Source organism: Phacochoerus africanus, chromosome 10 (genome assembly GCF_016906955.1).
Source record: "Phacochoerus africanus isolate WHEZ1 chromosome 10, ROS_Pafr_v1, whole genome shotgun sequence".
Classification (NCBI taxonomy): domain Eukaryota; kingdom Metazoa; phylum Chordata; class Mammalia; order Artiodactyla; family Suidae; genus Phacochoerus; species Phacochoerus africanus.
Window position 1 is genome coordinate 38,698,270 of NC_062553.1, and position 71,493 is coordinate 38,769,762.

The following is a 71,493-nucleotide window of genomic DNA, read 5'->3' on the forward strand; positions in this document are numbered from 1 at the left end:
CTAAATGAATTAGAAAAAAAACGAACAAAACCCCAAGTCAGCAGAAGGGAGGAAATGATAAAGATCAAAGAGGAAATAAAGATAAAAAAAATAGGAAGTAACAATCAAACCAAGAGCTGGTTTTTTGAAAGGATAAACAAAACCAACAAATATCTAGTCAGCCTCACCACACAGAAAAAGCAAGAGGATCCAAATAAAATAGGAAATGAAAGAGAAGAAATATAAATAGGTACCATAAAAATACAAAAAATACTGTGAACAGTTATAGTCAACAAATTGTACACCTAGAAGAAAAGGACAAGTTTCTAGAAAGACACAACCTGCCAAAACTGAGTCAAGCAGGAACAGATAATTTGAATAGACCAATCACTAGAAGTAAAATAAAATCCATAATTTAAAAAACTCCCTGGAGTTCCTGCTGTGGTTCAGTGGTTAATGAATCTGACTAGGAACCATGAGGTTGCAGGTTGGATCTCTGGCCTTGCTCACAGACAAGGCTTGGATCCCGCGTTGCTGTGGCTCTGGTGTAGGCTGGTGGCTACAGCTCTGATTAGACCCCTAGCCTGGGAACCTCTATATGCCATGGGAGTGGCCCTAGAAAAGGCAAAAAGACAAAAAAAAAAGACAAAAAATAAAAAAATAATACAAAAAAAAAAACCTCACTGCAAACAAAAGTCCAAGACTGGATGGCTTCAATAGGTAATTCTACCAAGCACACAAAGAACTTATACCTATCCTTCTTGAACTATTCAAAAAACTGAAGAGGAGGGTACACTTCCAAAATCATTCTATGAAGCCACCATCACCCTGATACAAAAACCAAAAAAACTATACAAAAAAAAGAAAAGTGTAAGTCAACATCTTTGATGAATATAGATACAAAAATGCTAAACAAAATATTAGCAAACTGAATCCAACAATACATAAGAAGAATCATACACCATGATCAAAGTGGATTCATTCCAGGGTCACAAAGATGGTTCAACATATGCAAATCAATCAATATGCTATATCACATTAACAACAGGAAAGACGAAAACCACTCAATCATCTCAATAGATACAGAAAAAGCATTTGATGAACATCCACTCATGATAAAAACTCTCACCCAAGCAGGTATAAAGAGAACATATCCCAACATAATAAAAGCCATTTACAACAAACCCATAGGCAACATAATACTCAATGGTGAAAAACTAAAAGCCTTTCTGCTAAATTCAGGAACAAAGCAAGGATGTCCTCTCTCACAACTTCTATTCTACAGAGTATTGTAAATCATAGCAACAAAAATCAGACAAGAAAAATAAATAAAAGGTATCCAAGTTGGAAAAGAAGAGATAAACTACTTGCAGACGAAATTACACTCTATACAGAGAACACTAAAGTCTCAACACAAAAACTATTAGAATAAATGAATTTACCAAGGGAGCAGGACACAAGATTAATATAAAAAAGTCTGTTGCATTTCTTTACACTAACAATGAAATATCAGCAAGTAGGGAAAATCCATTTAAAATTACACCAAAAAATAATAAAATACCCAGGAATCAATTTAACCAAGGAGGCAAAAGACCTGTATGCTATAAGCTATAAAACACTGTTAAAGGAAATTGAACATGGTTCAAAGAAATGGAAAGATATCACATGTGGTTGGGTTGAAAGAATTAATATTTTTTAAATGGCCATGTTACCCAAAGTAATCTATAGATTTCCCACCATCCCTAGCAAAAGACCTATGACATTTTTCACAAAACTAGAATAAATAACCTTAAAATTCATATGGGATGACAAATGACTCATAATTCCCAAAGCAATCCTGGAAAAAAGAAAAAAGATAGATGCATAACCCTTCCATACCTCAGACTATACTACAAAGCTACAGTAATTCAAACAACGTGGTATTGGCACAAAAACAGACTTTTTTGTGTGTCTTTTGATGGCCGCTCCCATGGCATATGGAGGTTCCCAGGCTAGGGGTCGTATTGGAGCTGTAGTTGCTGGCATACAACACAACCACAGCAATGCGGGATCTGAGCCATGTCTGTGACCTACACCACAGCTCACTACAACGCTGGATCCTTAACCCACTGAATGAGGCCAGGGATTGAATCCATGGCCTCATGGATACTAGTCAGGTTTGTTAACCACTGAGCCACAACAGGAATTCCTTTTTTTTAAGTTAATTTATTTTTTCTCTTCTTTTGGTCTAAATCAGACATATAGATCAATGGAACAGGACAGCCTAGAAATAAATGCACATACCTATGGTCAATTAATCTATGACAAAGGATGCAAGAATATACAATGGAGAAAAGACAGTGTCTTCAACAAATTTTGTTAGGAAACTGGGCAGCTACATGAAAATCAATTAAATTAGATAACTCTCTCATATTATATACAAAAACAATCTCAAAATGGTTTAAAGACCATGACAATGTAACTCCTAGAACAGAATATAGGTAAAACATTCTATGACATAAATTGAAGCAATTTTTTTTTTTGTCTTTTTGCTATTTCTTGGGCTGCTCCCATGGCATATGGAGGTTCCCAGGCTAGGGGTCGAATCGGAGCTGCAGCCACCAGCCTATGCCAGAGCCACAGCAACACAGGATCCAAGCCTCGTCTGCAACCTACACCACAGCTCACGGCAACGCCGGATCCTCAACCCACTGAGCAAGGGCAGGGACCGAACCCGCAACCTCATGGTTCCTAGTTGGATTCGTTAACCACTGCACCACGACAGGAACTCCAGAAGCAATATTTTCTTAAATCAGCCTCCCAAGGCAAAGGAAATAAAATAAAAAATAACAAATGGGGAGTTCCCATTGTGGCACAGTGGAAATGAATCCAACTAGGAACCATGAGGTTGCGGGTTCAATCCCTGGCCTCGCTCAGTGGGTTAAGGATCTGGCGTTGCTGTAAGCTGTGGTGTAGGTCTCAGATGCAGCTTGGATCTGGCATTGCTGTGCCTGTGGCATAGGCCGGTGGCTAGAGCTCCAATTTGACCCTTAGCCTGGGAACCTACATATGCCATGGGTGCAGCTCTAGAGAGACAAAAAAGACACTCCCCCCCAAAAAAGGGCAAAAGATGTAAATAGACATCCCCAAAGAAGACACACAGATGGGCAAGAGACACATGAAAAGATGCTCAACATAGTTAATTATTAGAGAAATGCAAATCAAAATCACAGTGAGGTATCAACTTACATCAGTGATAATGGCTATCATCAAAAAGTCTACAAATAATAAATGCTGGAGAGGGTGTGGAGAAAAGAGAAACCCCCTACATTGTTGGTGGGAATGTAAATTGGTGCAGCCACTGTGGAAAACAGTATGGAGCTTCTTTAAAAAACTAAAAACAGAGCTAAAATATGATCCAGCAATCCTACTCCTGGTTATATATTTGAAAAGACGAAAGTTCTAATTTGAAAATATACACGAACCTCAATGTTCACAGCAGCAGTATTTATAATAACCAAGACATGGAAACAATCTCAGTGCCCATCAACAGACAATTTCCATAAGAAGAGTGGGACACACACACAGAATGGAATATTACTGAGCCATAAAAAGGAAATATTGCTATTTGCAGTAACATAGATGGATCTTGAGAATACTATATTTAATGAAGTAGGTCAAAGACAAATATTACATGGCATCACTTATACGTAGAATCTAAAAAATACTACAAATGAATCTATATACAAAACAGAAAAACTCACAGACATAGAAAACAAACTTAAGGTTAATGAAGGGAAAAGAGAGGGGGATGGATACATTAGCATGAGATTAAAGATACAAATTACTATATATCAAATAGATAAATATCAAGGATTTACACAGGGAACTATATTCAATATCTGTAATAACCTACCATGGGTGAAAAATATTGCCTGCCATTTCAGCAAACAAAGGATGCTGCAGCCATCAAGCCATCAGCCACTACTACAGCCTCCAACACTGAGCCTGAGGGCACTCAGGATAGAGACAAATGAGCTGCCAGCTGCCCACTGCAGTCACCCCCAAGGATGGGAAAGAATAGGATACTGTCCCTAGACAGCTAAGGTGTATATCAAAGAAATAATTTCAATGAGCCCAGACTCTTGCACCTTTTAATACATAGAAAAGCAGTAAATACATTAACTTGAGATGTCTGGTTTTCTTTAGTTAACATAATGTGGAGTTCCCTTGTGACTTAGCAGGTTGATCTGGCACTGTCACTGCGACAGCACATGTCACTGCTGTGGCATGGCTTTGATCCCTGTCCCGGGAACTTCCACATGCCACAGGCGAGGCTCAAAAAAAAAATCCCCGGAGTTCCTGTCGTGGCGCAGTGGTTAACAAATCCGACTAGGAACCATGAGGTTGAGGGTTTGATCCCTGGCCTTGCTCAGTGGGTTAACGATCCGGCATTGCCGTGAGCTGTGGTGTAGGTTGCAGACGCGGCTCAGATCTGGCGTTGCTGTGGCTCTGGTGTAGGCCAGTGGTACAGCTCCGATTAGACCCCTAGCCTGGGAACCTCCATATGCCGCGGGAGCAGCCCAATAAATGACAAAAAAGACTAAAAAAAAAAAAAAATCCCCAAAACCCCAGTAATCTTCCCCACACCACCCCCACACCCACAGCATGCAGAAGTTTCTGGGCTGGGGATCGAATCCATGCCACAGCAGTGACCAGTGCACAGCAGTAACCAGAGCCACAGCAATGGCAATGTCAGATCCTTAACCTGCTGAGCCGCCATGGAACTCCTTAACAGTAATTTTTTTTTAATGATTTTTATTTTTTCCATTACACTTGGTTTCCATTACACTTGGTTTCAACAGTAATCTCTTGAAATTCTGACTACTTGGTATTTTGTTTGTTTGTTTTTTGTTTTTGCTTTTTAGGGCCGCACCCGTGGCATATGGAAGTTGCCAGGCTAGGGGGGTCGAATGGGAGTTACAGCTGCCAGACTACACCACAGCCACAGCAACGCCAGATCTGAGCCATGACTGGGACCTACACCACAGCTCACGGCAACCCCAGATCCTTAACCCACTGCCCAGGGCCAGGGATCAAACCCATATCCTCATGTATCCTAATCACACTCATTACCGCTGAGCCACAATGGGAACTCCCCTGATGACCTGGTTTTTGTGGCAAAAACTCCCAAGTATCTTGGATCCTACCTTGCCTCTTCTGAGCAGTCCCTCAAAGCTGAGAGAGTGCCTCCTAGGCTTGAAGTCCACAGAAAGTCCACCAAATGAAACATTAATTCTCAATTTTTACTTTGTGCATTTTTTTCAGTCAGCACTATAATGAAAATAATCTGGAAAAAAAAAATAAAACGATCACTTCCATACACCTGAAACTAACACAATATTACAACTCAACTATACTTCAATAAAAAAAAAAAGTCAAAGGTAAATCAATTTCCAGAAAGGCTTTGGATTTGATCCAATTTGTTTAATTTATTTGGTTGTTGCACTGCTAAAATTACCAATGAACTCAATAACCTCTAAATGTCAGAAGAGAAAGAGACAGTTTATCTTGAGTGTTTAGAATCTTGGTTTTTTTTTTCCCCCACAGAAATAGCACCATACACTTTTGCCAAAGAACCAATTTTTCAATTAACTTGATTGCTTAAAAACATGTGGGCAACAGAATGTGTATTCATCAATATCTACCATGTGCCACATGTTAAGCCTGGCTCAGTAAATACAAAGAATATGAAAAACTGGATTCTGTACTCTTTCAATTTAGTCAGGGAGCAAAGAGCAAATTTTACTTTAACGTAAAGCTCATGCAGTATGTCTTCTAATTTTCCCATTTTTATTTCTTCTCTTATAAAAATGTACTCAACAAATTCATTTAAGAAGCATTGATTTCAGGAGTTCTCTTTGTGGCTCAGCAGAAACAAATTCGACTAGTAACCATGAGGATACGGGTTCTATCCCTGGCCTCGCTCAGTGGGTTGGTGATCTGGTGTTGCCTTGAGCTGCAGTGTAGGTCACAGACAAGGTTGGAATCCTGCATTGCTGTGGCTGTGGTATAGGCTGGCAGTTACAGCTCCAATTCCATCTTCAGCCCAGGAACTTCCATATGCCTTGGGTGTGGCCCTAAAAAAAAAAGTATTGATTTCATTCTATGTGCCAATCGCTTTGATGCAAAACAGGCTCCTACTGTCACGGATCTTTCCTTTTAGTAACTGGAGAAAGAGAAAGAGGGAGAGATAAACAATTATTTTTAGATCATGATTGATAAGTGCTATGAAAACATGGTGAGTGACTGGGGAACTATTTTAATTGGGTAACTGAGGAAGGCCCTTTTGATGTGGTGACACCAGCTGCAACCACAGACAAGAAGTCATGTGACCATCTGGAGGAACAGTGTTATAGAAGAAGGAACAGCAATTACAAAGGCCCTGAGCCCAGAACCAACTTATCATGTTCCAAGAGCAAAATGAATGTTAACTATTGTTAATGACCTTAGGGATATATTTGGGAGTATAAAGGTTTATGAGCCAAAGACTCTGTCCCAAAGAAGCTCTAAGCAAAAAGATCACAATATAGTGGCAGAACATTTGTAGTGACAGAAGTTCTCACAAAAGAAAGAGGTACTAAAAAGGAGGCATAATTAATTTTCTGAGGTGTATTTCAGAGAAGGGTTCACATGGGAGGAAATATAAAAGCAAGGTTTGGGGAGTTCCCGTCGTGGCACAGTGGTTAACGAATCCGACTAGGAACCATGAGGTTGCGGGTTCGATCCCTGCCCTTGCTCAGTGGGTTAAGGATTCAGCGTTGCCATGCGCTGTGGTGTAGATTGCAGACGCAGCTCGGATCCCACGTTGCTGTGGCTCTGGCATAGGCCGGTAGCTACAGCTCCGATTCGACCCCTAGCCTGGGAACCTCCATATGCCGCAGGAGCGGCCCAAGAAATAGCAAAAAGACAAAAAAAAAAAAAGCAAGATTTGGAAATATCAATAGCATTGACAACACAGGGAGAAGGGTTGTGCTAGGAAAAACAACATACAGGGAACTGAGTACAAAGGGCTGCAGGCTGTTTCTTACAGTGAACACCAAAACAGAAGAAAAGAGTTCTCTGGTGGCTCAGTGGGTTATGACCTGGCATGACAATGTGACACTACTGTGCTACCATCACTGTTGTAGCTCCAGTTCAATCCCTGGCCCAGGAACTTCCACATACCACAGAAGCGGCCAAAATAAATAGATAAAATAAAACAAGAAAGTGAGGCTCAAGGGGACAGATGCCAAGCCATTAAAAGACATTTACAGTTTGTGCATGACCGAAATGCTCTAAGGAAGGAATCACGGGAGTTGATTTGTGTTTTAGATGGATCGCTATACCCTGTCTCTCTCTAAAAAATATTTGTGGGAGAATAAATTTGAGGCAGTGGAAAAGATAGAAGGATAGTGACAGCGGGCTCAGTAAGAGCTAAGAAATCTGAGAGGTTTGCAAGAGTTAATCAAAGGGGTAGGGTTGATTGTTCACTGTGGAATCACCAATAACTTTTCAGTAACTGGCTCCTATCACGCACGCATTATCTGTAGAACGAATAATAACTGAATGGTGGCTGAGGACAGCAGCATGACATCTGACGAACAGAAGACATGACCCCCCAAACTCTTCCATTAATAGAGAATGTAAGCCTCTTTTAAGGTGTGTTGCTTTACTCCTCACAACCGTATGAGGTAAATCTTATTTTCACTTTGCAGAAAAGAAAAACCCGAGGCTCAGAAACAGCAAGGTTGTACTATGCCTGAGGTACTAGAATTGGAAGTTAAGCTCAAAGTCTGAGAGCCAGCCAAGTGCGCATGCTTAGTAATTACCTGCTACTGCTTAGCCTAGAGGCTCAAAGAATGAAATGAACTATGTAAACCGTAAACAGAGAAAGAGCCAAGAAAAACTTGTAATTGAACAACGGCCTAAATGCGGGGCTCCAAAACGTTCCTGCCAGCCGGTCCCTGGAAGATCACAACTACCCATCACAACAGCCTCAGGCCAAGCTTCCCGCGCCCTGAGGGGAGCCGGTGGGCGGAGCTCGGGTCCGCAGAGGCGGCTGGCGCAGCCGCAGTGCAGCTCGTGAGCGCCTCTGCCTGGACCCGGAAAGGGAGGAGGGGCGAGCCCAGGAGGACGGCGCTGACCGACGCAGGCGCACCTGTCTATTCCGAGGCTGCTTGCCTTGACACTTGGAGGGAAGGTCTTGACGTCATTTCCTTCCGTAAGCCCCGAATGCTTCCGGGTTGTAGTCATTTTGTGCCCGTATCTGGTAGATTTCTGGACGGTCGCTGCGGTGACTGCTCCCCACCCCCAACTCTGCTGCTGTCTCGCGCATCTCCCGCCCTCCCCCCACCCCCGACCCTGCTCGGGTTCCCTCCAGGCCTTCTGCCCCTGGTCGCTCGGGCTCGCCGCGCTGTCACCCGCTGCTGTCGTCGGGAGGTGGGTGAGGTGACGCAGAAAGCCCCGTTCAGCTCCCCTACCTACCCACTTACCATCTCCGCGCGGCCAGCCGCTCCCCTGCACCTTCCGCCATTTTCCCGTCTGCGAGGGTGGTCCGATCGCGCTTTTGGTCTAGGGCCCCTGCGTGCGGGTGACCAGGCGGGTGACCAGGGCTGGTGAGGGAGCGTGTCTCGGGGGGTGTGGATGGGAGAAATTCGTGGTGACGGATGTGTGTAGGTGTTGCGGGTGGGAGACGCAGTGGGTGGGGGATGGAATGCGGAGTCAACGGTCGTAATTCAGTTTTTTTTTCTTCGGGGTAAAGAGATTAAAATGAAGGTGTCTAAAGGGCCCTTTTCAGCCTGGCAGTCTCTTTGTAGGTAGGATCCTGTTAACGAGAAAGAAGCGGTTTTCATTTTTTTCTTTTACTGTTGTTTTAAAATATAAGTCGTTCATTAAGCAACCTCCATCAATCCATGAGTTCATTTGCCCTTTCCGTTTTTTTGGGTTTTTGTAGCAAAACAAAACATGCTTTATTTAGTTCTTTTATCCTTGGCCAAGGGATTGGCATGCAGTAGGCCCTCTGTTTTGATTTACTGCGTAAGTGGAAGGGCCCAGTAGCTATTATCGTATGACGTTTCCGTTTTCATTTAAATTGTTTTTAAGATGGGAGTACTCATGATCCTACCTGAACATTCTGTAACACACGTAACTCTTTAATCTCTTGGTCGATTAAGTCTGGAGGCATCGGTTAAAAAAATAGTGTTCTTGAAATACTATGAATTTTTTTTTTTTAATCGAAAACCTAGGTCTCTATTTGGGAAGGGAGGAAAGTTTACAGGATGCAGAATATGCTGTTAGCTTCATACCACAGGGAGAAAAATGTGACGTCGCTCTTATTTCGAGGGTTTTTTTTTTTTTTGGAGTACTGCTCTGTGGAAGAAGTTGTATGTTTCCTGATGATTATTTTATTTTTAAAAATGAAAGCCCAGAAATGACTTGGGATTTTTCCTCTGTTTTGGAGAATTATCCTAATCATTGGGCATATATTTCTGAGAGGATCCAAACATAGGATCATGTGAAATAAACCAGCCTCTGGAGGGAAAATATGTTTTTTTTAAACATCGATAAATTTTTGTTTCTTAACTTGATGTAATCAATTGGTAAATACTAAAAAGCATCTATTCTGCATGATAATGTGAGAAAAAGGAATGTATATGTGCATGTGTGACTGGGTCACCTTGCTGTACAATAGAAAATTAATGGAACTCTGTAAACCAGCTATATGGAAAAGAAAATAAAAATCGTTGAGTAAAGAGACATTACAACTTAAAAGCATCTATTCTTTTTAAAGCACCTAATGAATAGTCAGTTCTAAAATAGTTAATGAATAAATAAAGTACTTAATAGTCTGACTTTTTATTTAGGTACTTGCTAAGTCAAGTACTTCAGAGGTAATGTTTAGTAAATATTCATTGATTTGTTGCCACGTGGACTAGTAATTTTTCTGTGCTTTGTCTTGATTAACTTTGGCCAATCTCAGTTGTTTCTAATACTTAACGTCAATGTTTTTGATGCAGGAAAGATGAGTGGGAGGGCTGAGTTTCGAGAGCCGAATGCAGAAGTTCCAAGACCAATTCCCCGTAACTATCATTTAAGTATTTATAATTAGAAGCGCTTTCTATCTAGTGACATTTTCACTGCCTTGAATAGCTGTAGCCACCCGCCCTTGGTTTAATGCTCTAATCTTGCCATCTTTACATCCTGAATGATTTGAAAATAAATAGATTCTTAATAATTTGAACAAAGGGTCCCAAATTTTAATTTGCACTGGACCCAGCCCATTTTGTAACCAGTCCTGACTATAGCCAGGGAATACCACAGATTTTATGTTCCAAGTCAAAGTTTGTTAAAAGTTTATAAGCCACTTGTTCATTATTTCATTTATGAACATAATGAATATTTAGATACTAATGTAATTTTTTAGATTCAATTTTTCCCTGGGTATTTTAATGTTTGCTGATTTTCTTTGGTAAAAAGACATAGGGGCTGATTACATTCCAACTGAGGAAGAAAGAAGAGTCTTTGCAGAATGCAATGATGAAAGCTTCTGGTTCAGATGTAAGTTAAATTTTCTTTTTCTTTTTTTTTTTTTTCCTTTTTTCTTTTTAGGGCCACACCCGAGGCATGTGGAGGTTCCCAGGCTAAGGGTCTAATTGGAGCTACATCTGCAACCCATACCACAGCTCAGGCAACTCCGGATCCTTAACCCACTGAGTGAGGCTAGGGATCAAACCCACAACCTCATGGTTCCTAGTCAGATTTGTTTCCTCTGTGCCGCAACGGGAAATCCGTAAATTAAAATTTCTAATCAGCAAAATTTGACCTTTAGTACCTGAAATTATAATGACTTCATATAGGAAAAAAAGGGCAGAGTTTTTATAGTAGTGTGGTTATTGCTACAAGAGTTTGATTAAGAAAGATGATGAAGTATTTTTGTTGGTAATAGTAATATTTATTTAGTATACATGGATTATATAAAAACAGCTGAGGCAGTTCCCATTGTAGCTTAGCTGAAACGAATCTGATTAGTATCCATAAAGATTTGGGTTCCATCCCTGGCCTCGCTCAGTGGGTTAAAGATCTGGTGTTGCCATGAGCTGTAGTGTAGGTCGCAGACGCGGCTCGGATCCCAAGTTGCTGTGGCTGTGGTGTAGGCTGGCAGCTGCAGCTCTGTTTCAACTCCTAGGCTGGGAACTTCCATATGCTACATCTGCGGCCATAAAAGCAAACAAACAAAAAAACTGCTTAGTCTCTATTTTATCATTGTGAAATGTTATTACACTATTACCTCTTGATTTCTGACAAGAGACCTTATATAAGATTTTATTTTAAAAGTACAGATAATGTTGAAAGCAATACAAAACATAATCTCCCTTTTGAACAGAACCCTGTCGTCGATTCCCTAGGTTACCGAAGTCCAATAAGGTAATTCTAACAAAAGAGCAGGATGGAATTATAAAAAGGGGGGAGGTGACAAGTAATTAAAGAGGATGTACATTTTCATCAGTCAGCTTGATCTTTATGTGTACGGTAAGATACTGTGCTTAGAAGACATATTATGAGACATAGTCTTTGTCCTAAAGTAATTTTGTGATGTATTTGGGACAAAGCTAACTTACAAAACTCTTAGAGAAAGATTAAGTGGGTAATAGCAATAGGAATTTTAAAAAGAGATAAATTGGTTGGAATTGATGTAGCTAAAAAAGGCTTTAGTAACCAAATGAGACCTAACAACTAATAGAGCTTTAAGTAAATGCAGAATAGTGGAGGAACATTTAGGTGAAAGCAATAGTGAGCAAAGGCAGAGTCTACAATAAGTTGATCTCTGCTGGAGCCTCAAGGCTGGACCGATTGGAGTCTTTTGTTGGGGATAGAAAATGAACACAATACCAAGGAGTAGGTTCTTGGGCTAAAGGGGTGATATGTAGAACTTTTAAAGGAGCATTAGTTAGCAGTGTGCAGGATGGGTTGAAAGTATGAGAAGGTGTACAACTACTTGTATCTGTGCCCAAATAATACACATAATGAAAGAATCTACATAAAAGGGTGAGTTTAAGGTGTATTATATGTTACAGTAGTGCTCAATCTCTGGAATTGCTGAAAAGGTGTATGAATTCATATTTGTTTCATGCATATTTTCTAGATTGTGTGACTATTTGATACATGTGTGCTACTGGTTTTCTAGGGAGATGGTATAGCAACTTATAAGAGCATAAAGTCTGAGGCCTGACTGTCTGGATTCAAATTTACAGTACCATCACATTAGCTGTGAGACTTGGAAGAATTTCCTGATGTGTCTGTGCCTCAGTTTCCTTATCTGTTAAATGGAGAAAATATTAACTATCTCATGGACTTGTTGAGATGAATTCAATTTAATTTATTATTATAAGTGTTAAGCTATTAAGCTGTTAGTGTTATTGTGATTAATGGAACAAAATTTTCAATTTGAAAATTAGGAATTTAGAGAAACATTTTCCTAGTGTAAAAGGAATTTTAGAGAGCCTTGTGTTGAATATGATTGGAACCACGGTCAAAATACAAAATAGCATTTAGTCTGCAGTGTTACAGATTTGCTGAAAGAAACTTTATTTAGTAGACTCTGAAATGGGAGTCACGTAGTACAGTGGAAAAGGCCCCTGACATGGGAGTTAGGAGACTGGAATTTCCATCTAAGCTCTACCACAAACTAAGCGTCTGTGTTACTTCGAGCAAATGACTTGTATTTTCTGGTATCAGTTTGCTATGATTAGGCTGAAGACTAGATAATCTCTGAAGTCTCTGATTTTTTTTTTTTTTTGTCTTTTTGCCATTTCTTGGGCCGCTCCCGAGGCATATGGAGGTTCCCAGGCTAGGTGTCGAATCGGAGCTGTAGCCACCAGCCTACGCCAGAGCCACAGCAACTCGGGATCCGAGCCGCGTCTGCAACCTACACCATAGCTCACAGCAACGCAGGATCGTTAACCCACTGAGCAAGGGCAGGGACTGAACCTGCAACCTCATGGTTCCTAGTTGGATTCGTTAACCACTGCGCTACGACGGGAACTCCCTCTGAATTTTGCCTTGCTCTTTTTCTGTGACAGAATACATGAGTAGGTAAGAGACCTTAGTTCTAATTCGTTACTCTTTATTAGCATGAAAAGAAGTTAAGAGCTTTAGGCAAAGACATAGTGGTGAATGGCAGAACTTGTACTAGAATCTCCTTAACCAGAGTCTGCATTATACCATCTTGCCTTAAAAAGGGGAGGGGGGTGGAGATGAGGGAAAAATACTATCCATTGTGGAGATAGCCAACTAATTCATTGCCTTTTATCCTTATATGATTCTTCAGTGCTTCATGTTGCAATCCTTGAACCAAGCTGAAGGAGAAAAATGATTACAAATTGATGCTGTAATTTAAAAGGATTATCCTTTGAAAAACCTTAAATAATAGTGTTTGAAGGCATTCTAACAACCAACATTAGGTCATTTTTCCAGCAAAGGTAAAATCTGTTAGTAAGTGATAAAGCAAGTATTCAGTCCTTAGGGTTTCTACAGATCTGTCTGGTGGCAAAGCTAATGCCCTATTCCAGAGTTGGAGATTTTAATCATGAAATACCTCTAATAATTCATGTGTCTTAATGACTTTGGTTCTTAAATTGCCCATGCGTAGTCTAGACCAGAGTTGAGCAAACTACAGCCCAACAGCCAAATCTCTCTGTATGGCTATGAGCTAAGCATTCTTTTTACATTTTTCAATAGTTGAAAAAATCAAAGAAAAATATTTGGTTCCATGTGGAATTTACATGAAATCTCTATTTTTTCATCCGTAAGTGCATAAAGTTTTATTGGAACACAGCTGTTTTCATTTGTTTACATATTGTCTCAGTACTTTGACTTTAAAATGGCAGTTGAGTAGTTGGGACAAAGATTGTCTGGCGAGAGTTCCCATTGTAGCTCGGTGAAAACAAATCTGACTAATAATCATGAGGACTCAGGTTCGATCCCCGGTCTCACTCAGTGAGTTAAGCATGTGGTGATGCTGTGAGCTGTGGTATAGGTTGCAAATGTGGCTCGGATCCCTCGTTGCTGTGGTATAGACCAGCAGCTGCAGCTCCAATTCGACCCCTAGCCTGGGAGCTTCGATATGCCATGAGTGTGGCCCTAAAAAAGAAAAAAACAAAATACAAAAAAAAAAACTGCGGCCCATAAAACCTAAAATATTTAGCACATGGCTCTTTGTTCAGTATTTCCCAACCCTGGTCTGGAACTGCACTGTCCAATGTGGCAGCCACATGTAGCTATTTCAATTTAAAATAATTTACAGCAAAAAGAATAATACAAAGGAAAATCAGCAAAGGGAAAGAAGTGTGGGTGAAATCAGGAGGAGACCAGGCACAAGTCCTCTCCTGGTGGAGTCAACACACAAAGAATATGCTAAATTCCTCCAGCTGCATATTGTAGTAACACAGGTGAAGTGTTATCTCCCAGGGAATCTCATTCAAGGCTTAGCACCCACGGTAAAATTTCGGGGTCTGGTCACGTAGGCACCCTCAGCCGAGCAAGTAGCAAAACCCCCTACTCCCAAAAGAAAAGGAGGTGTTCAGTTTGAACTGCATTTATACAAGCAGTTTGGGCATAGTGAGCCACTTATTATTCAGATAAAGTTTTATATCAGTTTACTAGGAAAATTCCCAGATATAAGCTAAGGACCACCCTTGAAAGCAGGCCTTTATAAGGAAAGCAGTCTCAGAGCTGCTGTTTTAAATCTTTCCTGCACACTACCTAACCGGAAAACATAGAGTACTCATTGACAAAGAAAATTCTGTTGGACAGTGTGTGTAGAAGATTGATTTCTTAAATTCAAGCCCCTTTGAGATTATGAGAACTTTGAATTTTTCACTCTTGGTTAGTATACATGTGTGTATTATATATTTTCATTTAGTTTTATGTAATTCACTGGTTTAGAAGAGCATTTGTATTTAAGATACATGCTTTCTTATTCTTGCCTCAATCACCATATGATTTGGGGCAAGTAATACATTGGTGTTTTGGTTCAGTCATTGTAATACAGAACTTAAAAACTTGAGATCTGGTATCAGACGGAATTCATTGGACTATGGAACCTGCCACTGAAGTAGCTCATACAGCTTTGAGCAAATTACTTGCTATCTCTAAGCTTCAATTTCCTTATCTTTAAAAGCATTGCAGTAATAATAATACCAACGTTAAAGGGATGTGGTAAAAAGTAAATGTGATAATGTACCTAAGGTACTTAGAATGGTGCATGAAATTTAGTAATTACTCAGTGGTGGTTCTTGTTATTTGTGATAAGCTTCTCGTTTATCTTACCACTGATTTTCTTCCCCTTTACCTCACTATGTTGTTTTAAGTGGTGATATTGGATGGCTTTTTTAGAGCCTAAATCTGGTGTTTTAAAAGTTATATCGTTTAATCATTTGTCATATTTTCTTAAATTTAAAAAGCTTTTTAGGAGTTAACGTTGTGGCGCAGCGGAAATGAATCCGACTAGGAACCATGAGGTTTCGGGTTTGATCCCTGGCCTCACTCAGTGGGTTCAGGATCTGGCTTTGCCATGAGCTGTGGTGTAGGTGACAGACGTGGCTGGCGTCTTGAGTTGCTGTGGCCGTGGTCTAGGCCAGAGGCTGAAGCTCCAGTTCCACCCCTAGCCTAGGAAACTCCATATGCTGCGGGTGTGGCCCTAAAAAGACAAAAAGACTGAAAATAAATAACAAGCTTGTTATATTTCCCTGAGTGTATACAGTACAGCTTTTCAAAATGGAAAAAAAAAAATCTCTTTTGAAGTTTAATTTTGCAACATACTGCCTAATGGTTTTACTGATATACATGAATCTATCTTAACGAACTTAGGCGAAATCTTTTCCTTTTGTTGATGTTGACAAGTTCTTTTTCTCCCTATAGCTGTACCTTTGGCTGCAACAAGTATGTTGATTACTCAAGGATTGATTAGTAAAGGTAAATATTTTAAACTTTGAATTTGTTTAGCACTTCTGTTATTTTTTTTTGGTGTTACTGATCTTTAGATGAAGGACATATGGTAATGTGTCATGTTAAACATTATCACTGATAACTTTCTACAACATCAAAAGAGTTTTATTTTCAAGGACCACTGACTTGAAGTAACACTTGAGAATTTGATGCACTCCTGCACTGTAGCAACATTAACATTGCAAGAGCAAGAAAGCTAGTGGCGGTTTACAGGAAAGCAGAGAGAAAAACCTGGTCTACAGGTCTAGGTAGACTGTCTACATCACTGTCACCTAGGAGCAAATTCATGGGCCCCATCCCAGACCTACTGAATCAGTCTTTGAGTTAGAGTTCCAGGTGATTCTTATGTACCCATTTAAAGATCAGGTCTGTTCCTGGAGTTTCCATCATGGTACATCGGAAATGCATCCGACTAGTATCCATGAGGATGTGGGTTCAATCTCTGGCCTCGATCAGTAGGTCATGGATCTGGCATTGCCATGAGCTGTGATATAGCTCACAGACATGGCTCGGAGCCCCTGTTGCTGTGGCTGTGTTTTAGATGGGCAGTTGCAGCTCTGATTCAACCCTTAGCCTGGGAACTTCTGTATGCCTCAGGCTTGGCCCTAAAAAGCAAAAAAAAAAAAAAAAAAGATCAAGAGCTCCCAGAGTTGCACAGTGGATTAAGGATCCAGTATTGTCACTACTGTGGTACAGGTCACTGCTGTGGCATGGGTTCGATCCCTGGCCTGGAAATTTCCACCTGTGGTGGGCACAGCCAAAAAAAAAAAGAGAAGGAAGAATATCTCAGAAATATTTCAGGAGAGAGGAACCTGGCTATAAGCATGGCTCTTGGGAGGGATGGTCAGGAGACTGACATGGCTAGAGTGGCAGAATCATGCAAGGAGGAGTGAAAAACTTACAGCTAAGGTAGAACCAGGAGAAATGGAATTTTGAAAAGGTTACAAAGAGCTTTGGGGCTTGGGTACAGTAGGAGTCTCTGGACAGCTTGAAGTTAAGGCAGAAGCGGTACAGATTGGGAGGGTTAGACTGCACCTACTCCCTTTAACCTCATATCTTCAACAGTAAAAATCACACCAGTGCTGGGGTTTTTGTTTCTTTTTTGTTTTTTTTATTTATTTTTTATTTTTTATTTTTGCTTGGCTTGGGAATGCCTTGCTCCTACACATAGCTAATTATAACTGGAGCAGACAAATTCGCTTCTTCTAGTTGCACGTACCTCCTAATAGGACTGTTGTCACATAGTTAGAGTGAATCCTACTGAGAGTATCTTGACCTTAGTGGTGAATTATGCCTCTGTAACTTCAATTCCAAAAGTCATGCCATGAGGAACAACAGTGTTCAACGTCTTTCTCTGTAATTGTTCGTAATAACTGACCCTGGAGCCTTTCAGTGGAATGTAGTAATCCGTTTTTTAGAAAGGATAAGCCGTTGAAGAAAATGATTTAACCTACTATGTAGAATAATATTTTCTCTTTAAAGTTTAGTTGATGTACGGTGTTGCTGTCATTTCTGTTGTACAACAAAGTGATTCAGTGATACATATATATACACACATCTATTCTCTTTCAGATTCTTTCCCACATAGATTTATCGTGGAGCGTTAGGCAGAGTGCCCTGTGCTATACAGCAGGTCCCCATTGGCCATCATTCCATAGGCCTCAGCGTACATATGCCGACCCAAACCCCAGTCCGTCCCCTCCCCTCACCATGGAATAATATTTTCTCTTGAGCATGTCACATGTCATCTTTCTACTTTTGTCAGAGTTGTTTTACTGTTGGGGCTTTGATACTTTGAGTGAAAAATACAGGAAAAAATTTAAGTGATATGTCACTCATATACCTATTTCCCAGAATTAAGGGCTTTTATTATTGTGGAGATTGAATTGAGGTCTTATTTTCAGGAGTGGGGTAGTCTAATTTAAAAGTCAATCTTGGAGTTCCCGTCGTGGCTCAGTGGTTAATGAACCCGACTAGCATCCATGAGGACTCGGGTTCAATCCCTGGCCTTGTTCAGTGGGTTAAGGATCTGGTGTTGCCATGAACTGTGGTTGTGTGGCTCTGGCATAGGCCTATGGCTATAGCTTCAATTCGACCCATAGTATGGGAACCTCCATGTGCTGCCGGTGCGGCCCTAAAAGACAAATGAATGAATGAATGAATGAATGAATGTATGTATGTATGTATGTCAATCTCAGGAGGTTCACTGGTGGCTCAGCAGGTTAAGGATGTGGTATGGCTTCAAATCAGTCCCTGGCCAATGTCAAAAAAATGGGAGAGGCTTTAGAAGAGGAATTCAGAATCCAAGGCATTTTACATTTAATCAAAGTGCCTAACATTCGTGTATGCTTTTATCATCTTAGCTGCTCCCTCTCATCTTATTTCAGTCAAAACATATAAACATGCTTGGATCTTTCTAACTTGAGAACATAAAAAATAAAAATCTTTTATTATATTCCTTTGCAGCTGCTTCCGGCTGTTTTGCATTTGAAGCCAGACTTCATGAATGAGCACTTCACTTTTTATTCTGTTTACCGCACTGCAGTCTATGTCATCGATTATGTGTATATTCTGAAATGTACTAAAACTGTTAGAGCACAACCTCTTTGTTGCTTAAATTTGGTGGACGGTTTTCGTTCTTGACTGTTAAACAACTTTAACCAGTCCTTCTTTAAATACTCTCTTTCCTTGGCTCTCATTGTAGGATATTCTTCTGGTTTTTCTCCTGTCTCAGGCAACTTCTCCATCTTTTCATACTTGTTTTTGGGTGTCTGATATGTACTATACACTGTGTTTAGGATGTCATACTAAAAGATGAAAACTCATGACTTCTTGGTACTTAACATTCTTATGTGGGTTTTCTTCCTCCACTTGTGTTGTTCTTCAGAGTTTTACTTTGAGTTTTTAGTCTGTATGCCATCCAGCAATAATGTGGGCATTTGTTGCACTAAATCCTCATGATTATCTCTAGCCTAGATAACTGCACCAGAACTATATTTTGCATCTCTCCACACGATGGCCCTCCTGTAGCCTTCTCCTTTTGAGCTCAAGTTCAATCCCAAACTGAATTCGTTTCTCCAAAAATCAGTTCCTCCATTTTCCCTCTGTCTGAATGGTATCACTCTCGATCTAGGAATCTGAGGTATTATTTTTCACTTCTCTCCCTTACCTGTTTTGTCCAACACATGTCCATTCTGTAGTCTAGCTCTTAAACTCTCTCCCTCCATCTGCACTTGGAATGAAATCCATGGAACCATTTGTTGCCAAGAGTAATTACATTAGCTCTAACAAGTGTATTTGCTCCTTGCCTTTAGAATATGGGCTGTCTCTGGCACCTGACAGAGAGCATAGACACTCAAAGACTGGCATGCCTCATTTTATTGCACTTCACGGGGGTTTTTTGTTTTCGTTTGTTTAAACTTTTTCATTATATTTGTTATAGTGATCGGGGATCTTTGATGTTACTGTTGCAAAAAGATTACAGCTTACTGAAGGCTCAGTTGATGGTTAGCATTTTTAAGCAAGAAAGTGTTTTTTAATTAAGGTATGTACATTGTTTTTTAGACATAATACAATTGCACATTTAATAGGCTACAATATAGTATGAACAAATTTTATATGCCCTGGGAAACCAAAAAAATTCATGTCATTTGCTTTATTGAAATATTTGCTTTATTCTGGTGGCTTAGAGCTGTAGCTGCAATGTCTCTCAGATTATGCCTGTGTTTGAGTAGGTGAAGAGCAAAACTATCACACTGTATTATTCTGTTTGTCTTCTTTCACTCCCTAGACTGTAAAACTGAGGGTAAAGAAGTGTCTTGTTTACTGTTACATTCCTACCTCTTAGCATGTAGTGCCTATATGTTGTAACTATTCTATTTGGTGACAGAATAAAGGAACAACTTTTTCTATAAAAATGTACATGTTGTTACCATCCTCCCTTTCTTCATTATCTCAGTTGTATAAATGAAGGAACGAGGCTCACAGCATCAATCAGTTGTTTGGTTTTATATTTTATAGAAAAATTAAATCATACAGTTATATATACATGATACAATCTTTTGTGTTCCTTCTTTGAACATTATAAGATCCATCCAGTTGTATGCTGGAACTGGCTTGTACCAACTCAGGAGAGCTTATTGTTAAAATTTCAGGAACTTGGTAAGCCAATATTTAAACCATTGGTAGCTTGAAACTGGTCATGGTGCGAGTATTTACACTGTAGAAATCAACTAGCATTACAAATCAGGGCTTTTTATTTGGAAAGCTGGTTTACCAGCACATCACTTAATTCATCCACATTGTTGTATGTAGTTAAATTATATATCTTCATTACATATTGTTCTCTGCTATGTGACTATGTCATGGTGTTGTAGAATGATTATTGTGTAGTTTCCAGTTTTGATGTTACAGATAGTTCTGCAATAAATATGCTACCTCTTGGTAGACCTTTGCTGGGCCATAGTTTTAGTAGATACTGCCAAACTTCCCAAACTGTTTAGACCAATTTACATTCCTACCAGTTTTTTAATAGAGTTCTCTTTGTGTCACATTATCACCAACACTTGCCATTTTTGGTGTTTTCGGAATCTTAGCCATTGTGGTGAATGAGCAGTGATAGTGATTGCATTGTGGTTTTAATTTGCATCTCCCTGATGGCTAATGAAATTGAAGACCTTTTTTGTTTATACCCCATTTGAATATATTCACTTTTGTAAACTATCTGTCGAAGTCTGTTATCCATATTTCCATTGGATTGCCTTCTTTTCCTAAATGTTTTGTTAGATGTATTGCAATTATTTTTTTCCTACAGCTATGGCTTTGCTTAGTTGTGGATCCTAATAAGAGTCAAATTCATCAGATCTGTCCTTATGATAAGGGCTTTTTGTGGTCTTTTGAAGATCTTTGTCTATTACAAAGACATGAAGAATCTCTTATGCTTTCTTCTATGAGTTTTATCTTTCGTACATGAATTTTCAAGTCATCTGGAATCGTTTTTGAATAGTGTATGAAGTAGGATCAAGGTATTTTTCCCCCACACTCGGATATGAGGTTGACCCAGCACTCTATCTTGAAGACTATTCTTTGTTCACTGCAGTGTTGCCTCTGTCATAAATCAAATAACTGTATGTGTGGGTCTGTTTCTGGACTTCCTTCTGATTTTGATCAATTATCTGTTCTTGTACTTACACTGTCTTAATTACAATAGCTTTATTATAGATCTTGGTATTTGGTGGCAGTCAGTTCTTCAGTTAGATTGTTCTTCATATCACCTTGGTTTTTCTTGACCATCTGTGTTTCCACATGAATTTTAGGATAAGCTTTTCAATTTAGGGGAAAACTTTGTTTTAATTGGGATTGCTTCGAATTTATGGATGAGTTTATGGAGAATTGACATCTTTTCAATATTTAATCTTTCAGTTTATAAACATGGTGTGTTTCTCCATTTACTTAGCTTTCATTTCCCTCAGTAAATTTTACAGTTTTCAAGATCCTTCATATAGTTCATTAAATTAATTCCTGGCTCTTTGATGTTTTTTTGGTGCTATAACAGTATCTTTTAAAAAATGGTGGATTTTTTTTGTTTGTTCCTGGTATATAGAAATGTGAATTTTTGTTTTTGTGTATTAACCTTTTATCAAGTGATCTTGGTAAATTCACTTATTCTAATAGAGTAGTCTTGATTTCTTTATATTTCTCTTGATGTTGAACTCCTTTTAAATAGCTTTAGACTTCTTTGGTGTTATAAAAAGAGCTAGTATCAGGAAATATTTAGAGATAGTCTGTACTGATTGTTCTTTATATCTTTGGGTTGCTCAAAGCTGCTGAGAGATAAATCTTACTTTATACTGCATTGCGAAACTTATCACTGCTTTCATCTCACGTTGGAAAAGATCAGCTAATGACTAGCAGAAGCAGTTTCTTTGCATTTTTTACTATAATTTCTGTGCCTTTTTTTGATATACTCTTAGCATAAACTTGGTATTAAGGTTATTCTTGTAATTAAAAAAAATCTTAATTATGTAAATGTAAAGGTGTTACTCAGGAATATTTACTGTTTTATCTTTAGGAATCCTTTCAAGTCATCCCAGATATGGTTCTATACCTAAACTTATATGTAAGTATGAACAATACTAGTTCTTTTAGCTTTTTTACATAAGTAAAATAACTAGCTTTTATCAAATGTTTTGTCTTACTAATGATAGTTATTTGGTTATTTGCTTTGACAAATCACTTTAAACTTTTCATTAAATGGACTACTTGGGGAGTTCCTGCTGTGGTGCAGTGGGCTTATTAGGATTCGGCATTGCCACAGCTGTGGCATAGGTCACAGATGCGGCCCGGATTCGATCCCTGGCCTGAGAGCTTCCAATATGCTTCAAGTATGGAGAAAAAAATAAAAATAAAAACTACTTGGGCATTTTATTGTTAGTATTAAATATCGTGAGTTGGGAGTTCTCTGGTTGCCTAGTGGTTAGGATTTGGTGCTTTCATCACTGTGGCCCAGGTTTAATCCCTGGTGTGAACTGAGATCCCACATCAAGTCTCTGCATGCCATGGCCAAGTAAAATAAAGTAAAATCATGAGTTACTTGAAAGAGGCATTTTTTCCTCTTTTTATAATGTAATGGAACTATTCTAAATATTTTTGTAAAGTTAGGGACTATTTGAACATAAGTTCTCCTGATCTGTCTATGAGGAAAGAAAATTATCCAGCTGTCTGAGTAGTCAAAGTAAAATATATTTTATAATTAAGATTAGTTTTGGAGTTCCCGTCATGCTCAGTGGTTAACAGACCCGACTAGTATCCGTGAGGACTCAGGTTCACTCCCTGGCCTTGTTCAGTGGGTTAAGGATCTGTTGTTGCCATGAGCTGTGGTGTAGGTCGAGGATGCAGCTCGGATCTGGTGTTGCTGTGGCTGTGGTGTAGGCCAGCAGCTGTAGCTCCGATTGGACCTCTAGCCTGGGCACCTTCATAGGCTGCAGGTGATACAGCCCAAAAAAATAAATAAATTTAAAAAAAAAATTAAGCCTAATTTTTAAAAAATCTCTTTCATTTATATAACTTATTTACATTTATAAGCATAGATTCTTGTGGTTAATAGAAAAGATACTAAATTGCTCTGAGAAACAGTACCTGAGGCTTTTTAAGAGTCTTTTCAGGGTAATAACCTCTCTTTTTTTTTGTATCAGAAGCAGATACAAGATGCAACTATAGCCACATTTAGGTGGCACTCATAATTCATTATTTTAAGGGATTGTTTCACCTGATTTAAAAAACAATCTTATGAAATTAGCTTGCAAATGGTAGGATTCCTGTGACTAGTCTAGAAGTGTGGGGCTTTTTTTTGTTTTTTTGTCTTTTCTGTGGCCATACCCACAGCATGTGGAGGTTCCCAGGCTAGAGGTTCTGTCAGAGCTACAGCTGCTGGTGTACACCACAGCCACAGGGTCTAGTCGGAGTTGTTGCTGCCAGCCTCCGCCAGAGCCACAGCAATGCCAGATCCGAGCTACATCTGCGACCTGCATCACAGCTCACGGCAACACAGGATCCTTAACCCACTGAGTGAGGCCAGGGATTGAACCCGAAACCTCATGGTTCCTAGTCAGATTCATTAACCACTGGGCCATGACGGGAACTCCTAGAACTGTGTTGTTTTGATTCCTCATTCCATTATACTGTTACCACATCTTTCCTACTTATATTAATGAAGTAATTAGTAAAGTAGAATTATCTTATAGCAGCTTTATTTTAGCTGATTTAATTTTGTAAAAATGAATTTATATGCACCAAATCTTTGTGACCTCTGAATGTGATTTAATGTGTTACTTTTACCATTATTTCAGGAAATCTGTTTTTCCACACCAAAGACATTTAGAACACATTTTTTAAAATGTTCTTTTAGCAAAGATTTTTGTTGAAAGAGGCACATTGCATTTTACACTTTTTGTTTATTTTTACAAATAAGTTGCTTGCATCATGGGATACTTTGCTGGAAAGCTTTCTTATGTGAAAACTTGCCAAGAGAAGTTTAAGAATCTTGAGAATTCCCCTCTTGGAGAAGCTTTACGATCAGGACAGGCACGACGATCTTCACCAACTGGGTAGGCCATTCAGATCTTTATTAAAGGTTTTTCATTTTAGCTAAAAAATCATAACTAGATATCACCATAATTCAGAGCATGAAACATGCCTTACTGAAGGCCCATTGGAAACTTGCCATTTTTCTGCAAACTAATGCTAATTTTGTTTTTAAAAATAGAACAAGATTTGTTTACTTTTATTTTAAACATAAAGTTGCATGCTATTGGGAGTGCGTGTCCCAGAATGAGAGATTTTAATTTAGCAAACACGTATAGTTTCTATGCTTTGGATTTTTTAAAAAATTCCCAAATATTATCAATCCCATCTTTTAACAGATTTCAACTTTTTAATCCTTCTGTTGTTTAAAATTGTAGGGAAATTGTGTAGGTATAGATAAATGAATCTCTTTTGATAGGTGATAAATACCAAGGTAATTAAGTAGATTTGGTAGGTAAATTGTCCTGTCATAACAGACAGGCAATATAAACTCCATGAGAGTATTACCTATATCTCTCCTTTAGCAAAACAGTCTTTATATGGACTGCTATCTGTGGAAGTAACTTTAAAGATATTAAAATGATCTCTGAAGCCTATTAATTAGAAAATTGGATCCACATTTTCTCTCTTTGTTGAGAGTGACGGTTTTTAAGTTGTCTCAGTGGCTCAGAACATATTTTAAATGTTTTTGTGGTAGAAAGAAACAGACTTCATTTTACTCTTTTAAATAACTGTTAAAATTACAAGATTCCTTTAGAAAGTAAAATAGTTTTCATTTCTTAACACTTTTTAAAATAAGATACAGGCAATAACCCAAGTTTCTTATATAATATGATTTTCTTTTATAGGCACTATTCTCAAAAGTCAAGATATGACTCAAACGTGAGTGGTCATTCATCTTTTGCGACATCCCCAGCAGCAGACAACATAGAAAAAGAGATGCTTCCTCATTATGAGCCAATTCCATTCAGTGCTTCTATGAACGAATCTGCTCCCACTGGTATTACTGACCATATTGCCCAAGGTAGAAACTTCTCTTGAAATGAATTTCAGCATTTTATGGTCCAACGTATGTATAAACTTTATTTGATGACCTTTTCTGCTGGATATCACCTGTACGTTCCACCATCAGCCTAAATTCAGCATGTTGTTCATTTGTTCATTTGAATTCATTCTTCATTCTTTCAGCATTTTTTGAGGTCCAGTAGGTGTCCAGTATTTCTGCTAGGTATGGAAGTAAAGGTGGATGAGACCTGGTTCTTCTCTCTGAGAAGCTTTCAGTTAGCTAGAAGATTTAGAAATATAAGAATAATTAATATGTCACATTAATTGAAAATAACCAAGTTTAGTGAAATAACAAAGAAGAAATGATAAATGGTGCCTCAGGGAGGCTTTAAGGTCGCATTTGTTAGGATAGTCTTAAATACCATCTTTATTTCTTTGTAATGTGAGAAAAATAATAATTACCTGCCTTACAGAACTGTTGTCAAGTGAGAAAATCCATGTGAAAGTGCTTTGTGAAGTTTGTCTAAATAGTAGCTTTGAAGATCGTGTGATGTAAGTGAAACATCAATTTTGGATTAAGGCCTGGATTTCAATCATAATTGACATTTGCTAGCTGTGTGACTTTAGGCAAGTAAATGTAATTTTTTTAAATCATTTTAGGGGCACACCTACAGCATATGGAGGTTCCTAGGCTAGGGGTCCAGTTGGAGCTGTAGCTGCTGGCCTACGCCACAGCCACGCCAGATCCAAGCCGAGTCTGCGACCTACATCACAGCTCATGGCAACTCGGGATCCTTAACCCAGTGAACGAAGCCAGGGATCAAACCTGTGTCCTCTTGCCATACTAGTCAGATTCATTTCCTCTGAGCCATGATGGGAACTTCCAAGTAAATGTAATTTGTGGCCCCTTCAGTTTCTTGATCTCTTGAATGGAGATATTAATAACTCCATTAAAGAACTTTTGGAATGAGATGAAATAATCAGAGGTAATGCCTGGAAAGTAACAGACTTTAACATGTGTTAGCTAGTTGCTTCTTCCCTCCCTCCCTTCCTTCTGTTTAATTTTCAGTGAAAGATGAGTTAGAAACAGAAAGAACAAGTTTGTAATTCCCTGTCTAAAATCCTAAAATTCAAAATGCTTTTTAAAAAGCTCAGGTTTAGAGTTTCCATTGTGGCTCAACAGAAACGAATCCGACTAGGAACCATTAGGTTGCATGTTCCATCCCTGGCCTCATTCAGTGAGTTAAAGTTCTGGCATTGCCGTGAGCTGTGGTGTAGGTCAAAGATGCAGCTTGGATCTGGCATTGCTGTGGCGGTGGTGAAGACCTGCAGCTGTAGCTCTGATTCGACCCCTACCCTGGGAACCTCCACATACCGCTAGTGTGGCCCTAAAAAGGGGGGGGGGGGAGGGAAGGAGGTAGGCAGCAGATTAGGAGAGAATGGTTAAAGTCATTATTTATCTCTGAAGTCATCTGTCCTTGTCCCTCACTGAATCTCCCATTTTCCCAGTCTCTGAAGTTCAAATCCATTCTGCTTCTCTTCTAGCCATGCACTAACTCTTCCTTTGGAATGTCTTGCATCTTTCCTTGCATTTGCATTAGAAAATTTCACTCCATGTTACATGATTTCTTTGCCAAATAAAAACAGACTACAGTTTGGTATCGGCCTACAGACTACAGTAAGGCCCAAATTTTAATAAATTTCAAGGCCTCCACCGCAGCCAGCCAGCCAGCCATGCTCTGCTGTCCTAACCGCCCCCCCCAAGTCAAGATTGCCACTCTTTGCTCCCCACATGGGCCCACAGTGGCCTCCTTTGATTTGCCCCAGCTGCAGTCCACTTTTAGTAGGACATCTCTCCTTTTCAGTCCCATTTGTCCTCTGCTTTCTCTTATCAGGAATGGAGAGTTGTTATAGTTGTTATGAGACTTAATATAGATCATTTATTACAGTTAGATTTAAATCCAGCTCTTTTATTTTCCTGTTCCTTCCAGCTCTTTACAGTAAATGATGCTCTCTACACAATGCAGAAATTTTCATTTGGCTTTTATAAGTGGAAATAATTCTCCTTAAATTTTCTGTCTGATTCAGGTTTTCATTACTCGTCACAGAATTTTAGAACAATGACTGTTTTTCTTTTCAGTAAGAACAAATATTAGACCTGGAAGGAACTTCAGTGATAGATCATTTAGTTCAAACTTCCATATTTCACAGTTGAGAAAACCAAGAGTCAGAGAAGCTTAGTGATTTGCCCAAGGACATTCATTAAATGTCAACAGAGTGGGAATGAGAACCTGGAGTTCCTAACTGCTAATGTAGTATATATATATATATACACTGTCTGCTTCAGAATTTAAGAATTATCATTCAATAATTGCTTATTGCTAATGGAATGCAGAGTGCTTTTTAACCCAATGTAAAGTTATAGTATCTTTCTTTGTATTCTTTTAGCAAGAAATACTTGGTTTTCAACCATGGTATATGACAGTAGAACCAAGTAGAAATGTAAATCCTTTGTGCTTTGTATCACTGCAAGTATACTTTATAGCAAAATAAAAGATTGTAGTTGAAAACATTCAGTGTATAGTTACGTTACTTTGAAAATTGTGATTGTTCACTGGGACCTTACCATTGAGTTCCAAAACAGTAATGTAAAATTTTTTTTAAAAATTATTTTAATTAATATGGTTATATTATTAAAATATGCCTGATTTCTATGTCTCATTAGAAACCTCTGAAAAATATTACTTTTGGAGTGGTTTGTAAAACTGTGTAAGTTAAGTAGTTCACTGAATGTTATGTTAGCATTAGTTAATTTCTTTAAAAATGTTTAAATGGCCTTTCTTGCTGACTGTATGATTAACAAACTATGTTCAGTATTTGGTCCTGTCAACCAGTACTAAGTATAACCATTTTCTTATTTTTATATTAGTGTTTGACCCTTTGCTAATACATATTCATACTTTGATTTTCTTGGGGGAGATGAAGAATAAATGCTGGTTCCCCAGGGCAAAAGTTGCCACTTCCTTCTGCATCAGTATTGCTTCCATTAGACCTACTGGAAATGATGCTTACATTGAGTAAAAGCTGTGTTTTATACTTTTCACTTGCTACTTTTTAGGTATTTTTTGCTTAATTTGTTTAGGTGAATTTTGCTTAAATTTAATAGCTGCAGTTGTTTGTATATGTAGACTCTGATAAAGGAACATTTAACTATGGAAATAATGCTAAATAAAATCTGCGCTATGTCAAGTTTTGTTCACTTGTCACTGGTAAAATATATTTCTCTTCATTTATAAAACTGTATGAATAATTTCCCAGTTTAAAACACTAGCATTTTAATGAGTGAATTGTGCTGGTATCGATTATATTCATTCTTCTGGCCATGGTCAGTGTAAGACTTTTTTTATGTCGATTTTAAATTTTAGAAACAAAAGCTTGAAAGTATAAGAGAAAGTAGATTTTAGTTTTATAATTATCTTGGGGGAAAATACAGTACATTTAAAATGCTGATAATAATTTGATCTTTCATTTTACTTTATTCTTTTTTTTTTTTTGTAAGTAAGGAGCATTATAAAATTTAGTTGCTTTTGGATTTATTCTTTTATCATCATTTATTAACTGTTTGTTCTTTTAGGACCTGATCCCAACATTGAAGAAAGTCCTAAAAGAAAAAATGTTACATATGAGGAATTAAGGAATAAGAACAGAGAGTCATATGAAGTTACTTTAACACATAAGACTGACCCCTCAGTCAGGCCTATGCAGGAAAGAATGCCAAAAAAAGAAGGTATGATAGTCTAGTCTGAATCACTTTACTCTTTAGGCTTGGAAACTGTAGCATTAGTTAAAAACTTTAACTGTACTAACATGTGATTTAATGCCTCAAGCAATTAACCAAAATAACATTTTTTAAAAAAGAATAACTACTTAAAACTATTATCAGTTCTTCCTTTTTAAAGTGTTCCAAAGGCCATTTTGCATTAGAAAATAATGAAGTCCAAATAGTAGTATAACTTAAGACAGTAAGACTAGTTTTATTACAGTGTAGAATACAAACATTTGACTCTTTTCCCTTATGAGAAGATGCTACCTTGGGAGTTGATACCATTTTTTAAATGATGCATCTATTGCATAAAATCAGATCTGGTGACCTAGGGTTGATAATTGGTGTGTAATGCCACTTTTAGCAGAACCATAAAATCATGATTATAAAATGATTTTCTTTAATTCCTCTGAAATTGAGATAGAGTTATATGCCTTACAAACCAGCTTTTAGGGCATTGCCAAAAAAGGAATTTGATCTTTTCTTCTTTGTTTGACCTGCAGCATATGGAAGTTCCAGGGCAGGGATCAAATCCGAGCTGCATCTGCGAAGCTGCAGTAACGCTGGATTGGATCCTTAACCCACTGTGCCACAGTGGGAACTCTTGACCTTTTTTTTTTTTTTTTAAGAGTACTTTTACTCTATAACTAATAATAGATTTTAAAATCATGGTTTCTTTTAAGTCTTTTTGGAACAGCTTTACCCAAAGTAAATTTTCTGACACAGAAGTTTATCTCTAATAGGAGAGGCTATTTTGAATTGAGGTTTGAGCTGTTTCAGTATAGAATTTTATTATGTCTTAATTTTTAAAACAGGAATTTTAGAGGATGTATCATTGTTTCCAGGTTTTCTATTTACTATTTTAAAAATGAAAGGAAGGAATAGGTTCTTGGTCCCAACTTGAGAGCGTCAGTATGCCACAGAAAATACAAAAATACATAAAAAAATCTTTAGTATTTCTATTACGATCATTCTTTTAGAGCGAATTTTATTTCTATTTGTTAATGGCTGTTTCATTTAGAATTCTGTTTTATAGCAGTGATCTTTCATATTATTGATGTAAAAAAAATCTAGCTTTAAAATAGATTTGTAATCAACAATACTTTTTAATGTTCGTCATAAAAAATTTAACGTAAACCTTATGCATTCAGTGGCTATCACGCTGTAATATGTAAAAACTTACTAGTACTTCGTTTTGCTAATTAATTTGCAGTTTTAGATTGTAAGCTCCATGAGGGCAGACAGTAGTAGTTCTTCATTTTTGTAATCTTTTCAATTGTACTTCTGCATGGCATAATACCATGATTGGATATGTCAGAAATGGTGTGTTTTGGCTGGGCCCTCTATAGTAATAGTATAATATAGGTTAACAAACAGGAGTACGGTAGAGGTGTGGCATTGCTGGATTTGGACATTTTGTGGTTTGGTTGTGAACAGTCTTAAGTTCTCTTATGTGACACAGTAATGTGAAAGAATTTTTTTCTTTGTAAAAGAAAGCTGATTCTGTGTGTGTGTGCTTTTATATACTTTAAATAAAAAGGAACAGTTTGATTTTTTCTAGAATGTTCTAGAATCTAGACAGAAATTTGACAATACAGTATACATTCACTGGGTCAGAAAGTGTCACTTAATGTTTTCAGCTTTAGTTTATGTGGATTATATTTATTGGTATTTATCTAATTAGAAATTAAATGGCAAAATTTTAAACATATTAAGCAAGAGGAAAAGGCAAAATATGAAGGGAAAGGGTATATAATATCCTGGTATAGTAACAAAGTAGTTTTGACTTAGAGACTCAGTGAGAGAGTCTTGGGCAAGTGATCCCTAGTACTGCTTTGATAACTGCTTCTTTATGTTGTTATGAATACATGGGTCTTCTGAAGAATTGTAACTCACAGATGAAGGCTGTATAGGAAGGTTAAAAAGTAAAGTGTAGAAAAGACAAAGGAGCATATTTCAAAATATAATTTCATAGAAAATGCAGGAATATTGGAAAGCATTTCCTTCTTGTACTGCTATTACAGTTCATGGGAGAGAAGATTAAATTACAATCTGAAGACTTGATCATTTCTGTTACTGTATTTTTTGTGAAAAAATTCAAATGTTTTTATTATTACTGTTTTTTTGGGTTTTTTGGTTTTTTTTTTTTTCATTTGCTGGCAACTTTTTTGTATGTACTGTAATGTATACCACGCTTACTTAAGTGGTGTGGTAAAATTGTAAAGGCACCCAGGCTTTGGGCGTAAATAGACTTGTGTTCAAATTCTGTGTGTTTTATGAGGCTTGTACCTTGGGCAAGTTACTAATCTGTTTTCCTTAGAATGGGGTTTGTGTTAACTTCATAGGGTTGTTATGCAGATCAAATATTTATGTAAAGGTCTTGATTACAGCGCATTAGTATTTATGTCCAGCCTCCAATTCACAGAAGTCGAGCCAGCCCCTTTTTCTACTTTGCCTCTCATGTACATTTAATCAAATGAGAGAGAAACATAAGCTTATAAACATAAATCATAATAGCAAACATAAAATAGAGCCTTTTACTTATTCCAATTTGGAGTCATCGATTATTTGTACTTTTTTCCTAGTCAAAGTAAACAAATATGGAGATACTTGGGATGAGTGAAAAATTGCATCATTTGGACCTACGGAAGGAGTTTGAATATCCAGCTTCATCTGGGTGATCATGAACATCTGCATGCTTTGAGCTCAGCAGCAGTCTTCATAAACACATTTAAACCTAGAACCTGGGGTTTTGTGGTTTGGCTTATTAAAGTGATGTTTCGAAAATACAGACTTTAATGTTAATATTGTGTGAATGTATTCATTTTGGGAAACTCTGAATGATTGAAATAACACCATGATTGTACACAATTAGTGAAATTGTTTTAAATTATAGGACAAGGCTACTCTGTTATAAAACTATCAAGAGAGTGTAATACTCTGGAATCACCTTATATGGAAATAAATATGCTACCTGCATGTTGAATTGGGGTGGGAGGGGGGAAGCAAGCGTTAAACTTTACATCAGAAATTATTAAAAAGCCTTTCTCTGGTGTTTGCTGTATTCTCTTAATGTCTGTGGTAAATAAAATATAAAGGTACATGCATCGTTATTGATTTTCTGGTTTTCTTGTTTGCAGTCCATTTAAGTACAATTATAACTAAGTAGTGTTTTGGAGGGATAGGAAATAAAGTCATCTGACCATTTAATAATATGATGAATGTAACTGATGTAAATAATCCAACATATAATGAATAGCTCAATGTCTTAAAAAAGCATTGTTTGAAAAATTTGCATATTCCAGGGGAATAAAAATTTGGCAAACTTTACCCACTAGTGACCTAATATTTGTTTCTGGTTCAGATGAATGGAAAATGAAATTGTGGTCTCATCTAAATTACACTTATTTGTGTTATATTTCTACCACAAACCTAGTGTTTGATTAGCTACTGTTGCAGCTTCTTCCCAGACTTTGTGGGAAGTAACAATCACTGTTGGTTTTTTATGCATCAGGAAAGATTCAAGAGAGTGATTTTTGAAACTGCAGAATGCCTTTCCAGACTCAGAAAACAGGTTTTGTCTATGTCTTGGCATAGAAAGGATTCAGCAAGAGGCAGAGTGACAGGTAAGGAAAGAGTGTGTCAGTATACAACACTTGTGAGATGCAGGTGGGCAGGCAAGAAAGGGCTGCCCTGATAACTTAATGGGCTGCGTTTTTATAATCCAAGGAAAAGTGTGAGGGGGAGAAGTCCCCCTTCCTTAATCCTCCAGTCTTTCATCATTAACTCCTGCATGTTGGGCAGGGGAGTCTGACTCTATACAGTTCAGCCAGGATGTTACGCTATTCAGACCAGAAGGATGGTAACTTAAAATAGGGTAGATCTCAGGTGTTGGTATGTCACCTTTCCCCTACATTTCTGCTCTTAGGTTGTGGTTTTATAATGTACAGTGTTCATGGTAGGCGTCCAAATCTTTGTTAGCGGAAGGATGGTTTTGAAGGATTTATTATTTTATATTTATGATTTTATTATAAAATACAAACCTCAAATAGTAGTTTGGGGAATTCCATTCCTGGCTCAGTGGTTAACAAACCCAACTAGGATCCATGAGGATGTAGCTTTGATCCCTGGCCTTGCTCAGTGGCTTAAGGATCCCACATTGTTGTGGCTTTGGCATGGGCTGGCAGCTGTAGCTCCAATTCGACCCTTAGCCTGGGAATTGCCCGAGGGTGCAGACCTGAAAAGCAAAAAAAAAAAAAGGTTTGGATTATTATAAAGAGATTCATCTCTAGATGTGGGTGGGGCAAGAAAGAGGGCCGGGAATGGGAAAGTGATAAAACAGGAGGGACCTGAGAGAAAAGTTAATGACGGTAGGGAAAGAAATAGCAAAAAAGGATCTCCCTGAATGAGATTTTGAAAGTCAGGGCTGTCCCCACAGACCTTATGACTTGGAAGCCCCGAAATGGCTTCATTCACTGATTCCACAGATATTTTTCAGTACCTATAATACAGAAGGCAATACGATAGAAGAAACAAACACATTCATGCATAAGATAGTCCCTGCTGTCAAAGAGGTAAATGAACTGAAAGATACATAAGACACAAAACTGAAACAATGCCCCTTTAGAATTCAGGGGCAGATTGTAGTAAGGAACCCACTCTTATCTCTCCTTGTATGTAGGCTTTTTGTCATGTGATTGTGCATTTCCTTCCCACTGTGAGTGGGGTATATGGAACCATCTCTTGACCTTGGGCCAGACCATATGAGGCAGAATGTGAGGCAGAAATGAGGTGTGCTAGTTCTAAATTTAGGCCTAAATAGACCTGTGTGTTCCCATCTAGGTCTCTATGATCATAAGAACATGCCTGGTAGTAGTTACAGAGTTAGAGCCCCATAATAAACCTCTTACTCTACCATTCAGAGCAATTCTGCCTTTCTATCAAACTCCAATACAGAAACTGGGCAGCTGCTGTAACAAAAACCTGAAACATGTGACATTGGTTTGGGAAACAAGAGGCAGATGGATACTGGCAGCACCTTGAGCAGGTTGTAAGTGAAAACCTAAAGGGCCTGGAGGAGGGTGTTACAGAAGCCTAAGGAGCTTCCAAAGTGGCTGTCAAGAAGGGAATACAGGAGTTCCCGTCGTGGTGCAGTGGAAATGAGTCCGCCTAGGAACCATGAGGTTCGATCCCTGGCCTCACTCAGTGGGTTAAGGATCTGGCGTTGCCGTGAGCTGTGGTGTAGGTCGCAGACAAGGCTCGGATCTGGCGTTGCTGTGGCTGTGGGATAGGCTGGCAGCTGTAGCTCCGATTAGACCCCTAGCCTGGGAACCTCCGTATGCCATGGGTGCGGCCCTAAAAAGACAAAAGAGGGAATACAGGAAAGGAAAATGTTATTGGAAGAGACTGTGTAGTAGAGCTTAGCAAAACTGTTACCTGCGGTAAAATGGAAAATAAAACTACCTAAAAAAATCTAATCTAGTCACAATTTCTGGGCAGTGCTGAGTGCCACCTGGCTTTTTTTTTTTTTTTTTTATCATGAAAGTACTGTTTCTTATGCACTTAGGACCACCTTGGTGATGACTGCTAGCAACTGCTAAACGCTAACAGACCAATGCTGCTCCTTTAATGTCTTCCTGCAAAACCCTGCTTCCTGATATATACAACAGATAATGCAGCAAACTCTTCAAGATTTCTTGGATGACATTGCAGCTTTTTTTTTCTTTATTGATTTTCTTTCACACTAAGATCACTGTGATAAACTACTTCAATAAAAAACTTATCCACTTAGGAAGATCAGAGCACAAACCATAAACCCAGTGGAAGTCAGAAGGACTATGAAGCTGTCAGCAATAAAAACAGTGTTCCCTTTCAACAGTAATAGCTTCATCTTTTCCCACTACTGAGATGCTGATTTTTTTTTTTTCCTTTTAGGGCCTCACCCACGGCATACAGAGGTTCCCAGGCTAGGGGCCCAATTGGAGCTGCAGCTGCCAGCCTACACCACAGCCACAGCAACACAGGATCCGAGCCGTGTCTGCGACACGTATATGTATTTGTGTGTGTGTGTGTGTGTATAAAAGTGGTGACACATATATCTAAATAATTTTCCTGAGAAAATGCAAAGATGCAAGAGACGTTTTCAGATAGGGCTCAGACAACGTGTCACAAGACGAAAGGTCCCCAGTGGCAGAATTTGTTTTCATTCCAAAAACCTAGCAGGAGACTAGGAATTCAACGCTTGGGGTTGGATTGGCTGCTTCGAGCTCACTTGGAGCCCTGAGCTCTATCTACCATTCTCTGATTAATTCTTCCAGTGATTCCTTCCAGAAATATGTAAACTGTTCCTTGGGAGGAGGGATGTTTTGGGAAGCTGTTTATTCTTTCAGGCCACCAGCAGAATATAAAAGAACCCAGTTCCTGAGTGCTGACCATGAGCATGTACCCATTAGCTAAGCACATAACCTAAAACTACGGGTTCTTCTAAAACTTTACCATACTGATAAGCCAGTCACCGGATCACCAAGAGGACATGATTCATACTGTGACTCCTTCAAGTGAAATACTTTTCATTAGGTTCAAAAATGTTGGCCCCTATGTTTTAGAAAGCACTTGTCATAGACGCAATCTTTCTCGCTTTGTATTTTAACCTCCATACGTGTTGGTTTTCCTCGAGGCATGACTTCCCAAGTTTCTCGACATTCATTCCTGTCTTCTATCTGAGATCTTAAAACCTGAACAAAAACAGAATGAAAGAATGGATGGGGGAATGGATGGATAAGAGAAGACTCTAAATTCTTTTTCAATTTTTTATTAAAGCGCAGTCGATATACACCATTGCGTCAACTTCTGCTGTACAGCAAAGTGACCCAGTTGTACATATATACACATTCGTTTCCTCATATTATCTTCCATTATGTTCTATCACAAGGGATTGGGTATAGTTCCCCGTGCTGTACAATAGGACCTCATTGCTTAGCCATTCTAAATGTAACAGTATGCATCTACTAATCTCAAACTCCCAGCCCATCCCACTTCCTCCCCCTTCCCCTTGGCAACCACAAGTCTCTTCTCCATGTCTGCGAATCTGCTTCTGTTCTATAGATAGGTTCATTTGTGCCATATATTAGATTTCACAAATAATGGTATTTGTCTTTCTCATTCTGAACTACTTCACTCAGTATAAGAATCTCTAGTTGCATCCATGTTGCTGCAAATGGCATTCTTTCATTCTTTTTTATGGCTGAGTAGTATTCCACCATGTATATGCACCGCATCTTTTTAATTAAATTCTTTTACTTAGCTGTAAGCAAGTTAAACTGCAACATAATTTCTTTTGGTGTGTGAATATTCCCAAGATAGTCTTAAATAGCAGAAAAACATGTAATGATCAATTGAGAATCAACAGGAAAGCATTTCAGGAGAGAGAATCACAATGTTTCTGTTCCATTATAAGTATATTATTTTAAAGTATACTTGACATTTTAGAGGTGTAAAAATTCAGAGATTTTTAGAAACTTCAAAACCCATAGACAGTATTTAGGAAGCTGAGGGCTGTGAACTTCCCTCCTCACTTAATCCATGCTTTATTTTACATTCCTCACAGGTAAGCAGGCAGTGCCTAGAATAGAAGCAAAAATGGTGGTTGGTACTTTGACATTGAAAGCTCTAGTCTGAACACAGTATTATTTAGAGATATTTTCTAAGCTAAAGTTGTAAAGCCTAATGTTTTTCTTTTTTGGCCACACACCAATACATGGAGTTCTCGGGCCAGGTATCAGAGCAGAGCTATAGTTGTGACCTAAGCTGCAGCTGTGGCAACGCTGGATCTTTAACCCACTGTTCTGAGCTGGGGATTGAATCTGCATCCCAGCACTCCCAAGATACCGCCAATCCACAGTGGGATCTCCAAGCCTAATTTTCTTCAGGCATAACAGGAGCTGTCCCCTAGTTTCAGACTCCCTGAATTTCATCCACAAAAGGCCCACAGTGATCTTCTTGTTTGATGTGGTTTTCACCATGTCATATTGCCTCTCAAACAGAAGCCACTGTGACAAGTGAGGGGTCTTTAGAGAAATGTGTCCCAAGACTAGTCCTATAATACCATGGTAGAAATAGCTATTATTTACTGAGTATTTACTGTGTGTCATAAACAATCATTTCTTTTTTTTTTTTTGTCTTTTGTCTTTGTTGTTGTTGTTGTTGTTGCTATTTCTTGGGCCGCTCCCGCGGCATATGGAGGTTCCTGGGCTAGGGGTTGAATCGGAGCTGTAGCCACCGGCCTACGCCAGAGCCACAGCAACGCAGGATCCGAGCCGCGTCTACAACCTACACCACAGCTCACGGCAACGCCGGATCCTCAACCCACTGAGCAAGGGCAGGGACCGAACCCGCAACCTCATGGTTCCTAGTTGGATTCGTTAACCACTGCGCCACGAGGGGAACTCCAACAATCATTTCTATTCCTTACGACACTCCATGAAAATGATTCTGATCATCATTTTATACAGACAAGAAAACTGAAGATTCAAAAGTTAAAGAAACTCAACCAAGGTCACACAGCTTCGTAAGTAAGCAGCTAGAACTGCTTTTGAACCCAGAGACTCTAACAGCAGAGGTGATGCTGCTGACTCCCATGTCCTACGGCATCCCCTAATGAGAATCACAATTTATATTAATGGTGTAAAGGCTATTACACTAAAGAACTAAAGAAGTCCTGTACTAAAGAGCCCTGTTTAAATTTGTGTAACCCCGAGATGGTAAAAACCGTGATTAAGGCATCCTTTAGAGACTTGCACAATGCCTTGAACATAGTAGGTGCTTCCAGAATGTTTGCTGAGCAAAAGGAATAGGTAACTAAGTTTAATCATAAATAATTGGAGTTCTCATTGTGGCTCAGGGGGTTATAAACCCAACTGCTATCCATGAGGATACAGGTTTGATCCCTGGCCTTGCTCAGTGGGTTAAGGATCCAGCGTAGCTATGAGCTGTGATGTAGGGTCGCAGACATGGCTCAGATTCCTCATTGCTGTGACTGTGGTGTAGGTTGGCAGCCGTAGCTCCAATTCGACCCCTACCTAGCCTGGGGACTTCCATGTGTCACAGGTGTAGCCCTAAAAAAAAAAAAGAAAAAAATTATCATTGAAATTGAATAGCAGCAACTCAAACTTGGAAGTTATTTTCCAACATATGAATGTTAAAACTGTTTAATACTATAAATGGTGAATGATCTTTTGTTTACTTGTTTTTTGTTTTTGTTTTTTTGGCCATGCCTATGGCATTTGAAAGTTCCTGGGGCAGGGACTGAACCCATGCCATGGCAGCTACCCAAGCCATTGCAATGACAACACTGGATCCTTAACCCACTGTGCCACAAGGGAACGCCATTGTTTACTTTCTAATAATTATCTTTAGTACAATCCCTCAGTCAGACAGAGTACACACCTGTTATGCCCTGGACCAAAACCAGCGCCACGCAGCTGACCTTCAAAGGAATGGAATTTACTCTGGCACACTCTTATGTACGATGCCTTTCCAAGGCCAAATCCCAAGATACCAGCAACTGTAAAAGCAGGTTAGGAAAGATAAGTCATTTAAAGGTTTGGAATCTCCTCCTTTAATTATCTTTTAGAACTTGATTAGCAATAGTAATTTTTCTTCAAAAGGACCTTGATAAGTCAATGAACAAAAGCTCTGGAAATGAAGCACCCTATTAAAGAACAGGATTAAGCAGGATTAAGAACTGGAGACTTTTCGACCTCTTCAGGTTTTTTTCGGTTTTTTTTATTTTTGTCTTTTTAGGACCACACCGGAGGCATGTGGAGGTTCCCAGGCTGAGCATTAGGGATTTCGCTTAGTCCTCTTTAAAGCCTGGGCGGGAGTTCCTTTTGTGGATTAGCAGTTAACGAACTGGACTAGGATCCATGAGGATTTGGGTTTGATCCCTTGCCCCACTCAGTGGGTTAAGGATCTGTCATTGCCGTGAGCTGTGGTGTAGGTTGAAGATGCAGTTCACATTCGACCCCCAGCCTTGGAACTTCCATATACTGTGGGTGTGGCCCTAAAATAGACAAACAAACAAAACCAGAACAAAACATTCATTTATTTATGTCCGTTATGGAAAATATTTGGAAAAGACTGAGAAAGAGTCTCAGTCTTTCTCAGTCTCAAAAAGAAGAGAATTAAAATCCCTAGTGGCCTATCATTCAGAGGCTCTGCTGTCAGTGTCCTTTAGAACATCCTGCCAGGCCCTCTTCGTCCAAGCTTTTTTTTTTAATGGCCGCACCCGAGGCATATGGTGGTTCCCAGGCTAGGGGTCAGATCAGAGCTGTAGCTGCTGGTCTACACCACAGCCACAGCAACACAGGATCTAAGCCATGTCTGCAACCTACACCACAGCTCACAGCAATACTGGATTTTTAATCCCACTGAGTGAGGACAGAGATTGAACCTGCATCCTCAAGGATGCTAGTCAGATTTGTTTCCGCTGAGCCACGACAGGAACTCCCATCCAGGCTTTAAAGAGGACCAAAAGCTTAGCTTTCTATCAGAAAATGTTGAAGGAACTAAAACCTGTAATGTGGCAAAAAACAGAGACTGGCTTTTCAGAGAGTCAATGCAGGCAGTCTGGCTAACCTGCCATTCTTATCTCCAGTTGCTATAAACATCTGCTTTTTAAAAATTTTGTCTTTGACTTACGTGCAACTTTAGGCAATGATCCAAACCTTGGGTTAGCTGCCAAATAACCTAAGAAGTAATGTATAAATACAGTATTAATTCAGTTTATAACTTAATTAAATTTATAAAGTAAAAAGAAGTCTTCAAAATGTGGGTTTTTTTTTTTTTTTTTTTTTACTGTTTTAGGACTGCACCCTTGGCATATAGAAATTCCCAGGCTAGGGGTGGAATGGGAGCTACAGCCGCCGGCCTCTGCCACAGCCACAGCCACACCAGGTCTGAGTAGCATCTGAAAACTATGCCGCAGCTCAATGGCAACACCGGATCCTTAACCCACTGAGCGAGGCCAGGGATTGAACCCGTGTCCTTGTGGACTAGTTAGGTTTGTGCTGAACTACAACGGGAACTCCATGGGCCTCTTTTATAAGAGCACTAACCCTATGCATGAAGGCTTCACTCTTATGACCTAATCACCTACAAAAGCCCCACCTCCTAATACCATCACCCTGGGCTTTAGGATCCCAGTATGTGAATGGGGAGGGGCACAAATATTCAGACCGCAGCACAGGGCTAAATCCAGGGGTCAGCAGAGCTGATTCCTTCCTTCTGGAGCTCTGAGGTTTCTTGCCTTTCTAGCTTCTAGAGGCCACTTGTTCCTTGCCTCATGGTCGCTTTCTCCACCTCCAAAGTCCATAATGTTGAGCTGAGTCCTTCTCAAACTACCATCTCTTTGGTTCTATCTGCTGATCCACTCTCACTTTCAAGAAACCTTTTTTTTTTGTCTTTTTGCCTTTTCTAGGGCGGCACCTGGGACATATGGAGGTTCCCAGGCTAGGGGTCTAATTGGAGCTATAGCCGCCGGCCTACACCATAGACACAGCAACACCAGATATCCTTAACCCACTGAGCAAGCCCAGGGATCGAACCCGAAACCTCATGGTTCCTAGTCAGATTCATTAACCACTGAGCCATGACAGAAACTCCTTAAGGAACCTTTTGATCACACTGGGCCCATCTGGATAATCCAGAATAATCTCCTTATTTTAAGACCAGTTGATTAATGACCTTAATTCCACTGCAAATTTAATTTTCCTTTACTCTATAACCTGACATAGTCACTCATTCTTGGGAATAGCACATTTCAGGGTCGGGTGGAGGGGAGGGTATAGGCTAGAAACAGGTAAAAAAACTGCATAAGTAAATCCTTCACCAAAAGATAAGTGACGTGTACCAAAAACTTGCAGGAGGACCACAGAGAACTGGATTCTCTTAAGTTAAATTATTATTATTATTTTTGCTTTTTAGGGCCATACCCATGGCATATGCAGGTTCCCAGGCTAGGGGCTAAATTGGAGCTATAGTTGCTGGCCACAGCCACAGCCACAGCCACAGCCACAGCAGTGCCAGATCCAAGCCGCGTCTGTGACCTACACCGCAGCTCACTGCAATGCCGGATCCTTAACCCACTGAGCAAGGCCAAGGATCAAACCCACATCCTCATGGATCCTAGCCAGGTTTGTTAACTTCTAAGCCACGAAAGGAACTCCCTAAAGTTAAATTATTGAACAAATATTGAATCTTACCTTGGTGGACCAGCCCTTGGGTGACAAGCATGCTTACAAGAGAAAAAGGCAGAGCTGCAAAACAAAAACACCCATCAATATTAGTATTTTACTTTATTTTTATATTTTTTAATTTTAATTTTTTTTTGTCTTTTTGCCTTTTCTAGGGTGGCACCTGTGGCATATGGAGAGTCTCAGGCTAGGGGTCTAATCAGAGCTGTAGCTGCTGGCCTATGCCAGGACCACAGCAACGCGGGATCGGAGCCACGTCTGCAACCTACACCACAGCTCATGGCAACGCTGGATGCTTAACCCACTGAGCAAGGCCAGGGATCGAACCCACAACCTCATGGTTCCTAGTCGGATTCGTTAACCACTGAGCCACGACGGGAACTCCTAGCGATGATTTTTAAAACCAGGCAAGTTCGCCTGGCAAAGGCAGTTTCTAGTTCTGTCAGAATGTGTCAAATGACTTCTTCCAAAGCACAGAGTAGTGAAAAGCATCCAGTTCTTCCTAGCAACCAAGCCAAATGAAATAGCAACCAATTTTTCCATTCAGATGTACCTGATGGTAGGCAAATGGGTCCTACTGAGATGTTAAACTACTAGGGCTTAATTAAATTACTCACTCATAGGTTGAGGAAATACTTCTAGCAGCACAATCAATAATCAGTAATGCATAGTGAACATCAACTTCTAAAGGGTGTTACTTCCAGGAGTTCCCTTCGTGGCTCAGTGGTTAATGAACCCGACTAGAATTCATGAGGAGTTGGGTTTGATCCCTGGCCACTCTCAGTGGGTTAAGGATGTGGTGTTGCTGTGAGCTGTGGTGTAGATCCCAGATGATCTTGGATCCCAGGTTGCTGTGGCTGTGGTGTAGGCCAGTGGCTGTAGCTCCGATTCGATCCCTAGCCTGGGAACCTCCATGTGCCATAGGTATGGCCCTAAAAAGGCAAAAAAAAAAAAAAAATAGTGTTACTTCCAAAAACAAATTATACTGGATTTGAATGATTTAAGAAATCAAAACTAGGAGTTCCCTTGTGACACAATGGCTTAAGGATCTGGCCTTGTCACTGCAGTGGCTTGGGTCTGCAGGGTTCGATCCCTGGCCGGAGAATTTCCACATGATGCAGATGTGGCCAAAACAAAACAAAATAAAAACAAAAAGGGGGGGTTAAATTAAAAAAAATCAAAATGAGTATTTCAAAGTATAAATTATCCCTATGCCAGCAATACTGCGAAACATTGGGACAGTATCTATAGGCTCTATTATGATATTTGCAAGTGACAAATCAGAAAAAAACTGGATGGGACCTTAATGCACAGCCTGAATGCATACCCTTGTCTTATATAAAGCAGGCCCAGAAAGAAGAGACCTGGCAGAAAAGACTATTTCAAGAGACTTGGCAGAAAAGACTATTTCAAGACATTGGAAGGTAAATATTAACAGAAAGCTGCCACTTTTCATTCCATTCCACAAATATTTAACAGGTATTTTTTTATGCATGAAGCTCTGTGTTTGGCTCTGGGAGGGAGCAATGAACCTGACCCTGATGATGGTTAGAGTCCAGGGGGATTTAGGCAGGTTTACTCTTTCAAGAAATTCTAAATAACACTCTTGGTACACGTTCTCGGTGAAATGAAGAAAAGTGCTATGTGTGCATCACTTTTGGCTAGGGGGAGTAAACTCCTAAATCAGATATTATCCCTGCCCTTTTTTTTGTCGTTCCTAGGGCTGCACTCGGGGCATATGGAGGGTCCCAGGCTAGAGGTCGAATCGGAGCTGTAGCCGCCAGCCTATGCCAGAGCCACAGCAATGTGGGATCTGAGCCTTGTCTGTGACCTACACCACAGCTCACGGCAACTCTGGATCCTTAAGTCACTGAGCGAGGCTGGGGATAGAACCGGCAACCTCACGGTTCTTAGTCATATTTGTTAACCACTGAGCCATAAACGGGAACTCCCCTATCCCTGCCTTTAAAGGGTCTCAATATGGATATAAATTCCAAGCAGCCTTGAAGGAATATGTTCCTTCAAGGAATTATTTAAAGTCCTGTAACCAAGCTTGTGCCCTGTGGGGCTCTTGGACACACCAGCCTTTCTGGGTCCTCCATTTCTTGTTTTTAGGGAATAAGCCTCAGCCTCCATGACCTTCCCTGAGTTCCAAAGGCCAGGGGCTAATCAGGGGAGGGAGGGGATGCAGAGACCAGGGAGGAGCAGTCCAGAGACAATAGTGCAGCCTTGGGACAGGGTCCCGGTTCCCTTTCAAGGAATATACATAACAACAGCTTTGAGCCTTTCTGCAGAACTAAACCCCCCAACAAATGGAAGAACTACTTGATGCAGCATTCTTCATTCTGGGAAGAAGGAGGACCACCAGAACCAGTCCTGGGGCCACGAAACACCAGCTTTGAAAGACAATGCAAGCTTGCCTCCGACATGAGCTTTATCTAGGGCCCTGTTTGCCACTCCCCAAACTATAAAACCACCTCCTAATCTCTCCCAAGGGGGGCACAGTCTTTAAGGCATTAGCCTACTGTGGCCCCCCTTTGCCTGGCAAAACAATAAAGCTATCTTTTTCTCCTTCACCCAAAACTCTGTCTCTGAGTTTCTATTGAGAACAGGGGACAGAGGCCGAGTTTCAGCAAAAGGCCCTACTCAAAATAGATCATTACCGTAATTACACTATGATACTTAGGCAGTTTATTGCAGCAAAGAGAGTGTTAACAAAGACTCAGAGGAGTGAGATTACCTCTCTTCCAGAAACTTTCCTCTTGACATTCCCGGATTATCTTTGAAATCTCTGCTCTGTGGATGTGCAGCTTTGATTTTGGACAAAACAACAGACTCTGCAAAGAAAGTCACATGGTGAATTGGCTGAAATCATCAGAGAAGCATCTGCCCTGCTTTTCCAGGAGGAGGGCAAGGAGGTCTCTTCACTCAGGTCGCACAGCGTGTGTTCTGTCCTGGCTGCCCGCACAGAGCGATGGCCAGTTTCAGCCAGTGCTTTCCAGCTGTGAACGCTGGATGGACTTAAGCAAGAGAAGAATCACAGCTGGAGAGGCAAAGATTCACTGACTATGGAGCATGAAGCAGGTATCTGGTTGGACTGCATTACTTATAGGGATGGAGTAGGCATAGGCAGTTGCGGAAGTCCCAATAAGGGACCACAGATAGAGAGGGAAACCTAGGGGACTTTGGGAGACCACTGTAAGTTAATAATTAATCAAGAGGGCCATCAGAACAACGCAGGTTTGCTTGATTAGTGGAGGCACAGGATATGCCTCAGGTCACTGGGTGGGGGATGGGGTGAGGTCTGCCTCCAGGTTCAGACCAAGGGCAGGGGTTTAAGGACCACCTTTCTGCTGATTTGAAAGCACCATGATGGCCCTAGTTTGACTTTATAGGGTCAAATATGGATACTAAGGAGGAGCTGTTACGTGAAGAAAGAGGAAGAGGCTGTCTTCCCCCCACCCCTCCAGACCCCTTGGATAATAAAACTGTAGCCCACTGGATCCTCAGGGCAGAGCTTCCTTGCCTACTAGCTTACATCTCTCACTAGTGTCCTATCTTAATAAATCTGTTTCTTGCCTATCACTTTGCCTCTTACTAATTCCTTCTGCTCAGAAGCATAAAGAACCTGAACCTCAGTAAGTCCAGACACCGGGTGAATGATTCTAACTTAAAACTGTGGGTTCAAGGCCCAATCTGTGTCCTGGCTAGGTTCAAGCCATTACTGCTGTCAGTTTCATTACTGCTGAGGCCACATTTCCTTTCTTACCTCCAGCCTCTGCAGTTCATGATGCCTGAAATGCTACTCACTCCTTTTGCCTACCTGGTCTCCTTAAGGCTGCTTCCTGGAGTTCCCACTGTGGCTCAGAGGAAACGAATCTGACTGGCATCCATGAGGATGCAGGTTCAATCCCTGGCCTTGCTTAGTGGGTTAAGGATTGGCGTTGCCGTGAGCTGTGGTGCAAGTCGCAGACATGGCTTGAATCTGGCGTTGCTGTGGCTGTGGTGTAGGCCGGCGGCTGCAGCTCCAATTCAACCCCTAGCCTGGGAACCTCCACATGCTGCTGGTACAGCCCTAAAAAGACCAAAAAAAGAAAAAAAGACTTCTCCTACAGCATAATATTTACACATCTGATCACATTCAGAGCAGTGTATTACAAGTTATATATTTATAGATCTGTATTCCAATTTACCTATTTATACTTCAGTATGCATTTTTAGACTGTGAAGTTAGTCTAAAAGTTTATAAAAATTATATTTATATATTTATTTATTTATTGGCCATGCCCGCATGTGGAAGTTCCCAGGCCAGGGACTGAACCTGCACCACTGTAATGACAACATCAGATCCTTAACCCACTGAGCGAACAGGGAACTCCTTATTTTTTAAATTTTACTGATGTATACTTGATTCGAAATGTTGAATTAATTTCTCCTGTAGACCAAAGTGACTGAGTTATACATATATTTATATACATATATATACACACACATCCTTTTTCATTATGGGTCATCACAGGATATTGAATATAGTTCCCTCTGCTATACCATAGGATCTTGTTGTTAATGCATCCTACACATGCTAGTTTGCATCTACTAATCCCAAACTCCCAGTCCTTCCCTCTCCCAACCACCCTCCCCTTGTCAGCCACAAATCTGTTATCAGTGAACAGACTCCTTTTTATTTTTCTACATAACTTTACTTTTTTTTTGTCTCTTTGCCTTTTCTAGGGCTTCTCCCACGGCATATGGAGGTTTCCAGGCTAGGGGTTGAATGGGAGCTGCAGCTGCCGGCCTGTGCCACAGCCACAGCAACTCAGGATCCTTAACCCACTGAGCAAGGCCAAGGATCGAACCTGCAACCTCCTGGTTCCTGGTCAGATTCGTTAACCACTGCGCCACGACGGGAACTCCATAACTTTACTTTCTATCTTAACAGGGTTTTTTTAAACACATGAATAAATGGTCTGTGAATAATTTCTGGTGGAAGTATTGACACGGTTGACATAACTATTTTTACTAGTTCTATGGCATTTTTATCATGTTGAAATGCTATAATCTGGACTAATTCCCATCTTTTATGATCCCTCCTGTTTTGTAGGTCCATATGTATTCACTTCCTCTCATTCACATTCTCATTCTCTGCCCATCACTGCCATTCGGGGTACTGAATGTGCATCTTTCGTTTGTATATATGCTTGCAAAATGGTCATTCTTTGGGGTGCACGCACCTTTGACTTCAAATGGCATTGTTCTAAATATTTGATTTTATTTTTAAAAATGTTTTCAAGTCAGCTCTATGCTTTTAAGATCCATTCATGTTCATTGTAAATCAACTACAATAAAAAAAAATTTTTAAAAAAAGATCCATTCAGGAGTTCCCGTCGTGGCTCAGTGGTTAACAAATCTGACTAGGAACTATGAGGTTGCAGGTTCGATCCCTGGTCTTGCTCAGTGGGTTAAGGATCCAGTGTTGTTGTGAGCTGTGGTGTAGGTTGCAGACATGGCTTGGATCCTGCGTTGCTGTGGCTCTGGCATAGGCTTGGCAACTACAGCTCCGATTAGACCCATAGCCTGGGAACCTCCATATGCCGCAGATGCAGCCCTAGGGAAAAAAAAAAAAAAAAAAAAACGGCAAAAAGACAAAAAAAAAAAAAGATCCATTCATGTTGTTATATGTAGCTAATCCAGTTTCTAACTGCTGCATGATTCTCCAGGATGCTTCCACGTCCCTGCCACCAAATGTCTCTTTACAGACCCATATGAGAACATTTTTCAGGCATATGCATCCAGAAGTAAAATACAAGGCATGCATATTCCCAACTTGACAAAGTCTTACTAGAGGATGCACCAGTATCCACCCCCACCAGCAGTGTGCCTACAGCACCTGCGTAAGAGCAAGTCAGCCTGGATTCCATGCAGGTTAGAGTAAAGAAAGGATTATGTATATTTGCTTTTGCACAGCAAAGGAAACCATTAAAAAAACAAAAAGACAGCCCAGAGAATGGGAGAAACTCTTTGCCAGCGATGCAGCAGACAAGGGCCTAATCTCCAAAATATACAAACAACTCATGTAACTCAACAGCAAAACAAACCAAACAACCCAGGAGTTAACAAACCAGACTAGTATCCATGAAGATGTGGGGTCACTTCCTGGCCTCACTCAGTGGGTTAAGGATCCGGCATTGCCAGGCTGTGGTATAGTTCATAGATGCGGCTCGGATCCTGCACTGTTGTGGCTGTGGTGTAGCCCAGCAGCTACAGCTCCGATTGAACCTCTAGCCTGGGAGCCTCCATGTGCCCCGCGGGTGCATCCCTAAAAAGACAAAAAACAAAAAAGCAAAGAAACAAAAAATCCTGAACAGCCCAATTGAAAAATGGGCCTAAGAATGAAATAGACATTTTTCCAAAGAAGACATATGAATGGTCAACAGGCACAAGAAAAAATGCTCAATATCACTAATTATTAGCAAAATGCAAATCAAAACTACAATGAGGTACCACCTCACACCAGTCAGAATGGCCATCATTAATAAGTCCATAAATAACAAATGCTGGAGGGGGTGTGGACAAAAGGGAACCCTCCTACACTGTCAGTGGGAATGTAAATTGGTAAAACCACAATGGAAAACAGTGAAGATGTTCCTCAGAAAACTAAATATAGAACTACCATAGGATCTAGCAATCCCATTCCTGTGCATATATCCTGACAAAACCTTCACTGAAAAAGATACATGCACCCCTATGTTCATAGCAGCACTCTTCACAATAGCCAAGACATGGAATTAGCCTAAATGTCCATCAACAGATGAATGGACTAAGAAGATGTAAATATACACAATGGAATACTACTCAGCCATAAAAAAGACAAACGAATGCCATTCACAGCAACAGGGATGGATCTAGAGACTCTCATACTAAGTGAAGTAAGACAGAAAGAAAAAGACAAACACCATATGATATCACCTATTTGTGGAATCTAAAATATGGAATAGATAATCCTATCTTAAAAAACCCCAGGGAGTTCCCGTCGTGGCATAGTAGTTAACGAGTCCGACTAGGAACCATGAGGTTGTGGGTTCGATCCCTGCCCTTGCTCAGTGGGTTAATGATCCGGCATTGCCGTGAGCTGGGGTGTAGGCTGCAGACGTGGCTCGGATCCAGCGTTGCTGTGGCCCTGGTGTAGGCCAGCGATTGCAGCTCCAATTAGACCCCTAGCCTGGCCGCGGAAGCGGCCCAAGAAATGGCAAAAAAAAAGACAAAAAATAAATAAATAAAATAAAAAATAAATAAATAAAAAAACCCCAAACAAACCAGAAACAGATTCTGGCCAATAAGAGCAGACTTTGGGTTCCCAAGGGGGAAAGGGAAGGGAGTGGGATGGATGGGCATTTGGAGGGTTTTGTGGATGGAAACTCTTATATGTGGAATGGATGGGCACTGGGATCTTACTGTACAGCACAGGGAAGTGTGTGTAATTGGGTCTCTTTGTTGTATAACAGAACTTGACAAAACATTGCAAATCAACTATACTTTAATAATAATAATAATAAATAAATAGGAGTTCCCGTTGTGGCGCAGTGGTTAACGAATCCAACTAGGAACCATGAGGTTGCGGGTTCGGTCCCTGCCCTTGCTCAGTGGGTTAACGATCCGGCGTTGCCGTGAGCTGTGGTGTAGGTTGCAGACGCGGCTCGGATCCTGCGTTGCTGTGGCTCTGGCGTAGGCCGGTGGCTACAGCTCCGATTCAACCCCTAGCCTGGGAACCTCCATATGCCCCTTGAGCGGCCCAAGAAATAGCAACAACAACAACAACAACAATAACAACAACAACAAAAAGACAAAATAAACAAACAAACAAACAAATAAATAAATGTAAAAAAAAAAGGATTGTGTAGGGAGTTCCCATTGTGGCTCAGTGGTAACAAATCTGACTAGTATCCATGAGGATGTGAATTTGATCCCTGGCCTCACTCAGTGGTAAAGGATCCCACATTGCCATGAGCTGCAGCATAGGTTGCAGATGCAGCTTGGATCTGGCATTGCTATGGCTGTGGTGTAGGCTGGCAGCTGTATCTTCCATTCAGCCCTTAGCCTGGGAACTTCCACATGCCTCAGGTGTAACCCTAAAGAAGAAAAAGGAAAGAAGGGAAGGAAGGAAGAAAGAAAGAGAGAGAGAGAAAGAAAGTAAGAAAAAAAGATGGAGTTCTCATTGTGGCTCAGTGGAAATGAATCAGATTAGTGGACCTAGTTCGCTCCCTGGCCTTGCTCAGTGGGTTAAGGATCTGGTGTTGCTGTGGCTATGGCGTAGGCCAGTGGCTGCAGCTCCTATTAGACCTTGGGAACCTCCACATGCAGCAGGTGTGACCCTAAAAAAAAAAAAAGACAAGAAAAAGAGAGGGAGGAAGGGGAGGAAGGAAGGAAGGATTGTGTCACACCTGGCATTATCTGGTTTTCTAAAATTTAATAGTCTAATAGTTAAAAGCAATGTTTTATCATCTGATAACTAATGTGTTTGAGCATCCCTACATAGTCTTCAGCCAGAATGCCTTCTCTAGTGTTAGGCAATTCCTGCAACTGGACCTGGGTTTTGATCTTTTGTTATTTAGTGGCTCATTCATTTTTACTGTGGTAAAATACACATAACATAATATTTACTGTTTTAACCATTTTAAAGTACACAATTCATGGCATTAAATATATTCACAATGATTGTGCAGTCATCACTCTTATCTAGGCCTAGAACTTCTTCATCATCCCAACAGGGGATTCCATATTAATTCCCTCCTTCCTCCAACCACCTAGAACCACTAATCTGCTTTCTGTCTGTATGGATTTGCCTATTCTGGACATTTTATATAAATGATATAGCAGGTAACATTTTGTGGCTGGCTTCTTTTCCTTTCCACAATGTTTTCAACATACATCCAGGTTGTAGCATATATCTGTGTTTCATTTTTCATGGCTCAATACTATTTCACTGTAGGACTAGAATGTATTTTGTTTATCCATCATCCATTGATGGCCATTTGGGCTGTTTCCATCTTTTGGATATCATGAATAATGCTGCTATGAACTTTCCTATACAAGTGTCTTTTTTTGGGGGGGGGGTCTTTTTAGGGCCGCACTGGTGGCATATGGAGGTTCCCAGGATAGGGGTCAAATTGGAGCTTCAGCTGCTCGCTTATGCCACAGCCACAGCAATGCAGGATCCGAGCCACATCTGCAACTTACACAGCTCATGGCAATGCTGGATCCTTAACCCACTGAAAGAGGCCAGGGATCAAACCTGCAACCTCATAGTTCCTAGTCGGATTTGTTTTTGCTGCGCCATGATGGGAATTCCTACAAGTTTTCTTTTTGAACACCTGTTTTCAGTTCTGCTGGGCCATGTGGTAACTCTGTGTTTTACTTATTGAGGAACTGCCGAAGTGTTCTCCACAGGAGCTGCACCATTTTACAATCCTACCAACAATGTATGAGGTTTCCAATTTTTCCACGTCCTTGTCAACACCTGTTATTTTCTGTTTTGTTTCACTTTTTCAAATGAGCACAGTAAATGCTTAATTTATTTAAACTGAATAAACTAAATTGTTCCTGCCTTTGATTATGGTTGTACTAGTTGTTATGAAATGGTATTTCATTGTGGTTTTGATTTGCATTTGCCTAATGACAAATGACATTGAGCAACTTTTCATTTGAAGGCTGGGCATCTATACATCTTCTTTGGAGAAATACCTATTCAAGTTCTTTGCTCATTTTTTTAAAAAATTTAATTAAAAAAATTTTTTTTACTCAATGAATTTATCACATCTGTAGTTGTACAATGATCATCACAATCCAATTTCACAGGATTTCCACTGCTTTTTAGGGCCACACTCGTGGCATTTGGAAATTCTCAGCCTAGGGGTCGAATTGGAGCTTCGTCTGCGACCTACACCACAGCTCATGGCAACACTGGATCCTTAACCCACTGAGTGGGGCCAGGGATCAAACCTGCATCCTCATGGATACTAGTCAGGTTCATCACCACTGAGTCACACAATGGAACTCCTAAAAATAAATTTAACTTATATTTTCCTTACTATTAAAGTCACACTTGTGTTTCCTTGTTTGAGAATTACTTCTGTAGGTCCTTTACTGTTTAGCTCTTGGAGTTTTAGTATTTTTCTTATTGACATGCAGCTCTTTGGCTTTTGAAGTTCACCTTGCCAATTTTGCCAATATTCTCCTTGGACTCTGTAGTAGATGTCAAAGTGGATGGTGATTACCACTTCTTTTCCCTGGGCCGGGCACTGTGTCAAGCATTTTACGTGTATGATGGCCAAGTGGAAGGACCGTGTGGCACCTGTGCCTTCAGCGCTCTATAAACAACCCAAGCAGGGACCCTCCATCTTCTTTCTCTACAACTCCCCACACAGTGCACAGCACACGAAGCGGTGCCCAGGGTGAGTCAGAGTGACCAGGGCAGGGGCTCTTCTCACGCGCCACTTATACTGGTTCCCCCGCAAGCTTTCCTCCATACCCCAGTGTAAATATCTCATCTTGGTTTTGCCTGTGGCTGCGGCAGAAATAAGGAACACCTCTCTCACTCCCCTCCCCCAAACTTACACACATGCACACATCCAGGGTCAGGGACAGTGACTGTCACAACTGCTGTGAGCCCTGCAGTCAAGACTGACGCCCCTGCAGTGTCCCCAGGGAACTCGGGCGATCCTTTTCTGCAGAGCCATGAATGTTTTATGGCTCTCCATTTCACAGAGGCAACTCGGGTGTCTAAATTCTTTTCCTTGTGACCTGATATCATTTGTCTATTTGCCACTCCTCAACTTTGCTTCAATATCGTCTCCCTGATAAACCATTTTTCGCTTGAAAAGTTGACCCCAGAGAACATGAATTCTATTGACCCATCACAATACTTTCTCCTTTCTTAATGATGTGTCCCGGAAACACACAATATCTATTCTTAACAAGCTGAACAACTGTGCACCTATTAACACTTGGGTTCTCAACCTGGTGGCTAATTTAGGAAGTAAGGATGCTGCTATTCCAAACTGAACACTTGTCAGCAGCAATATCCTTAGTGTGATTAGTCTTGGTAACGGAAACATAAAAAATAAGCCTCATGGAACATAGATTCAATTAAGAGTTTTGCTCTGCTAAAGGAAATCTTTTCAGTCACTGATAACCTATGTAACAGTTAGTTATGCTGGATTCTATTTTTTTATTTTATTTTTTTGTCTTTTTGCCTTTTCTGGGGCCATTCCCAAGGCATATGGAGGTTCCCAGGCTAGGGGTCGAATCGGAGCTGTAGCCACCCGTCTACACCACAGCCACAGCAACTCGTGTTCTGAGCCTCATCTGTGACCTACACCCCAGCTCATAGCAACTGGATCCTTAACCCACTGAGCGAGGCCAGGGATTGAACCTGCATCCTTGTGCATTCTAGTTGGGTTCGATAACCACTGAGCCATGAAGGGTACTCCCTACGCTGGATTCTAAACGGGGGAGAGTAAAGAAAGGATTTTGTAAACAAAAATTTTAAAGGCTCCTTTTCAAGGCAGCCAACAGCACATTTTTTTCCTTTTCCATTCTATTTTCCCTGAACCCATCCAACAAAGCGCCAGACCGAAAAAATTAAGATGATTGGTCAAGAATGAGGTTTAAGGAAAGTTCTGTGTAACGTTCCTCTTCAGATGGCAGACTTTCAAATGAGAAATATACCTGCTTGCTAAGTGGTGGCAAATGGGGAGCTTTGTCTTGGTTTCCATCAGTAGATACTGCAGCCATGGTGACTTTGTCTTCAATTCTCTTCTGGTCAAGCGGACTCAGTTTCCTTGTTGACCCAACGTCTAAGGAAAGTAGAAGAGGGTCATGATGCCGTGACTGAATGTTTATTTCCTCTTTCTTTCTTCGCTGCACCCATGGCATATGGAAGTTCCCCTGGCTAGGGGTCAAATTGGAGCTACAGCTGCTGGTCTACACCACAGCCACAGCAACATGGGATCCAAGACGCATCATGATCTACACCACAGCTCACGGCAACACCAGATCCTTCACCCACTGAGTGAGGCAGGGATGGAACTTATATCTGCATGGACACTACGTCAGGTTCTTAACCCCCTGAGCCACAACGGGAACTCTGGAAAACTTATTTTAATTTTGTCATTAGTCTTAATCTCCAATCTCTTGCAAACTGGCTTTCTAATGCTCTTTCCCACCAGTATACACACATTAACTCACTGAGGGTGACAGATCAGAGGTATAGTGGAGTGAACTGTCACAAAAGGTGCAGCGAGGAGTTCCCGTCGTGGCGTAGTGGTTAGCGAATCCAACTAGGAACCATGAGGTTGCAGGTTCAATCCCTGGCCTTGCTCAGTGGGTTAAGGATCCACCGTTGCTGTGAGCTGTGGTGTAGCTTGCAGATGCAGCTCGGATCCTGTGCTGCTGTGGTTCTGGTATAGACCAGTGGCTACAGCGTCAATTGGACCCCTGGCCTGGGAACCTCCATATGCCGCGGGAGCGGCCCTAGAAATGGCAAAAAGCCGAAAAAAAAAAGGTGCAGGGAAATGTTTTACAACTTATAAATGTCCTAAAAAAAAAGTTGCAATTCATTACAAGGTCATCAACTACACAAATATTTACTGAGTGTCTATTATGTGCCAGGCCAAAGGATACAGGGAGAAGACAAAAATCAGTGCTAAAGGAACTCACAGTCTACAGGGAAAGGCAAGTCAGCAGTTACACGACATTCAAGGGATTTCCCTGGAGGCATGTATGGGTACTGAGAAAGGAAAGGGAGACTTGTTCTCTTTGGTCAGGTCCAAAGACGCCAAAGACTAAATAAGACCCTTGAACTTTCAAGAGCGTCTGTGGAGGGGTTCCCATTGTGGCTCAGCGGGTTCAGAACCCAACCAGTATCCATGAAAATGCAGGTTTGATCCCTGGCCTTGCTGAGTAAGTTAAGGATCCAGGGTTGCTGCTACTGTGGTGTAGGTTGCAGCTTCGGCTTAGATTTAATCCCTGGCCTGGGAACTTCCATATGCTGTGATTTCAGCCAACAAATAAAAATTAAAAAACAAACAAAGAGGGTCTGTGGAGGGTGGCTGGACTCCAGGGTCAGGAAGACCAGTTTGGAAGGTGCTGTAATAGTCCAGGGAAGGAAGTGAAGCAACCTGAACCCAGAGACCCTTGTGGGAAGTCTAGAGGTGATAAATTTGCATCTGGAAATATTGGATTTGGATGCTTGTGAGGCACACATTGGAAACAGCCAGTAGGGATTAGAGTATTTGAGGTCCAGGGCCTGGAGTTACATACTAAGGATAGACTGGAAAGATGAATTTGGGAGTTGCCATCATTGAGATATAAATGAGGAAACATGAATACAATTGTCTAAAAAGAGTACTGGGGGAGTTCCCACAGTGGTGCCGCAGAAAACGAATGTTGACTAGGAACCATGAGGTTGCGGGTTCCATCCCTGGCCTTGCTCAGTAGGTTAAGGATCCGGCGTTGCCGTGAGCTGTGGTGTAGGTTGCAGATGCGGCTCAGATCTCGCGTTGCTGTGGCTCTGGCGCTACAGCTCTGATTAGACCCCTAGCCTGGGAACCTCTGTATGTTGCAGGAGCGGTCCAAGAAATGGCAAAAGGATGGAAAAAAGAAAAAATGCAATAACAAGAGCACTGAGGTCAAGGGAATTGCCAACAAGAGAAGAAAAACAACAAGCATGGACATGACTGACTAGGAATAGCTGGTGCAAAGGGGAGGGAGTTCCGGAAGGAGGGAATGAATCATTGGTGTCACATGACTCAGAAAAGTGATTTGGCATTGACAGGCCTAATCCAGGTGGACCATGCCCCCTACCCCATCCCCCAAACCACCAATGGCCACTGCCCTCTGGAGCTCTGTACTCTGTGACAACTACCGATTTCCCTGCAAAATGAGTATCTTTTCATACACGATTTTGTTTCCTTTACTAAGGTGCCAGGAATACGAGCCAAGGAGACACATATTGGTACCCAGTTTCACTTTGGGTGCCTAATAAATATTGTGGAGCAGCATGATGCCCTACGGTGGAAAGTTCTGGAATCAAAAAGACCTGAGTTGGGATCCTGGCTCTACTCCTTGCTAGCCCTTGCTTGGGGGCAAATGATTTAAAATTTCTGCGCCTCAGCTTTCTCAGCTGTTAAGTGCAGGGAATGGTCCTTGAGGGGCTGTTGCAAGGATGAGGGCTGAGGGCTGAGGATGAGATCCCTAAAGCGGCAGCTCAGCACCGGGCAGTGTGTGAGCGGCAAAGGGCAACTGTCAGAGTCCTGGGCATCCTGTTTCTTGAGGCCCTCCAGGAAGTCGTTGCTGACTTAAGGCCAAATTAGATTCCCCTTGCTAATTAAGTTAGGCCATTGCGCAAATCAGGAAGCAGAGACATACCACAAATCAGGTTTGGTGGTCAAGTCCCCTCACGTGCAATTAGTCCACATCTATTTTTTTATTTTTGCTTTATTATTATTATTTTAGGGCTGCATGCGGCATATGGAGGTTCCCAGGCTAGGGGTCTAATCGGAGCTACAGCTGCCGGCCCAAGCCAGAGCCACAGCAACGTGGGATCTAAGCGGCGTCTTCAACCTACACCACAGCTCACGGCAACGCCAGATCCTTAACCCACTGAGCAAGGCCAGGGATCGAACCCGAAACTTCATGGTTCCTAGTCAGATTCGTTTCCACTGCGCCACGACGGGAATTGCAGTCCACATGTAAAGCAGGCTTCTCCCGGGTTTTGTCTTCTAGAAGCTGATCCCACCTCATACCCAGAGGGAGTCCCTCTGCTTCATCGGTAGTTGGGGGTGGGGTAACAAGAGTGCGGACAGGCGGGCAGAGGGAAGGAGGCGCTCAGTAGGACTGAGGGGGAGGTTGCGTGTGATTGGACCCACAACCAGAGCGGGGTGGCGGGACGGGGGTCGGTGAACTTTCGGGTCTTGGAGCAGAGGTAGAGAGGGGGAAGCCCGGAAGCAGCCTTCAGGAATCCGCTGCCATCCGCAGCCAGAAGCTGTCTGCGTGACCCTCGCCTGGGTACAGCGAGAAGCGGTTGGGAGGGCCAGGCCGAGGACCTTCGTCCTGAGGAGCCTGTAAGTAATGCGGGCGGAGGAAGCTACCCCCTCTCGCCGTCCCTCCCGCTGTCACCCTGGTGCGGGGGAGGGGCATCTCACCTGCGGGGCTGAGGACCACCTAGCAGGCCGCGTCTCCTCCGCCGAACCAAGCTTATCTCACTGCGCGGCGGCAGCTGCAGACCGACCGGATGCTCCCGCCCCCTGACGCCCGCCTCCCGGGTTCCCGCCCCCGTCCCTCGCGACCCTCCGCCCCCGCTCCCCACCCCTTGCCCCCATCCCATGGTCCACGGTCCCCTTACTGCGCTGGCTTCCGAACCCTCACCTGTCCCGCACGAGCGCCGGCTCCGTTCTGCCTCGTCCTCCTCTTGCTCCGCCTGCAGCGCCTTGCTCACTCGAGTGAGTCACTCTACAAGTGCAGCCCATCCCCCACCTTGCAGTCCCCTTCTCTGTTGGTGGCATCGCACCCACACCCAACTGCCCAGGCTGAAACTGGCTCTTGTTAGAATCTCCCACCCCATCCCCAGTTCTTGTCCTGACACCTGGTAGGTTCTACCTCCTCTATGCCGTTCTAGTAACTCCTTTCCTCGGAAAAAGATCAGCAATAACCATTTATTGAACACCCTCCCTGGGCCAGGTGGCTACATCCACTTATCTGCAGATTTGTCTTTTATTTTATTTATTTATGTGAGGTATAATTGACATGTAAACTATATTAGTTTTAGGTGCACAGCATAGCAATTCAATAATTGTACACTTTCAAAGTGATCACACAAGTCTAGTTAACTAACATCCCTCACCATACATAGTTGCCAAAAAAAAAATCTCCCCCTTGGGATGAGACTTTTTTTTTTTTTGCTTTTTATGGCCATACCTAAGGTATATGGAAGTACCCAGGCTAGGGGTGGAATGAGAGCTGGAGCTACCAGCCCACACCACAGCCACAGCAATGCCAGATCCTTAACCCACTGAGCAGAGACAGGGATGGAACCTGCGTCCTCATGGATAGAAGTCAGGTTCGTTAATGCTGAGCCACAATGGGAACGCCCAGGATGAGGACTTTAAAAATCTACTCTTAGCAACAATATGCAATATAGTATCATTATCTATAGTCACCATGCTATACATTACATCCCTGTGACTTATTATAACTGGAATTTTTCACCTTTGACTCCCTTCACTCATTTTGCCCACCCCCATGCAATGCTTTGTACAAGCTTTTAGGGTGAGTACTGTCATCTTTGTCTTAGGAAAGATAAGGCACCCGTGGCATATGGAGGTTCCCAGGCTAGGGGTCTAATGGGAGCTGTAGCTGCTGGCCTACGCCACAGCCACAGCAACTCGGGACCTGAGCCGCATCTTCAACCCACACCACAGCTCACGGCAATGCCAGATCTTTAACCCACTGTGCGAGGCCAGGGATCAAACCCGAAACCTCATGGATTCTAATCGTGTTCATTAACCACTGAGCCATGATGGGAACTCCTCTACTTTCCACTAGAATGTTCCAGTTAATTGTCTTATTTTCTTTCTTCCTTCCTTCCTTCCTTCCTTCCTTTCTTTTTGTCTTTTTGCCTTTTCTAGGGCTGCACCCGCGGCATATGGGGGTTCCCAGGATAGGGGTCGAATCGGAGCTGTAGCCGCCGGCCTATGCCAGAGCCACAGCAACGCGGGATCCAAGCCGCATCTGTGACCTACACCACAGCTCATGGCAACTCCGGATCCTTAGCCCACTGAGCAAGGCCAGGGATGGAACCCGAAACCTTATGGTTCCTAGTCGGATTTGTTAGCCACTGAGCCACGACGGGAACTCCCCAGTTAATTGTCTTAAATAACTAGCAGTTACCAATATGCAATATGTATGAAGTATATGAATTCACTACTTGGTACTGGTTGGACAAATCTGAGGTTCCCACGTATTGTTCTGTGTGCTTTCAGAGATAAAAGAGAAAAGACGTGGGTCCCTCTCACAGAGAATTTGTCACTTCTCAAAGAATTAGAATAAAATAAAATATCCTTGGCCCTAGAAGTAGATAACACTGAACAGAACCTTCTTAGGCTGTGTTTCAGCAGCCTACTAGGCCTTGGGATGGTGATCACAAAGTTGATTATCGCTGGCGAATGCTGTGAAAAATGTGGCTGATTTAGAAAGTGCCAAAATGTTCATGGCAGGCTCCAGCTTGAATAATTTCCATTGCTCCCCACTGTCCTCAGGCAAGATCCCAATTCATTAGCAGAGCCCTGCAGGATTCAGCCTCTGCCTGTCTCTCCAGCACATTGATCTAGGGCCCTCCAGGGGCCCTATGGAGTGACTGAGGTTCTCTCTTCTCATGCCTTTGCATGTGTTGGAGCTTCAGCTTTTCTGCCCATCTCTTGATCTTTTTTTTTTTTTTTTTGGTTTTTAGGGCCGCACCCACGGCATATGGAGATTCCCAGGCTAGGGGTCGAATCAGAGCTGTAGCCGCCGGCCTACACCAGAGCCACCGCAATGTGGGATCCGAGCCACATCTGCAACCTACGCCAGAGCTCATAGCAACGCCGGATCCCTAACCAACTGAGCAAGGCCAGGGATGGAACCCACAACCTCATGCTTCCTAGTTGGATTCATTAACCACTGAGCCACGATGGGAACTCCTTTTTTTTTTTTTTATTGACGTGTATTTGATGTACAATAGTATATGTTACAGATGTACATTTAGTGATTCATAATTTTTAAAAGTTATACTCCATCTATAGTTATCCTAAGATATTGGCTATATTCCCTATGTTATACAGTATATTATCCTCATAGCTTATTTTATTTTTAATTTTAATTTTAATTTTAATTTTTTGTCTTTTTAGCTATTTCTTGGGCTGCTCCCGCGGCATGTGGAGTTTCCCAGGCTAGAGGTCGAATCGGAGTTGTAGCCACCGGCCTATGCCAGAGCCACAGCAACGCGGGATCCGAGCTGTGTCTGCAATCTACACCACAGCTCAGGGCAACGCCGGATTGTTAACCCACTGAGCAAGGGCAGGGACCGAACCCGCAACCTCATGGTTCCTAGTCGGATTCGTTAACCAGTGCGCCATGACGGGAACTCCTCATAGCTTATTTTATACATGAGTTTGCCCCTCTTAATCCCCTACCCCTAAATTACCACCCCTTCCTTCTCCCTCCCCACTGGTAACCATTAATTGGTTCTCTATGATGGTAAGTCTTTTTTTGTTATTGTTGTTTTGTTCACCAGTGTTTGTTGTTGTTGTTGTTTTTTAATGGCCCTGCCTGAAGCATAAGGAAGTTCCCAGGCTAGGGGTTAAATCGGAGCTTCAGCTGCCAGCCTAAGCCTACACCACAGCCACAGCAATACCAGATCCAAGCCTGGTCTGCAGCCTACGCTGCAGCTCATGGCAATGCCAGATCTTTAACCCACTGACCAAGGCCAGGGATAGAACCCATGTCCTCATGGATTCATAAACTGCTGAGCCACATGGGAACTCCTGTTGTATTTTTAATTATTTATTTATTTATTTATTTTATTTTTTTGTCTTCTTAGGGTGACACCCACGGCATATAGAAGTTCCTAGAGTAGCGGTCAAATTGGAGCTATAGCTGCTGGCCTACGCCACAGCCACAGCAATGCCAGATCTGAGCCACGTCTGCAAACTATACCACAGCTCACGGCATTGCTGGATCCTTAACCCACTGAGCAAGGCCAGGGATCGAACCCGCAACCTCATAGTTCCTAGTCAGATTCATTTCCACTGTGCCACGACGGGAACTCCTATTTTTTGTTTTTTGAGAAATCTTCACACTCTTTTCCAGAGTGGCTGCACCAATTTACATTCCCACCAACAATGTACAAGAGTTCCCTTTTCTCCACATCCTTGCCAACATTTGTTTTTGAGTTCTTTTGGATGATAGCCATCCTGAAACGTGTGAGGTGATATCTCGTGGTTTTGATTTGCATTTCTCTGATGATTAATAATGTTGAATGTCTCTTCATGTGTCTGTTGGCCATCTGCATGTTCTTGTTGGAAAAATTCATATCCACTTCTTCTGCCCTATTTTAAAAATAGGGTTGTTTGTTTTCGATGTTGTGTTGTTTGAGCTGTTTATATATTTTGGATATTAATCCATTATCGGTCCTGCCATTTGCAGATATTGTCTCCATTTCGATAGGTTGTGTTTTCATTTTTTCCATGGTTTCACGCATTCTTAGAGACTGGGCCTAGGGGTCTTTAAGACTCGGCAGCTTGGCCAAACTTAAGTTTGCTTTTCCACCTTCCAGGCTGCCATTGCACTTTGCAGTGTCTACTTAGCATGCATTTGTGTGTTTGCGTGCATATATGTGTATATAAGTTTAATATTTATAACTAAAGTTCTTAAACACTATGCTCTCTTCTGGTCTCTCTTCACCTTCTAACTTCACACAATAGTCTCAAGAGGGAGGTGCTGGTAACGTATTCAGTCGCATAGCCAGGAAATGACAGGACCTGTTTGGAACCCAAGCTCTGGAGCCTGTTTCATTGCTGTCCCTTGGCTGTCACCACTCTGTGTTACAGTCTCTGATGTCATTCATTGTCACCTCTCTTGATTGTAAGCTCCATGATGGCAGGGACTGATCTTGCTTAATCACTGGAACATTGTGTGAACCCAAGGATGAATAAATAGGAGTTCCCATCGTGGCTCAACAGGTAATGAACCTGACTAGTTTTCATAAGGATTGGGTTGGATCCCTGGCCTTGCTCAGTGGGTTAAGGATCCAGTGTTGCCGTGAGCTGTGGTGTAGGTCGAAAATGTGGCTCAGATCCTGTGTTGCTGTGATTGGGGCATAGGCTGGCAGCTGCAGCTCTAATTGGACCTCTAGCCTGGGAACTTCCATATGCCATGGATGCGACCCTAAAAAGCAAAACAAAACAAAATAAAAAACCAAGTGACAAATGCAGAGGCTTAGGCAGCAAGGGAGGCAGAGGGACCCAGACAAGCAGTTTGGAGGAGCCTGCAGTGTGGCTGGCTGAAGAGCAGCCCCTGGAGGGGAGGGGAGATGAGTGAAAACCAAAGGCTGGGGGGAATCTAGATCAGTGCTCCAGGGAGCACTGGGCTGACTCACGACCACCTCTTCCCTGTTGGGTGAAAGGGGCTCTAACTGGATTTCTGGTGGGGCAGTTTCCTGGGGTGTGTGCCGGTGGGGGTGGAGGGTGGAGGGTGGAGGGGGTGTGGGGGGGGATGGGCATCTCGGATGACCTTGGAGCAGCCAGAGCAGCCCGCACCCTCTAGCCTTGCTTTTTCTGGTCCCAGCTCTCCACTCGCCATCTGCCTTGTTCTGTGAGAATCTCCGTTCATTTATCACAAGATCTCATGAGTCATTCATTTCCCCTCTGAGGAATAAATAATGTCAAGTCTCACAAAAGCCAAGCCGTCAGGTTTACAGGAGGCGTCACACAAAGGTCGAGCACGAGTTCTGCTTTCCTTTATAAACTTGAACTGGCACGGCTGTCAAGGGAGGCGTGTTGCCAGGCTCTCAGCTTGAGATTTTGGGCCATCGCCCCGGAGCCCTGGCTGCTTTAACTTCATCTGGATTTGTTGCTGAGATTGCCAGACTCGGCAAGAGGCAAAGCTGGCCCCAAGAATCGGAATATTGGCCCAAAGGGGGGAAATCTGAAATAAGAAGATGAATGAACATCCATCTGGCTGTGTCTCCGGTTTTCCTAAGACAGGCCTATCATTTATTTCACTGATGAATGCTCATGATGAACATCCTGAAAGTTAACGTTGTGTGTTACTATTCCAGAGCTGCTTCCCATAGCCTGTGACATGCAAAGCCCTTTGAGTGCAAAACCCAGGACGCTTCTGACATAGCAGAGAGAGTATGGGGTCAAGCAGAGGCCAGTAAGATCTCGTGGCAAGTATTTTGACCTCATTCCAAGGGTGCGTTGTCATCTTTATATGGTGGTGTCTGATCCAAGCTTTTCTCTAGAATAGCCTCCCTACCTGGCTCGAGTCGGGATACGAGAAAAGCAATTTGAGATTATGATGAAAAATAACTCACAAGGGGGTGTAAATAGAAGAACTGATTTAGCTCCTTGCAGGGCATAATTCTATTTTAGAAGAGGGACTTATTAATCAAAATCTAATTGAGAGAAATTTGGGTAAGACTTTCTTCTTTTTCTTTCTTTTTTTTTTTTTTGAGGGCTGCACCCATGGCATATGGAGGTTCCCAGGGTAGGGGTTGAATCGGAGCTGTAGCCACCGGCCTATGCCAGAGCCACAGCAACACGGGATCCAAGCCATGTCTGCAACCTACACCACAGCTCACGGCAATGCCGGATCCTTAACCCACTGAGCGAGGCTGGGGATCAAACCCGAAACCTCATGGTTCCTAATCGGGTTTGTAACCTGTTGAACAACGGGAACTCCCTAACCACTGATCTTTTTACTGTTTCTATAGTTTTACCCTTTCCAGAATGTCATATAGTTGGAATCATCTGTATGTAGCCTTTTCCAATTGGCCTCTTTCACTTGCTTAATTGCATTAAAGTTCCTCCATGTCTTTTCACGGCTTGACAGCTCATTTCTCTTTAGAACTGAATAATATCCCATTGCCTGGAAGTACCATGGATTACATTTCCGTTCCCTTCCTGAAGGGCATCTTGATTGCTTCCTAGTTTTGGCAATTATGAACAAGGCTGCTGAGAACATCTGTGTGCAGATTTTTGCGTGGATATTAAGTATGTGTTAGCTCCTTTGGGTAAGTACCAGGGAGTGTGACCCTTGGGTCGTGTATTAAGAGTATGTTTACTTTTATAAGAAACCGCCAGACTGTCGTCCAAAGAGACTGTACTGTTTTGCATTCCCACCAGCAATGAATGAGAATTCTGTTGCTCTACACCTTGCCAGCATCTGGTGTTGTCAGTGAAGATATACTCTGAGAGGAATTTTCTAGAATCCCTCCATTACTCCCGTAGGCCATCCTGAACTGATACACTTTCCTCAGCCTCAGAGAAACAAGGTCAGGGTCTTAACTGCCCCCCTGCCTTTTTTTTTTTTTTGTCTTTTTGCCTTTTCTAGGGCCACACCCATGGCATATGGAGGTTCCCAGGCTAGGGGTCGAATCGGAGCTGTAGCCGCCGGCCTACACCACAGCCACAGCAATGCGGGGATCCGAGCTGCGTCTGAGACTCATACCACAGCTCACGGTAACGCCGGATCCTTAACCCACTGAGCAAGGCCAGGGATCGAACCCAAAACCTCATCGTTCCTAGTTGGATTCGTTAACCACTGCCACAACAGGAACTCCCCCCCCCCCACTTTTCTTTTAAGGGCTGCACCCGCGGCATAAGGAGGTTCCCAGGCTAGGGGTCGAATCGGAGCTGTAGCCGCCGGCCTACACCACAGCCACAGCAAGGCCAGATCCGAGCTGTGTCTGCAGCCTACACCACAGCTCATGGCAATGCCGGATCCTTAACCCACTGAGCAAGGCCAGGGATCAAACCTGCAACCTCATGGTTCCTAGTCAGATTTGTTTCCTCTTTGCCACTGAGGGAACTCCCTTAATTGTCCACTTCTGAGAGCGGCCAGAGCCTTACTTAGCTCTACCTGTTTCAGGTTTGGTTCAACTCCAATTTCCCTCTTCAGGGCATCCCCTACGGCACCTTGGCACTATGTCCGCCCTGCCCCCATCCTCAGTCACCTGCACTCTGCCATGACAAGTTTGAACTTACTCTTTTTTCTTTTTCGGGCCGCACCTGTGTATGGACATTCCCAGGCTAAGGATCAAATGGGAGTTGCAGCTGCTGGCCTGCACCACAGCCACAGCAACGCCAGATCTGAGCTGCAGCTGCGACCTATGCGTCAGCTTGTGGCAATGCTGGATCCTTAACTCACTGAGTGGGGGCCAGGGATCGAATCTGCATCCTCATGGATACTCATCGGGTTCTTAACCTGCTGAGCCCTGACAGGAACTCCTTGGACTTACTCTTCAAGTACTATATTGGAGATATCCCCAGAGCCTAGGAATTTAGGGCACCAACTCCAGAGCCAGATGGCCTGGGTTCCAGTTATGGCCCCAGTTATCTCTAGTTATATAAGTAACAGCTTGGAACAGTGCCTGGCATGTAGGTAGGGCATGCAGTTTAAGAAAAACCTTTCCTAGCCTCTGGTGCAGGGATCCTTCTGTGAGCTATATTTTAATGACCTCTTTATTTGCCTCTGTTCTTTTTTTTTTTAAGGGCTGCACCCATGGCATATGGAGGTTCCCAGGCTAGGGGTCTAATCAGAGCCGTTGCTGCCGGCCTACACCACAGCCACAGCAATGCCGGATCCTTAACCCATGGAGCGAGGCCAGGGATCGAAGCCACAACCTCATGCTTCCTAGTCAGATGTGTTTCCGCTGTGCCATGATGAGAACTCCTTACCTCTGTTCTAAGACATGAGAGTCCTTGAAGACAGGGACAAGCTTTCTCAGCTTCATGCCTGTCTCTAGAAAACCACCTGGAGGAGGAGTTCTTGTCACGGCACAGTGGTTAACAAATCCGACTAGGAACCACGAGGTTGCGGGTTCGATCCCTGGCCTTGCTCAGTGGGTTAAGGATCTGGCGTTGCCCTGAGTTGTGGTGTAGATTGCAGACACAGCTCGGATCCCGCATTGCTGTGGCTCTGGCGTAGGCCGGGAGGCTACAGCTCTGATTCGACCCCTAGCCTGGGAACTTCCATATGCCGCAGGAGCGGCCCAAGAAAATGACAAAAAAAGACCAAAAAAAAGGCAAAAAAAAGGAAAGAAAGAAAGAAAAGAAACGCATGGAAGATGGCCTTACCTCCAGGATTGTTGATGTCTTTTGCAGCACGGGTGTTAAAGGAGAGTTGGTAAATAAAGCATGAAACAGACATCCAGAATATCACTCCTATGATGAGCTTTGTTGTAGGGAAGAAGTGCCAGCTGAGAGGGAGAAGTGGGCTCATCCTAGAAGGAAGAATTTGAGCTTTTTGAGAGACCAGGGTGGGAGGAGAGGTGTCAGGATCCGTGGTCCTAGAGTCCAGCTCTTGTCTCCCTCCTATAGCTCTGGTCTGTGGAAGGACCAAGTGCCCTCCCGGAGGAGGTTCACCAAGCATTGAGTTTCCCCACCTTCAAAAGATCCGGGGCTGAGCAGGGGCCACCGCTTTCTCAGGACCATGTGGATTTTGACATTGAACATGTCAGCAGTGGCCAGAGGGGATCAGAGAGCCTCCTAAAATGTTCTGGGAGTTCCCGTCGCAACTCAGTCATTAATGAGCCTGACTAGTAACCATGAGGTTGAGGGTTCGATCCCTGGCCTCGCTCAGTGGGTTAAGGATCCAGCATTGCTGTGAACTGTGGTGTAGGTCACAGATGAGGCTCGGATCCTGAGTTGCTGTGGCTGTGGTGTAGGCCGGCAGCTATAGCTCCAATTCGACTCCTAGCCTGGGAACCTCCATGTGGTGAGGGTGTGACCCTCAAAAGACAAAAAGACAAGTAAAATAAAATAAAATAAAAATAAACATAAAATGTTCTGGACTGTGGCAGGGCTCCATATCCCTCTCCCCACCCTAGGAGAAGGATTTCCTCCCCTCCTCCACCCCTCCCCCACCAAATTCTCAAGATTGAATTTCCTGAGTGAATGGGGGCTCTGAACAAATGTAGCTTTATTTAGAGACACAGGAACATGGACATTTTGGAACTCTAGTGAAGTGAGCTCAAATTCACACCTGCAATGTGCCTGTGGTCCTGGCCAAAGACCCAAGACTATTTGGGGAGTCTATGAACGCGGGTGGTATCTTGAAATGTGTCTAGTCTATTTTAATAAAACCATAGAAACAGCAGTTTCTGTTTACCTACTTCGAATAAAGGTTTTCCAGGGCAGTTTCCTGAGCATTTAAAGCACATTCAAAGGAGTTGTCTTTGAACAAAGATTCAGAAGCCTTTCATGACTGCACGTTAGCAACCAGTTGAGTTTGTAACTCACCAGTCTAACACAGTTGGTTGCCCAGGCAACTAAGCCTGGCTCCTTTACACTTTGATTCTGAAAAGATTGGCATCTCCAATCAGAAGTTGTATCTCAAAGCCCCATCTAATCTGATAAAGCCTGTTAGGCAAAAAACCAAAATCCTGCTTTGCATATTGGCATCCATTTCACAAAGCTGCCCTGTGCCTGCAGGTCCTGGTCTTTGCTCAGAATGAAAGTTGTTGAGACTGTTGTGCTGTTGATGCCTTGCAGTCATTCATCCAGGAATTACTGAAATGAATTAAATCCAGAGATAATCGTAATAATGTGAGAAAAAAGAATGTATACATGTATGTGTAATTGGGTCACCTTGCTGTACAGTAGAAAATTGACAGAACACTGTAAATCGCTTATAATGGAGAAAATAAAAATCATTATAAAATAAAAAAAGATCATTTTATAGCTTTCAACAAAAAGAGACAATCAGAGTTCCCATCGTGGCTCAGTGGTTAATGAATCTGACTAGGAACCATGAGATTGTGGGTTCGATCCCTTGCCTTGCTCAGTGGGTTCAGGATCCAGCATTGCCGTGAGCTGTGGTGTAGGTCACAGACTCGGCTCAGATCCCGAGTTGCTGTGGCTCTGGCGTAGGCCAGCAGCTATAGCTCCGATGAGACCCCTAGCCTGGGAACCTCCATATGCTGCAGGTGTAGCCCTAAAAAGACAAAAAAAAAAAAAAAAGAGAGAGAGAAAGAATCTAAAAAATGTTCCTTTGGTCATTAGTGTCTGCTCGTTTCCCTCTTCAGTCTTCAGAGACTTCTCTCTAGGCTGTTCTAACAGCCTGCAGACTTATTTTCTTGTCCTTCTAAGTATCAGAAGAGTTTCTTAAAAACAGAAAAGAAATGGAATAGTAGGAGCAAGCTAAACACTATGACAAAGCACTCAGGGGGATCCTGACAGCGGGACACCCAGTAGACAACTATTCTGGACTCTCAGCAAATCAACACCATAAAAGCAGAGGTTGTTAGAGAGGAAAAGAAATTAAGGGACCCCAACCATTGGTGTATCCTGTGATCCTAGATTAGATCCTAGAGGTTTTTTTGGGGTTTTGTTTTTGTTTTTGCTTTTTGTCTTTTTGTCCTTCTCCCCGCGGCATAAGGAGGTTCCCAGGTTAGCAGTCCAATCAGAGCTGTAGCCGCTGGCCTACACCACAGCCACAGCAACACTGGATCCTTAACCCACTGAGTGAGACCAGGTATTGAACCCACATCCTCATGGATGCTAGTCAGGTTTATTAATCACTGAGCCACAATGGGAACTACAAGATCCTAGTTTTTATTTTATTTTATTTTACTTTTTTGTTTTTTTAGGGCTGCACCTGCAGTATATGGAAGTTCCCAGGCTAGGGGATGAATCAGAGCTGTAGCTGCCGGCCTACGCTACGGTCACAGCAACGCCAGATCCAAGCCATGTCTGTGACCTACACCACAGCTCACAGCAATGCTGGGTCCTTAACCCACTGAGTGAGGTGGGGTTGAACCTGTGTCTTCATGGATACTAGTCATATTTGTTTCTGCTGTTCCACGACGGGAACTCCTAGATCCTAGTTTGAATAGTTGTGTACAGCTATAGAATCTCTCTGGAGAACAATATGGTAATTAGAATATGACTTGAGTCAAAAATATTAAAACCAATTAAGGTGATTAATGTCATGACTTGTTGGGCACGATAAATATTTTGGTTCCACAGTGCTCAAGTACTTTACATGACATGTCTCATTACTTCTCAAACACCCAGGGTCTTTCATGCCTCTGTTTCCCTTGAGGGAACCCATACACTGACAGGTTAAAAACTGGCCCCAGAGTTCCCATCATGTTGCAGTGGTTAATGAATCCAACTAGGAACCATGAGGTTGCAGGTTCGATCCCTGGCCTTGCTCAGTGGGTTAAGGATCTGGCATTGCCATGACCTGTGGTGTAGGTTGCAGACACGGCTCAGATCTCGTGTTGCTGTGCCTCTGGCATAGGCCGGCGGCTACAGCTCCGATTCGACCCCTAGCCTGGGAACCTCCATATTTCGAGGCAGTGGACCTAGAAGAGGCAAAAAGACAAAAAAACAAACAAACAAACAAACCAAAACATTGGCCCCAAGAGGAGTTCCCGCTGTGGCTCAGCAGGTTAAGAGCCCAGCTAGTATGCATAAGGATTCAGGTTCGATTCTGGCCTCGTTCAGTGGGTCCAGTGTTGCCATGAGCTGTGGTGTAGATCACAGACATGGCTTGGATCCCATGTTGCTGTGGCTGTGGTGTAGGCTGGCAATTGCAGCTCCAGTTTGACCTCTAGCCTGGGAACTTCCATAAGCTGTGGGTGCGGCCCTAAAAAGGAAAAAAAAAAAAAATGGCCCAAGATCATGTTGGCAGCTGTGGCAAGGCAAGATCAAAATTTACAATCAATGACTTATCTTTCATCCCCCCCAAATTTATTGAATGTTAGGCGCAGATCTATGTTCTGGGGACCCTGAGGTGATTGGAACATCAAAATTCCTGCTGTGAGAATTGAAAACACAGTTGAATTTAGCAGTTGGAATTGATAACTAGGAATTCTAGTTGTGGCTCAGTGGGTTAAGAACCTGACAAAGTGTCTGTGAAGATGCAGGCTTGGTCCCTGGCTTCACTCAGTGGTTAAGGGTTTGGTGTTGCCTCGAGCTTCAGCATAGGCTGAAGAAGCAGCTTAGAGCCTGCATTGCTGTGACTGGGGTGTAGGCCTCGCTGCAGCTCTGATTCAGCCCCTGGCCTGGGAACAGCCATATGCCACAGATGCAGCCAATTTAAAAAAAAAGAAGAAATGAATTCCCATCCTGGCTCAACGGAAACGAATCCAGCTAGCATCTATGAAGATGTGGGTTCCACTCCTGGCCTCACTCAGTGGGTTAAGGATCCAGTGTTGCCTTGAGCTGTGGTAGAGGTCACAGACGAGGTTTGTTCTGGCATTGCTGTGCCTGTGGTGTAGGCCAGCAGATGTAGCTCCGACTTTGACCCCTAGCCTGGCAACTTCTACAGGGTGTGCGTGGCCTAAAAGGTAAAAAGAAAAAAAAACCTGATAACTACTTCTTCCATGGTTAGGCACTATTCTAGACTGACTTTTTTTTTTTTTTTAATAAATTTAGCTCTATAAGATGATTTGTTTTTCCTGACAGAAAAATACTCAAGTCTGAAAAATGGAACTCTGGACTAAAACTTGACCCTTCCAAAAACAACAAAACACCCCCCCCCAAACAAGTTAACTTAAAAAAAAATAAACAACACACACACACACAAGGAACATTCCTCCATATCTTTTCAAATCATCATCCATCTTGGGCAAATGTTACAAACATGGGGCAATACCCTTTACAATTCTGGGTTGCCTGGCCACTGGACTATTTTTCTCTGTTATAGACATCTGGTTGCAACAATTTTTGTACAGTCCAACCAAAAAGGACACTGCAGTGCATTTTCATAATACAGTGACCTGAATTTGCCAGGAGAGACTGTAGTGTATCAGGTGAGGCTTTGACTCCCTTATCAACCAAATTGCCCTTGTGCTGCAAAACAGAACAATCCCTGCAGTAGCCTGATCTACTTGGGGAGTCCAAAGTGTACACAGAAGCACCTGCCTCCACGAACACCATGGCCTTGTGTACACCTAACCCATAGCTCATGGTTCAAGGTTGCTGCTTGTTATGTTACATAGGCAAGGAGTCTCAATAACAAATTTTAAAACAGTCAATATTTCCCTCTAGACAGTTTCTGTACCTGTCTAAACTTTCTATAATTTAAAATACAGCACAGGAGTTCCCGTCATGGCTCAGTGGTTAACGAATCTGACTAGGAACCATGAGGTTGCAGGTTCGATCCCTGGCCTTGCTCAGTGGGTTAAGGATCTGGTGTTGCCGTGAGCTTTGGTGTAGATCGCAGATGTGGCTCGGATCTGGTGTAGCTATGGCTCTGGTGTAGGCTGGTGCCTACAGCTCTGATTAGACCTCTAGCCGTGGGTGCGGCCCTAGGAAAGACAGAGAGATAAAAAAAATAAAATAAAAATAAAAAAATATAGCACAATCTTTTCGTATTGAAAAGTGTTAGAATAGGAAGTTCCGGTTGTGGCTCAGCAGAAACGAATCTGACTAGGATCCATGAGGACGAAGGTTCGATCCCTGGCCTCGTTCAGTGGGTTAAGCATCCAGCATTGCTGTGAGCTGTGGTGTAGGTCAAAGAGGCAACTTGGATCCCACCTTGCTGTGGCGGTCCATGGTGTAGGCTAGCAGCTGTAGCTCTGACTGGACCCCTAGCCTGGGAACCTCCATGTGCCTCAGGTTCGGCCTTAAAAAAAAAAAAAAGTGTTAGAATAAAGAAATGAAATGGAGCCTTCAGCAGTAATCATGAACACATAAAATTTTAAAATCATCAATATGATTATATTATACATATTTATAATGATGAATGCATTTGTTATTTCTGTTTTCAACCGTGGTGATTGATGATCTTTATATTTCAGGTCTATTTTACAGTTTTAACACATATATTTTGTAGTAAAGGAAGTGAAACATCTTGAAATAAGATTTCTCTCTCTTCCAGGTTTCTGAAGATAGCATTCCTTTCTTTTCCCATTCATTGAGAAAAACTCATAATTCACAGTAATGTAGGGGTTTTGGTTTTGTTTTTGTCATTAGTTTGTCTGTTTCTTTGTTTTTGTCTCTTTTGGGGCCGTACCTGCAGCATATGGAGGTTTCCAGGCTAGGGGTCAAATCAGAGCTGCAGCTGCTGGCCTACACCTCAGCCACAGCAATGCCAGAACAAACCTCGTCTGTGACCTATACCACAGCTCAAGGCAACACTGGATCCTTAACCCACTGGATGAGGCCAGGGATGGAATCCACATACTCATAGATACTCATTGGATTCATTACCCCTGAACCACATCGGGTACTCCAATGTGGGATTTTTTTTTTTTTTTTTAAAGCGATGCCCAGGAGGTTTGAGCTGTACATAAATAATTTAAAACAGACATCATTAGGATGCTGGAGTTTATATTTGTATGAAAAACAAATTTCGAATTTTGAATCTTCGGTATCCACAGCACCACAGGCTAGGGGAGATGGGGAACTTCAGTGGGAGGTACCATATCATGGAAGGGACAGTAGGAGTTGATGAGGCCCTCATTTGACGTCCCTTAGTGAATGTTGGCTGTCTTCTCCTTAAACACCTCATCCTCTTACCTCTTGGCTGTGAAGTAGACGTATTACGTTTTTGTTTCTT

At 41.9% G+C, this 71,493-nt stretch overlaps 2 protein-coding genes and 1 long non-coding RNA gene across 7 annotated transcripts in view; 1 reads left to right on the plus strand and 2 right to left on the minus strand.

The window, feature by feature from the left end:
* Positions 1-8,260: 8,260 nt before the first annotated feature.
* Positions 8,261-32,028, plus strand: OCIAD1 (OCIA domain containing 1). Of its 4 annotated transcripts, none has more exons than XM_047798405.1 (9): positions 8,265-8,439; positions 10,017-10,079; positions 10,477-10,557; positions 15,919-15,972; positions 22,076-22,123; positions 23,975-24,110; positions 24,936-25,111; positions 28,727-28,879; positions 31,501-32,028. In XM_047798405.1, the coding sequence occupies exons 2-9, from the start codon at positions 10,022-10,024 to the stop codon at positions 31,536-31,538; spliced, it is 744 nt and encodes a 247-aa protein (XP_047654361.1). In that variant the 5' UTR covers positions 8,265-8,439; positions 10,017-10,021; the 3' UTR covers positions 31,539-32,028. The 4 variants fall into 4 exon arrangements, with proteins under 4 accessions (XP_047654364.1, XP_047654361.1, XP_047654363.1 ...); XM_047798407.1 differs by lacking the exon at positions 8,265-8,439 and adding an exon at positions 8,482-8,598; XM_047798406.1 differs by lacking the exon at positions 8,265-8,439 and adding an exon at positions 8,494-8,615.
* A 3,682-nt stretch (positions 32,029-35,710) lies between these two features.
* Positions 35,711-56,662, minus strand: OCIAD2 (OCIA domain containing 2). Of its 2 annotated transcripts, none has more exons than XM_047799339.1 (7): positions 56,590-56,662; positions 52,891-53,018; positions 43,907-44,003; positions 41,176-41,229; positions 39,614-39,661; positions 38,360-38,477; positions 35,711-36,536 (listed from the first exon to the last, which is right to left on the minus strand). In XM_047799339.1, the coding sequence occupies exons 2-7, from the start codon at positions 52,954-52,956 to the stop codon at positions 36,455-36,457; spliced, it is 465 nt and encodes a 154-aa protein (XP_047655295.1). In that variant the 5' UTR covers positions 52,957-53,018; positions 56,590-56,662; the 3' UTR covers positions 35,711-36,454. The 2 variants fall into 2 exon arrangements, with proteins under 2 accessions (XP_047655295.1, XP_047655294.1); XM_047799338.1 differs by lacking the exon at positions 56,590-56,662 and adding an exon at positions 56,367-56,462.
* A 14,640-nt stretch (positions 56,663-71,302) lies between these two features.
* Positions 71,303-71,493, minus strand: part of LOC125138172 (uncharacterized) — a 21,598-nt gene continuing 21,407 nt past the window's right edge. Inside the window, exon 3 of the long non-coding RNA XR_007137592.1 lies at positions 71,303-71,493. This exon is cut by the window's right edge and continues 62 nt beyond it. This is a non-coding gene — a long non-coding RNA (uncharacterized LOC125138172).

Bases quoted from the DNA above. Each gene is read 5' to 3' on its own strand.
- OCIAD1 (XM_047798405.1), top strand. From the start codon at position 10,022: ATGAGTGGGAGGGCTGAGTTTCGAGAGCCGAATGCAGAAGTTCCAAGA. The intron at 10,080-10,476 runs GTAACTATCATT...TTTGGTAAAAAG, and splicing joins AGTTCCAAGACCAATTCCCC to ACATAGGGGCTGATTACATT. The intron at 25,112-28,726 runs GTAGAAACTTCT...TTGTTCTTTTAG, and splicing joins TACTGACCATATTGCCCAAG to GACCTGATCCCAACATTGAA.
- OCIAD2 (XM_047799339.1), bottom strand. From the start codon at position 52,956: ATGGCTGCAGTATCTACTGATGGAAACCAAGACAAAGCTCCCCATTTG. The intron at 39,662-41,175 runs GTAAGATTCAAT...ATTACTTCTTAG, and splicing joins CCAAGGGCTGGTCCACCAAG to GTTATTTGGCAGCTAACCCA. The intron at 38,478-39,613 runs GTAAGTCAAAGA...CTGCTTTTACAG, and splicing joins ATCATTGCCTAAAGTTGCAC to TTGCTGGTATCTTGGGATTT.